Source organism: Elaeis guineensis, chromosome 7 (genome assembly GCF_000442705.2).
Source record: "Elaeis guineensis isolate ETL-2024a chromosome 7, EG11, whole genome shotgun sequence".
Lineage (NCBI taxonomy): Eukaryota > Viridiplantae > Streptophyta > Magnoliopsida > Arecales > Arecaceae > Elaeis > Elaeis guineensis.
Genome location: NC_025999.2, coordinates 105,093,866 through 105,165,954, shown reverse-complemented (window position 1 = coordinate 105,165,954; position 72,089 = coordinate 105,093,866). Strand labels below are relative to the sequence as shown.

Here is a 72,089-nt window from a genome sequence, read left to right as displayed (position 1 = left end):
GTATTGCGATTGCGACTATTCGACCTATCTAGACATCGGGTACCATTGCTAGATGGTCACCTCGATTAGTATAGGAATTAGTTCCTGTGCTACCGGCTTAGGTTCGAACCTGCGGGGTCACACACATTAGGGGTTCCTATCTGATTTGATGGCTGATAAAGAGTCTTAATATTTGTGAACTATGAGTCCTACGTGTCTGGACTCTGTGAATGAGAATCAGGATTCTCTGATCACGAGTCCCACATATTTTGGGTACCGGGGTCAAGAGTCCCACTGGTTTGGGACTCTTCGATCAAGGTTTCATATTGATGAACTTTGATACCCGATTGCCCATCAAATTTGGACTCAATATTTATGAGAGATTTAATTAGTAATTTGATTACTAATTAACTCAATTTGATTGAGTAGTTATTTTTGGATCAAGTCCAATTGAATTGGATTCAGTTGGGTTTGACCCGATTAGGTTAAGAGTTGACCTAATCATCCAGATGGTTTAGTCTCTGATTTGATCAGGGGTTGGACTTAATCAATTTTTGATTTGATTAGAATTTTATTGAGCCTAATTAAACCTAATTAAATTAGATTTAAATTAGTCTAATTGGGCCTAACTTATTTGGTTCAATTATGTTGGTTTAAATAATGAAACCACCTTGACCCAAACTCCCTGCGTCACCTCACATCCACTGCACCCATTTGAATTCACGAGAAGGAATTTCTCAAGAATTTTTTCTCATGCAAAGCCTTCTCCACGCCCACTTTTGTGTGCCATATGGATGGATAAAGTTGATTAATTAACCATTCAAATTCAAAGCGTGTTTGAATTTGAATGGATAAGTTATCTCTTGTGCCTTCATGCTTATCCATCTTATGCGCCACATAACTTACACGAGAAAAGGTTTCTCGTGAAACCTTTCCACGCACAAAGAGTCCACGCCCTTCTCTTCTCATGCCATAAGTGGATAAGGATGAGTTGGTTTTCATTTGAATTCAAACTCGATTTGAATTCAAATGTGCAACCACTTATCTTTATCCTCTCACGCGGATTAGACACGTTCGATGTTGTTTTAAAAAGGAGAGAAAGGTGGGGCGTGCGTAAGAATTTTTGGAGAGAAACTTTGGGGTGTGAGAAACCTTTCTGCATAAGGTGAAGGTCCAAAACCTTTCGAGAGAAAAAGAAAGAAAAGAAAGAAAAAAGGGCGCAGAGTTTTTCTTAGTGTACCCTAGGGTTTCAGCCTGGGGTTCGGAAAGTGAGAAGGTGAGCTACGAGTGTCGTGAGCCTACCAAATTTTAGAGAAATCTTTAACATCCTCTCAAGCACATCTGTTGACAATCCAGAGTATTCAAAGAATCGACAGACATCGATCGAAGAAGTTCGATCAGCATCGACCGTCGAAAGGGTTCTACAATGAGCTAGCACTCGTGAGGAGCCGATCAGACCAGGAGCCTCGTGTGGACGATCCACAGAGGTCAGACATCCTATGTGGCAGCATCACGATAATCAGATTCTCTCGATGGTGATCAGATTGCAGCGATCTACTACCCGTACAAAGGTATTATGTTCCGAACACATTACAGTAAAGTGTTTACTGTTCAAATTCGAATTTCAAATTTAAATGCATGCATGCTGTATATCATTTTTAGATCCTAGTATAGGGTAAATACATGTTAATTAATTAGATTAATTAATATTTTTCACTGTAAAATTATAATTTTAAAAAAGTTTTAAAATTATCATTTTACCCCTGCACTGAATTTCACTTCAGTGGATATGGTGGAGCCTCATGTTGCCCTCTTTGATACTTCAGGAATTTATCTAGCCACCTGCATCTGATAAACTTCTTGATTTTATTTTTCAAATGGATACATTCCTCAGTATCATGATCATGATCCCGATGGTATAGATAGTATTTATTTGGATCACATTAGATTGGCTTGGTCCGCATCTTTCTCGCTGTAGGAAGCTACTCCTTTATCTTCATCAATATCTATGCTCTAGGGGCATTCAGAGGAGTGTAGTTAGTGAATCTTCTTGGTGGTAGTATATTTCATTGACCTCTAGGAGGAGTCTATTGTTGTCGATTTTGAGGTGGGGTTCTGGACCTCAATCCCAAGATGGTGTCCTTGATCACCAATTCCAAGATGGAGTCCTCAATCATCGAGAAATCCAACAATCCTCTTGCCTTGGTGAGCCTCTTTTATCTTCATGCTCTTCTTTCTTTTCTTCAACTTTCACCTTGATCGGGGTACCATACAATTCGTAGGCTTATTCAACATTGGCATATTTTTCCATCCGAATTAATAAGCATCTCAGTGAAGTCTTTTGGATACCTCTTCTCAAGCAAGAAGAGAAACTGATACTTTTGGAGTCTATCCTTTAAGGCAGACATCGCAACTGACTAATCAAGCTTACGCACTTCAAGTGTGCTCATATTGAAGTGGCTCATGTAGGCTCGAGGGGACTCTTCATCCCTCTACTTGGTGTTTATCAGGATGTCCGATCCTCTGCATTGTCTCCTGCTGCTGATGAAATGAGTGGTGAAAGATCAACTAAGTTGCTCAAAGGTGTGAGTGGAATTCGGCTTCAGATTGAAGTACTGGTGTTGAGTTGCTTTTAGTAAAGTGGAAGGAAAAGCTCGGTATGGTATCCCATCGGTGGCATCATGCATGAGCATCAAAACTTTAAAGCTCTTGAGACAGTCTGTAGGATCATCATCAGCCTCCAATTGTGACATCTTGAAGTTAATAGGTATCGACTCTTAAATGATCTTTGGATTAAAAGGTGGGTCGGCATTGAAGCCAAGCTCGCTATCTTGAGCTGAGGCTTAGTTGCATAGAGCTTCAATTTGTTGGTTCATCTTCTGAAGCATGCGATTGACGTCGGCATCCCAAGCGGTGCAAGCTTTTGAATGCTGAGGTGGAGACCAATGATGAGAGTAGCTTGGCTGGAGTCTCTCCCAGATTATGGGTTTGGAGGTTGTCTCCCTTCTCAGACAGGATTTCTAGGTTGGCTGTGTCGACTCTGCCTATCCTATTTTGGACTACACAGAGGAGGTTGAGATGGTGCTGGTCGAGGCCCTTCTTTAGGTGCCTTGTTAATCTACTGCATTTGATGCCATCATCGATCAAGGTTTGCATATGCTGCATGAGCGATTGAACTGATTGGGGTCCGACCCCACGACTGATTGGGAGGGTGGAGGTAACACCTATATTGGTTGTGAGGGTGCTTGAGAGTTGGCAAAGACTCCAGCCACTCTTGAAGCAATGGCATTGGAGCGGTGCGACGAGATCCCATTGCATTATGCCATGGCAAAGGATATTTGCTTCTTGCTCCTTCCTGTAAATAGACTTGGAATCCCTTCCTCTAGCACTAGTCTGTTGCTACTAGTCTTTTGGTAGAGATTGAATCGATTGGAGATGGGATGTGATCGATGCTCACGGTGGTGGCTTCATCCGCAAAATAAGTTTTTGATCAGAGTTGGCTCTAGTGGAGACCTTCTATTGTGATACCACTTGCTCTGATGTTATTTGTTGGGGTCCAACACCACCCTGGCACCACCTAGGTCTGATGTCACTTATTGGATAGGATCCGATACCACTCGTTGCAGTAGGAAGAAAGAAAAAATAAAAATAAGAATACACAATCAAATACGTGGAATAACTCAAGTACTACTTTCACGGGACATGCAAGCTTCACTATGAAAGAGAAACTAACTACAAGAGGAGATTTCACACTCTCAACTCTCCGTACACAAACCTCTCTCAATTAGAAGCTACCCTCATAAAAGTTCTCTCAAAATCTTTCAAGAAGATCCTCTCACAGCCTGCTAATACTAGGGTCCTTGACATCCCTGGATGCTTTCTGTAGAGCAAACCACTACATCATCCCTTTGTCATGCTTTGCCTGATGCTTTGCTCTACCATGGTGCTCTGCCTACGTCTGCTCTGCTGGCTGCTTGCTCTTGGCACTCGTCGAACTCTCTCTTGGCTACTGACAGAGCCTCTCTCGGCTTCTTATCAGTTGTGTTGCCCACAGGACTGTTTATAGCCCCAAAATCCAAATCTAATCGAAGACAAACTCCTGATTGGATTCTAACATGTCTCTGGCCATTCAATCCATGCTGCAAGCCATCTCAACCGCTTGATCATGCTTGATCGCACCCCGATCAAGCTTTCTGACCATCAGATCAAGACCAACACCTTTTTCGGCCCTTGGATCAATCCCCAGATCAATCTTGAATTGTCCGATCATGCAATTGTGTGAAGAATTGAGCGTGAAACACTTCGATCCATCGGGGACTATAAGACGTGCAGGGGAAATGATTGCCTAGTCCATGCCGCTCCCCATGGACCACGATCCGTGGTGGACCATGGTACTTCACTCGCCTATGCGCTGGCTGGGTCACGCACCCATGATCGGCTTGCACGCATCTACGCATGGTTGCCCACATGCTCGCATGCGCTACTGGGCCGCGCTCATGGGCCTGGGCCCCTGCTGGCTTCGGGCTTTTTCTTTCCTTCCTTCTAGCCTGCACGCTTGAAGAAAAAAATTCGATTTAGATCGGATCATCAGGGTGAATCTGAACAAATTTTTATTTTAAAATTTTATAACCTTTATAATTTTCCTTTGATTTACGGTGAAATTGAAATCAAGATGTTGGGATTTCTTGAACTAGATAACTTGCGAGATGTAGATATGCAGATCTTCTACTTCGCATGTATGCCAAGCTCTATAAGAAAGATGGATGAACTCTCTAGGCATCATTCATTCAGAAGGAAATTAAGGAAAGGATGAGATCTGATCTCCACACCAGGAATGCCTTAGATGGAAGTTCTCCATGCCAGGAAAAAGAGTGCCAAAGAACCCCATGCACAAATCTGATCAGCGTCCGCCCACCCCTTTCTTTTCCTTATAATAATTTTTCTTTTATTTTGTCGCACCAAACAAGACCATAATCACCGATGATTAAAGGTTTCCCTTTCTTATGGATGATGCCCAAGTTATTTGATCATAAGGCCCAACAAGTTAGGACTCAATTAAATTTGAATCAGATTCAAATTGGATCTTATCCATGAAGAAACCCAAGAGAATTGTCGCCCCTTGCATGTCCTCTATTTTCACGCGTGCATAAGGGATAGGGCAGAAACTTTTTAGCACTCCATATCTTTCTTTGGTTGGCAATATATGAGAGAGAGTCCCAGAGTTTTGGAACTCTTTGGATCTAATCCAATTTGGTTCAAATTAGGCTCAATTCAAATCTAATTCGAATCTGATTCGAACCAGATTCAAAGAGACTGTCAATCCTAATCTAATTAAGATTCAAGTCCAAGTCTAACTTGGATTATTCACCCAATCAAGCCTAATTAAATCAGATCCAATATAAAATAATTAAGACTTCAATTAAATCTCTCAAAAAATTTTTGGATCACTGATTAGATCAAATTCATCTCTAAAATTAAATTTGCATCTCCTATCCAGTGCTAACTAGACATAGTTAATGTTTAACCTCATATGACCTCTAATTTAATTTTTAATTAAGTAAATTTATTTGTTCAATCAAGATACGTACTTCTAAATTGAACATTTAGATGTTGGATTAATTCTTTCCTACATCGCTCGATTTTGTGCATGACTCCATAGATTTGAATACTAAGTTGGTAGTATAAAAATTATTTTTTATACCAATCAAAGTGACCATCTAACAATGCTTCTCGATGTCTAGATAGGTCAAATATTTGTCAAGCAACATTCAAAAATTTTGATATATATTTTACTGTATAATTCATCCTTTTGATCCTGAATGCCCAGGACAATCAAGAGTTTAATTGTCATCCCTGAATGTATCATCCATACTGTATTTCAACCTTTCAAATCTATCATATGGATTATCTTGATTAAGATTTTATTGAATTAAAATACAACGATACGTTAACTCCGATAATCCAGAGAAGTCAATCCTATCTTGACTCATATACAGACTTCGTAAGTATTTGACTGTATCCAGTAGCTTTCCATCACTATATTAGAAATATAGATAGTACAGCACCAAAGTATAGATCTTAGATTTAAGAGATATTTATATCCATACCCTTCGTGAGCTGTCTTTGATAGCAGAGCGCTCACCAGGTGAGTCACTGTATAGTGATAATGTACTTGTATATCTCATCTGTATGCCATACCAATGTCTCCACACTCCTTGATTAGGAGGACAACTAACCTATATAACACACAATGATCTAAACTCGATAAACATCATCGTCCTATTAATGATGTATCATTTGATCGTAAATATATTTAAGAACTATTTGATAGATCTTCTTTTATCGATTATTTTATAGTTCTAAGGACTTCATCATAAAGTTAAGAGTTCTATAAGGAAGATGTAAATGATGAACTTGCCAAAATAATTTTTATTCATTGATAAATAATTTATATATAAGAGCTCAATTATTTACAATAATACAATAGCTTTAGGATATATTTTCTAACAGTGCTACAGGCCCCGTGCTCCGCACGTTGCATGCCCCACTACTCCACATCTCTGATCTCCTCACGATGTGCTCTTCAAGGTGGACTTCTCTATACCTAGATTTTTACTTCTGTGAATCGAATTCGAGGCATTTTTTCCAACACCCTCCAACACTCAAGTTAAAAAACTAAGGAACAAAGGGAAGGAGCATATTGTTGGGAGATAAATGATTGCATATCTTAAGGATCTCCTTTGGCCCTCTACTTATAGGTGAGGGTAGAAGTATCGTGAAAAGTTTGAAGAATCATGATATTAACCTTATCTTATTAAATAAAATATGTTTATTATTTTCTACTTTATCTTGTAAGATATATCGTTATCTTTTTTCTTATCTGCTCACTACAAGCTATCACATAAATTTTAGAATTTTCTTGGCTGATGTAAATCGGGCAACAATATCAAGCATAAAACTTTCCTAAAATATCAGCTTGGGTCAGTCTTGAAAGTACCTTGGGTTGGCCAGCATCAAGGTTGAACTGGATTGAGGTTCCCTGTGTATCAACTCCAACTAAGACAAGATTTTTCTATCCATATCACCATTCTTGAATAACAATATTAAAATTTTATTCAGAAAGTAACCATGGTGGAAAAAAAATGATAAAATCTTCAATTTTCAATACGTAGAAGAAGATTTTTTAGTAGTTGATGCCTCAATTTTAACTTTTCATTGCTTGAAACCTATGCTTATCTTTCATGCACATCAATGAGCATGTCTCTGCTTGATCTTCCAACATATATCATGCTTGATGATATAATCATTGGCTATAATATACTAAATACTTGCCTATCCAACTTTGGAGCAAATTGAAGTGATGTAATCTTGGAGCCGCTCGAAGTACCATACCTTGTAGACCAATGAACTAAAAATAGATTGGAAAATAATAGATGCATGTTTGTGTCTAAACCATGACCTCGAAGGTGGTCACACCCATCTAGCTATGATTGCACGATTAAAATAGTTATAACTATAAAGTAACATGGATATTCATCACCATGCAGTTATTGAACAGCTTATCGAATGGTTAACATGCATTCTACTTATCTCAACAATGGACATTGACCTTTTTTTTTTAATAAAGGAATCCTCCATCAAAAAATCTTCTATCAATAGACTTGATTTTCAAGCCCGCCTTGAAGTTTGGATGGCTACATCTTCGGATGCCTTTGCCTCACCATCCTTCTCCGTTTCACTTCGGAAGGTGTTCGATCCATCTCGTAGTCGGATTGGATCTCCTAGGTCTTTGCTTGCATCAAGTCATAGCAAATAATAATCACATGGATTTGGGCTGATTTAAATAATAAGTTGGACTATCGAATAGGTGGTAGCTTGCATATCATCTAATTTATCGGATTCCTAGCCACCGATTGAGAGGAGCTCCATTGGATCAAGGAGAAACTGACATGTTTCTAGAATCTAACTGTAATTTCACAGCACCAATCCTGCCTTGTATGCGAGCCTGCAAGATGTTTTATTAATTATTACTGCTCTTGTTCGAACGATTCAAGAGCGGTCGGAGAGCTAGCAAGCCAGAGTTCTCTCCATGATGGGTAAAATCACTTTGGTGAGGTTGGTTCTCACTTCTATCCCTATTTATCTTCTCTCCAACACGATCCTATCTAGGACCCTGGTGTCTAAGCTTGTGCAGCTTTTCTAGAGCTTTTTGTGGGGCTCACACTTTGGAGGACATGGAGTGCATCTGATGGCATGGAATGTTGTGTGTCAACCACTATAGGAAGGTGGCCTCGATATCCAATCCCTGATTATCAGGTAGGAGGTCCTGATCGCCCACCATGCAGCTAGGTTTCTCCTAGATCCTGATAGTTTACGGAGCATGGTGATGAGGGTCAGGTATGAACCTTGGCCTACAGATGCCAAGATTCAGCTGAGGAGGGGCTGCTCTTTCTTGTGGAGGAAGGTGTGTGCTCATGCCCTTGATATGATTTCTTAGATGAGGTTGGTTGTGGGGGATGATCAGTCAGTGAACCTCTTGGGTGACTTGTGGATTGCCGATCTGCCACTATATCGATGGCTGACATTCATCAACATTAACATGGATAAGTCGAGGAGGGTATCTGATCTCCTCTATTTGGGTGGTAGAGAATGAGATCAAGAGGTGGTGATCTAGCTCTTCGGCATGACATTGGGAGTGAGTGCAGTCCTTGGCGACTCTGCTTTACAGCAACCGAGACATGAGGGTATGGAGATCTTTGACCACCCTGAAGGTGGTGTTGAGGGACTTGTACCAGATTTATCAGAGAAAACCTATAGGTGCTACGATGTTTGATGGATTTGGAGGACTGGAGTGCACTCGAGAATTTGTCTTTTCCTCTAGAAAGTTGCCTGGGATAGGCTTCTAATCAGGTCTGTCTTGAAGGATAGAGGTATAGACCTTTAGCTAGCTTGTCCATCTTATAGATATGAGGAGAAGACATAAAGCACACCCTATTTTTATGCCTAAGAGTCAGGCAAGTCTGGCACCGGGTGGGTTTGCATGCTTTTCTTGACTAGTTTAAGAACCTTGCTCAGGCTTTCCTTGACTTCTTACATAGGTGTTCTTAGGTCAGAGTGGCTTGGAAGATTGAAATTCGCATAGTCTACATTGCTTACTATATTTGGTTGTCCCAGAATAGTTTGGAGTTTGGCTCTAGGAGATGCCCAACGAGATTTGTTCTGGAGCAAGCCCTTTCACTAGTAGCAGAACTCACTGATGTGACTTTGTGATAAGTGATATATTTTTATATTTATTAAAGATATTCTTGATAATTTATGGTGCTAACATCTTCTAAAAAATCTAATTTTATAAATAAATTAGATTTTCTTGTAAAAATAAATAATTTTAAAAAAATATAAAATTGGAGTATATTTATAAAAAATAGAGGTCAAATTAATTGAACAATTTAAGCACAAAAATAATGAAGAATTAATAAGTAATTTAATGTATATATATATTTTTTAATTTTTCAGACATAAAATCAGAGTAAAAATTAAGCCAAAATACTTTAAAAAATTTTTAAAATAGCCTTCGGTACATGGTGGACCGATCGCTCAGTCCATGGATTCAAGGATGCGATCCACAGGAACAGTATGCGGTCTTTGACGTGGTCTACGATGGGCGAAAATATTTTCGCACGATCGAACAGTGGAGATTAATCCAGATATGGGATCGGATGGTCCAGAACGCATGTTACCATATCCAGCAATGGTGGCCCACTCCCAAAGCGCGATCCGACGATCCAAATTGATTTGAATCGAGATCCAATGACTACTGTTCATTGTCGGTTGAAAACTAATCAGATGAAGAAAATTTGAGCACGATCCAACGACCAAAATTTCATCCGATGGCTGATGTTTATCCTGACCGAGAATAGAAAAAGATTTGCACCATCCGACCGTCAAAAATCCATCTGACGCATGATCTGATGGCCAGCATCATTTTCTATCGAAAGAAGGACTTGATCTATATTTTTTTGAGCGATCTGGATGGTCTAAATGTAATGCGACGGTCAGAATAAATTGATATGGGTTTAATACGATTTTTAAGGGTTTTAGGACTCTTTTTGCTACCAGAGAGAAAGGTGAAAATTTTACTTATAAATAGGAGATCCAAAAATAGGAGAGGAGAGAAGAAAAAATTAGTGAAAATATAAAAAAAGTTTAAAAAAAATTAGATAAATTTAGAGACTCAAGAAGTAGAAGAAGAGAAGTCAGTTTGCTTTACGGAGTACGAAAGAAGAAGGAAGGTCATCAACCATCTTTCTGACAAAACTGCATCGATCAACTTCAGATCTTTATTATAATTTTATTTTATTTTATTATTATTTTTAAATTTTTTATAATTAAATTTTAATTTTAATTAATATAAAATTTATTTTTTTATATTTTTAATTTTTTATCTTTTATTTTTATTGTAAGTAGATGCTAGAATCTAGTTAGTATATCTTAGTACCAATTTATTTTATGCTCTTTAAATTTTTATTATTTATTTTTATTGTAAGTAAAAGCTAGGATCTAAATAGTAAATCTTAATATCAATTTTTTTTTATACTTTTAATTTTTATTTTTCTATTTAAATTATTTTTTTAATTTTTTTTAATAAAATTAAAGATTTTAAATCAAAATCCTGTCTTCTCTGTGGATTCGATCCGACTCACTATTTTGTATATATTTTTAATTTTTATAAAATTAAAATTAATTTGATAAGTACGATATTCTAACGACAATATCGTGATCCTATCATCTTGAGATCTTCGAAGATCTGAGATTCCCACCTTGCTTACGTAGCGATCTAGTGGGTATTTATCTCATGGGAGCCTTCTTCTCTAATATACCTTAAGGTTAACTTCGATGGCAGCATTAGAGGCATGAGTGGAAGAGCTGGTTTTGTGATTCATGGACTTGGATCCGGACTAGTGGCAGCCGGGGGTAGCTACCTCTTCGAGCCCACGGTCTCAAATGCTGAGTTGCAAGCAGCTTAGATTGAAATTACCTATGTGTGACGTATCCTACGAGCTGATCAAGTGGTCATAAAGGGTGACTCTGCGGCTATGGCGTCCTGGCTCGGAGGGTGTGTGAGGGGGTGTACTGCTCACCCCTCTTTTAGGACATTGCTACGTTGTTTACTAAGTGCACTACCTTGATTATGAGGCACATCTTTTGAGAGATGAACACTGTAGTAGATTGGATGGTAGCATTTGTAGTGGAGCCCTTGGGGATACTCAGTGGACGGACTTGAGGTTGGCTCGATGGCCCCTCAAGAATATTTTATTTTTTAATTTTTTAGATATATTCACATAAAAATTATATGAATGATCTATTCTTTATCCAAAAAAAAAAAATACTACTCCTGTTATCCAATTTCGAATGTTCCATTCGCCCCCTTCTAATTAGTCATTAATGATGCTAAAATGGAAGCCAACGGTTCGCAGCCTCCTTTTTCATCATATCTTTTAAATATATCTTGATCACAACAGTCTTGATCGAGTCCAACTAAGAGACCAGAGGCCATAGCTTGTACTTATGCTTGAATCCAAGCTACTTGCCCTCGATTCTTCCATCGTCGGATTTCAAAATCCGCTCCAGCAATCTCATCTCTCTCGCATTATTATCGGACAGATAGATACCTTCTTTTTTTTCTTTCTTTTTTTGTCCTTCCTTTTCTCATCAAAAAAAAAAATAAAAAAAATAAATTACTTTGACCCCTCCTGTGATTTGAGATAATTACAAAATCCCATCTAACATGTCAGAAATATACACATAACCCCTTAATCAAATATAAAAAATTAAAATAAAAAAAAATAAAAATTATTAAAATAATATATAAAATATTTTAAGATTCAAATAGATCAGATGTTGTTAGTAAGATCATTAATTTATTTAATAAAAAAATATTCATAAGGAGTTATGTATCATGATATAATAAAAGTTAAATAATAGTATGCATAGTTTCAAAATAGAGGGGATTTATGTAATTATTTCAAATTTTTATTTAATAGAAAAATATTCGTAAGGGTTACATGTCATGATACGTTAAAAGTTAAATAATAGTATGCATAGTTTCAAAATGGAGGGATTATGTAATTATTCCAAACTTCAAGGAGGTCATTGTAATTTACTAAAACGGAAAAAAAAAAATCTTCCCCCTGCTGGTCTTCTCAGCGCCCATCTCCTCTTCGCTCCTTGTTCCTCCTCTTTTTCTCTCTCTTCGTTTTTCTTTTTCTGTGCTTTGTTTTGTTTCCTCTCAAGAAGGCAACCTAACCTTGTTTTAGTTTAGGGGGAAGGGCGGGATTGTTCCCTTTCTTGAAAAAAAAAAAAGAGAAAAGAAAAAAAAAGAGAAGAAATTCTTTCGGGGGATTCCGTCCGATCTCAGCCAGGGGCCGGGAGGCCTCCAATGAGCGTGGAGAGACAATAAGCGCAGGGCGACAAATGGGGGCCAGAAAGGTCGGCAAGTATGAGGTCGGCCGGACCATCGGGGAGGGCACCTTCGCCGAGGTTAAATTCGCCATCAGCACGGAGACCGGAGAGAGCGTAGCCATGAAGGTCCTCGCCAAGAGCACCATCCTCAAGCACAAGATGGTCCATCAGGTATGCCTTATCATCTTCCCCTTCTGCGTCCTGGTGCTCCCTGAATTTGATAAGTCCCCGCCTGAATTATTGCGTCCTATTCTTATTATGTCCTGCTCCTTCATTCTTTTGACTCATAATTATAGAACGGGAAAGATCTTTCGATTGTACGGATAAAAAACATAAGCACTTGCTGCCCTTTTTCTCGAGTATAGGTTGTTCATTGATTTGGTTCAGGGAAGGGGGTTGATGAAAACAGTCCACTGTTTTTCTAACTCAGTAAATAGAAGTCTTCCTTGATGCCCAAAACATCATGATCTCGTTTCAAAGCTTGTTCATTAAATTCCAAAAATTCTTAAACTAAGAGAACCAGAGCAGGACCGAGATAAAGATATGCAATCCACAGTGCCATGAAAAGAAAGGATGACCTCTATAATTGATTGCTTAGAATCATAACATTGCTGACTTATTTCAAATGAACATAGGTTTTGGACATCTAAATCAGCCAAGACTTTGAAAAGGATGATCATCGTTCATCTGCTTTCCTTTTAATTTCTGTTTTCAGTAGCTCAACGCAGGATTCGAGATTGGATGATGAAGGTGGATGATCAACATCAATTTGACAGTGAGTCAAGGAGAGAAAAAGAAAATGTTCCCTAAAGGATTTTGGGGAACGTAGACATTCTACTTAGTTTGGTCCTGGCACGTACTTCTTTATGTCTTATTTTTCTTATTTATTTAAGAAATATTTCCCATTATCGTCATTCCGCAAATTTTGGTTCTCCTTTCTAATTCCAGGCTTTTTCCAACATTAATGTGTTCACATGCATCCAATATATTAGGCCACAAGCCCCTGAGAACACCTAAATTGCTAGCAGACAACACAGCACAGGACTTTCAGCTAACCTTGCATAGTGATGATGGCCAGATGATTTTCTGTACCAGGTAGTCTATTGCAGCACAGAGTTCTAGAAAAAATGGAGAGATGCTAAAAGTGATTAGAAACAAGTGTACTAGATAATTTCATGTAAGGCATGATCATCTCTCAATTTAGAGATAATCAGATCCCAGTTTCTCATTCTTGTGTTGCCCTTTACTTCCCTGCATCTGGTCAGAGCCTTTATGTTCCTCATAGTAAGATCCTCTTTGTTTGATATGTTTCTAAACAAATACAAGTTATTGCAAAATACAGTGAGAACAATGCACCATTGTAGGTAGTCTAGGAAACCCAGCATCTTTCCAACAGCAGGCTAGATGACATGGATGTTGAAAGTTCAGCTTTTTATACATGCTGGACACTTTAAACTCTTGAATGTTGCAGGACTTTCTGACAACTTTAATCATCAAACTATGATGACATTGTCATTTGATGCCCATGAATTGGACTTCTGTATGAAAGGGGTCAAGTAATGTTGCATCAAGCAACAGCCTTACCGATGTAAATCTGGTCCTATGGACCGTTCATTACATTATGTACACAAATCTACAAACATGTCACTTTGTTGGTTTTGTTTTTAGGATTATCATGTCAGATTTTTCTGCAAACCTTATGCTTAGAGTGTCACGTTTCCTGGTATCAATTATGAGAAAACTAAGGATGCATTTGGTTACACTTTTTGATTTTTGATTTTTAAAAAGTACTTTTTATTTTTTTTGATTTTTGCAATTGAGTAAAAGCAAAAAGTAAAAAATATGTTTGATAACTACGTTGCTATAAAGCAAAATGCCATGTTTGGGGACGGCAGGTGAAGAGCTCGACGAGGGAGAAGGGTTCGGGCAGGGAGGGAGAAGGGGTGGGAGGTGAAGAGCTCAATGAGGGAGAAGGGTTCGGGCTCTTTACTTTTTAGTTTGGCATTTTAGATATGCGGAAGCAAAAAAAGCAGAAAAGCAAGTTTTAGAAAGTAAAAAATTTTTGCTTTGTATATAAAGCAATTATTTTGATTTTTGATTTTTGCTTTTCATGGTGTTACCAAACATTGCTTTTTGATTTTTGCTTTTTAAAAATCAAAAAGCAAAAAAAGTACTTTTTTTAATGGCTAACCAAACGCACCCTAAATGTCAAAGTAATATCAATCCAACTCTCTGTAGGTTCGAGCTTTCTGAATTTCACCCACCAACAATAGGTAGGTGTTGAAACCTTCTTAAAAATCAACCTAATTTTACCTGCATATGTAGTAATGCAGGATAAATGCGACTTACTGCGGAGTCAATTTCTAAGTTTGGCATGACACAGCTGCCAGGCCTAGATTTGTTGTTCTACTTTTGGTTTCCAATGCCATCTCCATGTGAAATTTGGTCCCTAAATCTGCTTGTTTTGCTTTGCAGAAACTAACAAGCATGCTTACAACTTAATGAACCTGTACTGAAAGCCTAAGTTGAGTTGATTTAGTTCAGTTATTTTACAGTCATCTGTATTGAAAAGTTATAAACTTTGCTCAGTCGAACATCTTTTTAATAGTCTATACCAGGTTATGATAATATAAATCTCTATTTTTTCCCCATTGTTGTTCTTTTGTGGTCAATAATGGCAATCTGGTGCATGGCTTAGAGCTGAAAAAAGGACCTTGAATTATTAATACTGTGGCTACAATAACTTACACATTTATCTTTGTCAACAACTATGTATATCATGTAAATATCATCAGGGTTGCTTGCATTTAATGGGTTTATATTTTGAAAAAAAAAATCTCACATGGTATTGCGAACAAAGAATGAGGTTAGTTTTCGGTGGATACTATTGACATCACCAGATTCCACTGTTTGTTTACCTGCAACTTGTTATCCTCTATCCACAATCCTCGGAAACAATTTTGTTCAAATTGGTGTGTGGCTGTGTGCTTAATCCTTCTTTATGTCACTGTGATAAAATGCTCATGTCTCACATTTTGGTTCCTAGATCAAGAGAGAAATATCTATAATGAAGATTGTCAGGCACCCTAACATAGTCAGGCTACATGAGGTATGTCATTTTTTATTTATTATCATATGAATTACATATGATCAATCTACATTGTCAACAAAATACTGTATCCTATGCACTGGGTATACCTTTCTTGATTAAAATGCTTCACCATGCCAATTTTTCCTTTTTTTTTTTCAAGCGTTTGCTGATAATAGTTTGTTAATTGGATTTATCAGGTTTTGGTTAGTAGGACAAAGATATACATCATTCTTGAACTTATCACAGGAGGAGAACTCTTTGATAAAATAGTAAGGCTTCAGACAGTCTTTCACTAAAATAGGGGCTTTTTTGGTACTCCTATATTTTAGTAAATATATATGATGCTGAAATCCATGACATAGATTAGGCCAGTTTCAGAGCCAGGTTAAAGGCCAAGGCCAAGCTTGGGCAAAATATGAAAATGAATGGATTATGGATCAATGAAAGCCTTATGTAGGGTTGCATAATCTGTTTCTGATATCTTATGGCCCTAATTGTAATTCATCTTGCAATTTTATCTCTTTGCTTTGCTAATTCAACTGTCCAAATATTGAGAGCTGCTTCACTAGAAAACAAAAAGGATGGCAGACCAATTGAGAGGGTGTTATCTCATGTATAGAAGGTCAAGGAGTTCTTGGAGAAGTAGACTTTCAATATGTATATATGTGTCTGTGTATGTGTGTGTGTGTATTCAGGGATGTCGTGAATGATGAAGCAATCTGATTTGCGATCAGATCTGCACTTGTCTCTTCATTTTTGAGAGCTGATTTCAGATCTACAGCAGATAAGTGCTAATATCAGCTGTATATAGATTATCATTGATATCATGCCTTATCCTAGCTCTTGTGACTTCACGAATCCTTATCTACCCATTATTCCTTGTAAGGAGCTAGTTTTTGCTGCGACTGCAATCTTGTCTGGGAGCTTTTTCATGATCTATATTCACAAGAACTCAGTTGTTCTCCTCCTCTTTCTAGACCCTTGGATGCAAATTAGAGCATGTCTCCTTGTTAAGGTTGTGTAGATCTTTGTTGCACATTTCCATAAATAGGAGTTGGGAAGAAATAACTAAATATGAAGCAGACCCTAATTTTTAGGTCTAGAATTTGCAAATGGGATCCTGTAAGTTATCAAGTTGCACGCAGAACCGTAAAAATTTTTCAGAACCTTATCAAATTCTTTTTGGAAATGCATAACCAAATTCAGTAACATGTTGATAATAAGACTATCTTCTGGTTTATGTTTGAAAAACACCACAACTGCAGTATTGCAATAAATGATCATATTAGTCATTCTTATAACCCTTCCCTTTCTATTGGGTGAGGCAGACCACAAACAATCACCAATATAAGATGTGATGATGTTTATAGTTTTTTCCCCGTCCCTCTCTCCAAACTCAAAATCCTAAATTTGTCATAAAATGTGAATATATGCATTTAATATGCATTTTTGTCACTCACCTAATTACCAGTCATGATCTTCTAGCATTTGCTTTTGTATATCCATAATAAGCACTCATAGAATCTTACTCTTTTCTTAATTTTAACATCACCTTAAAATTTTTGACCTTCTTGATATGAAGAAACTGTTTTAAAATTAATGTCTTGAATATTTTTCTTTGTGCTGCTGCAAATTCTTCTTTAGCTTTGTATTATGAATCTTTAATTAAATTTGATCCCGTGATAACCTTTGCAATTCTATTTGTGCTCCTTTTCATTGTAGATTGGCAACACACTAACAGTTAAGTACAATTACGAATGCCTGTTTGCGTTATGTGTCTTCATGCACTAAAATGTGTTTGTTTTTCAAATTGTTCCATTGTGTCAACAATATGTCTCAACATAAAGTGCATTCCTATTGTCCTAATTTTTTTCCCTATGTGCAACCGTTTTCTTCTATAGCTTCCTAATATGAACTGTTATTTAAATATGCTTCTGTGGTAACCTTGGTCCTTTGCAACTGTATTTGTCTGCCTATTTGTAGACCAGTAGCATAAATTGAATGATTGTTTCCTTAAAGTATCTTCATGCACAAAAATGTGTTTGTTCCTCGAATTGGCCTTTCTTTATTTAATATGTATAAACATAATTTGCATTCCTTTATGCATTTTAATTCTTGACTACTATGATTGAACTCACAGATGAATGACAAAAACTCTTCCTTATCATTTCTTTGGTCAATCAACTAGCTGATATTAAATCTCAGCATGTTTATTTGTTTTCTTATCTTCATATACGTATATACATATGCAGGTTCAATGCGGAAAGCTTCATGTGAATTAATCTAGACAGTACTTCTAATCAGTGTATTAAATATGACATAGAAAGTATTAAAATTTTTATTATTTAATTTATATTATTTTATGTTTGATATTTTTTATATATTTTTTTAAAAATAATTAAATATAAAGATTTAATCACAAATCAACAAGTAACGTTCTTTCAATATGTACGGATGAAATTTGAGTTCAAATTCAGACCTGTTATGTGCATGATACGGAGATACACAGACGTGTGGTAGGGATTCAATAGATAAAAGAAGAGAAAGACAATTACACATGGGACCCATGGGATTAATGAAGTAAAATGGGGGGCTTCACGTGGTGCTGGAAGGTGGGAGTGATTTGAATTTGGTGCAGGGCCAGGTGTGGAGCAGAATTCAAAAGTAGTCATGGGAAGGCTGCGCTGGTTTCACGTGCGAGTTCGAGCAAGATTTTCACACGTGGGATTTGACGCAGTCTTTGGCATGGTGTGTGGGTCCAAGTGGGAGCTCACAACAGACATTCACGTGAGCGAGAACGAGTGGGTCGGAGCGCAATTTGTATTCAGACGTGGTCTGAGATGTGCAACAAAACGGAGCACGGGGCTTCACAACGGCTTGAGACACGGAAACAATGTCGTAGAGGCATTGTAACCGGTGCAGAAAAAAAGAAATCCGTGAGGTATGAAGAAATTGAATACGGTCAGGATTATAAGAGTTTTGAAAGGTATAAAAGGGATCCTAAGGAGAATAGAAAAATCATCCAAGAGAAGAGAAGACATAGAGAGAGGAGGCAGCATAGCTGAAGGCTACGGATTGACTTCTAAGAAAGAGGTGTTTAGAAGAGAGCTTTGTTCCTGCACCATCTCCACGCTTACATCATCTCGAAGATTAGATCTAAAGAGAAAGAAGAAGAGGAAGCCCAGCATGTTCTGAGAAGTTTGAAGGAAGAAAGAGAGATCATCAATCATCTTTCCATTGATTTTGAAATTTTTGTTACAATTTATATTTTATTTATTTGTTCTTTTAAATTTTTGTTACAGTTTTTATTTTATTTACTTATTTTTTTAAATTTTTTATAATTGAATTTTGCTTTTAATTAATGCATAAATTATTTTCTTGTACTTTTAAATTTTTGTTATTTACTTTTATTACAAGTAGAACTTAAGATCTAGATAGTAGATCTCAGTACGATTTTTTTTTTCATATTTTTAATTTTTATTTTCTGACTTAAATTATTTTTTTGAATTTTTTTATAAAATCAAAATTTTTAAATTATCATTGTCTTCTCTATGGAATCGATTCGACTCATTGCTTTCTACGTATTTTTAATATTTTTAAAAATTAGATTTAAATTGATAATCATGATATCCTAACGATAACATCGTGAGATATTAAATCTCTGAACCACCTTTTTAGACATCAATAGATCAATTTGGCCCGATCTGGTTCAACTTTCGCAGTCACTTGTCCTATTAAGCTCGAGTTTCTTAGGGGCTAACGTCTAGTTAATTTTAATTTAGAGGCTTGGGTTAATAAGGGATGCTGATTGGTTGTTTTTGGGCTAAAGAAGGGTGATGAAATCTTTACCTTATCTTGTTAATATGTGTTGTCCTTGAGTTGATTTGAGATGAATATGTACAATGAATTTCAAATAAGAGATTTTATGCAACTAAATTAGATGCATGAAATTAATTAAATTTGTTTCTAATTGCCACTGAACTTCATCTATCATTTGTCCAATTCTTTTAATCAACCTCATATCGTCGGAGGTGCTCATCTCTTTACTGCTGTAGCTTTTGAAGAAACTGTCAGTGCGGGATCTCCTAACCAAAGTTCATGGGACAAAGGAATTTCAGTTTTTCTATGGAACGGGATATCTCATTGTCTCAACAAATCTCCGTCATTCATCCTAATGGTTATCCTCCATTTTTCTCAGCTTTTTCCCTTTCTTTCTTTCTTTTTTCTCTTTTTCTTTTTTCCTTCTTTTCTTTCATTTCCTCTGCCTTCCTTTCTTTCATTTCCTTTTTTTTTCTTCTATTTTTTTTCATTTTTCTTCTATTTTTTCATTTTTTTTCTTCAGTTTTTCTTCCTTCTTTCTTCTTTCTTCTTCTCTTTCTGTGTGGATGGATTTCAATGTCTTGAGTCCATTCCGATCCTATTTTTTCACAAAAATGGGATAGAATTGTCGGGATGCTCCTCGTCCTTCTGGGATATAAAACCTTGCTCCTAATCTTTCATTCCAAATTGATGTAGCCTTGTTCAGATTAAAGGCCACAATAAAATTCTACAGCAAATCATGCTTCAGAATTGGATGAACTAAATTATCTTTCAGCATTCAAGTTTTATCTATGAAGAATATGGTAAAATAGCATGTTGAAGCAGATCTGATTTCTGATCTAGAAATCAGCAGAACTCTGCTGTACAGACCAGAGTAAAGTCAAGATACAAAAAAGGAATAATAGGAGAGCAAGCGGAAGACTAAGAGAATAAAGTAACAGAGTGGAAGAGAGGAGAACAGTTGGCCTGCGGTCTATTGCTTCTTAAAAGAAAAATATGTACAATCTCTCAATATCAATGTTAAATTAGATAGCATATTATGTTAACATATATTAGAATATATTATGTTAACATATATATATCATTGTATATATTTTCTGTATAATCTTGTTTAGAAAATATATCAATTAGGAGATCAATAAATTCATTGTACTTAGACGGTTCATTGTATCTAGATCCTATTATATGGTTCATTATATCTACATCTTTATTGCTCTATATATAGAGCCTCTTGTAATATGAAATATAATACAATCATTTTTTTCTATCTTTACCTATCTCTTTCTCTCTCTTTTAGTGTTTCTAACAAGGTTTCTAGATCCTATCTTCTACATGGTATCAGAGCTCGGGCGGAGAAAACCCTAGGTCCTTTCCGATGGTGATTACCCCACTATGTTTTCACTCTTTTCACGATGTATTTCCCTTCCTCCGACCAACCCATTTCTTAGGTCAGATCCTCCTTTTTCGATCTTTACAACTTGGGTTCGCTCTTTTTTTTTTTCTCTTGTTGTTGCGAGCTCCTTTCCATCCAAATGTCATGGCTAGTGTGGATGGTTCCTCCACTTCCTCTTGGCCCAGCAACATCTTTTCTTCTGTTGTCTCAGGTTCTTCGATTATCACCACTGACCGCTTGACTGGTGCTGTCAATTGCATGTCATGAGCGGCTTCTATTGAACTCTGATTTCAAGGGCAGGGATATGATGACCATTTGATCAAGACGGATGATGATATTCCTGTTACTGACTGTCCCAATTAGAAGAAAGTGGATGCTCAGTTGTGTGCACTTCTGTGGTAGTCTATTAATCCCAAGGTTATCTCAATTTTTTGACCTTACTGGACCTGCAACAAAGTCTGGATCAAGGCTAAAAATCTTTATACCAATGACATTCAGTGCTTCTATCGCATTGTCTGATATGGTTAGTCTCAAAATGCAAGATATGGATATGTCCACCTATGTTGGCCGAATTGAGACTCTTAAGAAATATATGGCCCTTATGCCCGCTGCTGCTATGCATGAGATCCAAACTGATAAGTTATTTTTATTACATGCTGAATATTAACTAACAATCTTATTTTTGATCTATGTTTCAGATGTCGGGTCGAAAAATTTTTTGAATTTTATTGTGCAAAGTTTTGATCCATCCGGAGTGCAATTTGCAACCTTTAACTAGTATCAGAGTCAGGTTGAGATTTAAAACATAGATCAAAATCAAATTTGATCAGATGAGATCTGATGTAGTCAGTAGATCTAAAGTAGTTTAGATTTATTTTTCAACATGTGTTAGCTAGATCTAATGTAGTTTTTATAAATGTGATATGTATAGGACTAGATTTTACATATGTGATATGTAATAGATTAGATCTAATTAATTTCTGAGTAGCCAAGTATTCTGAGTGGGTTGATCATCAGGCCTGTTCGGTCATAAGAGGAAGCAGAGATTAAAGTCCCTCTCTTGTCCATTCGAAGGATTCTCTTATGGCATGTAGGGATGCCGTGTGGTTATATCCCATGAAGAAGAAAAATGAAAGAAAAACTTAATTTTCTGTAAAATCTTAGATCCAAAAATCCTAGATTTTGATGCATAATTAAGTTGTTTAAATGTTAAAATTATTTTAATTTTTAAATTAGAATTTTTTATTATGCATGGATCAGTAGAGAATTAATGATACTTTGTAACCTACTGCTGGCACGCTTGTTGAGTTGACTCAATCTTTGTTGAGTCAACTCAATGCCTTGGTGGGTCAGCTTAGTCTGTAACTGAGCCGACTAAGTTGACAGACAGATGCTAGCAGGTACTGTTTGTCACAGATTAGTCGGCTTAGCCTTGTGATTGAGCCAACTCACTGTACTGAGCCAATTCAAGTCCAGAGTGAGTCGACTCAATTCTATGAACAAAAATTTTTGTATGAGATACAAAATTAATTTGGATTCAAGATTGATTTGACATCTGAGTTAGACCTATGAATTTAATTAAAAATTAAAGATAAAATTAAAAGATCTAATTGAAAATTCAGATTTGATACAAATTTCATAAGTCATGGATCACGAAAGTGGGTAGTTCAATTAGGTCTAGTGGGAGCGATTGATCAAATCGACTCAAGAGTTGATTAGGTTGGGTCAAGAGTGCTTCAGACCAACCTAATAATTGTAGTTTGGTCAGATCGATTAACAGTCATATATTATCGATCAACTTAAGACCTAATTTGGCTGAGTAGTTTGAGCCTAGATCAATAGGTTAATCTGATTGATTCTAATCAACTAATTTGGTGTCTAAGATAAGTACATAGATGATGATCAGAGAGCATCTCGTGAAAAGTGGTTGGATTATGATAACAAAGTGGGTGCTACGTGCTGTCCTCAATGTCTAGCAAATTACAGCATCAGCATGAGGATATGTAGACTGCCAGATAGATTCTGACCCATCTATAAGAGTTGTATAATGAGCATAGTCACGCAGCTCGCTTCAAAATATCCAAATGACTCTTCAAGATGAAGATGCATGAAGAGCAGTCGGTCCATGATTATTGTCTGATAATGATCAAAGACCTGGAAGAGCTTGAGAAGCTCGACATATCCATAGACAAGGAGCTACAGATTGATCTCATTTTGCAGTCTCTGATTGATTCATATGGGCAGTTTATAGTAAACTTCTATATGAATAAGATCCAGTGCACCCTCACTAAGTTAATGAATATGCTGATTATAATAGAAGGTACCTTGAAGAGTTCAAGGGGCTCTGTACTTTCTGTTGAGCGGATTTCTTTCAAGAAAAAGTCTACTAGGAAGAATAAAAAGTCGGAGAAGAAGAAGAAGGTGGAGGGAAAGATGAAGGAAAAGAAGGTAGCTCCGAAGAAAAAGGCTCCAAAGAAAGGAAAGTATTTTCATTGTAACTCTGATGGCCATTGGAAGTGGAACTGTCCTGTTTACCTGACAGGCCTGAAGAACAAGAGAGAAGACGAACCTTCTGAAGGTATGCTCATCATAGAAACATATCTGATTGTTTCTTTTGCATCCAGTTGGGTGGATCTAATGCTCATCTATGCACTTCTTTGCAGGGTCTTGAGGATAGCAGAAGGTTGAGGGATGGTGAAATGGTCCTACATGTTGGGAATGGAGTAAAATTGCTGCTGTGATCGTGAAAACATATCCTCTTCTACTACCGTCAGAAAATATTTTGCTGTTGAGAAATTGTTATTTTGTACCTTCTGTGAGCAGAAATCTGATTTCTGTATCTTGTTTAACATAAAAATCTGATGCAAATGGGTCTTTCAATACAAGGAAGGACTTTCAGAGCAGGGAGGTATTAGGTACAAGGCGAGATTGGTGATCAAGAGATACTTCTAGAGAGAGGGTATTGATTTTAGTGAAATCTTTTTTCGCATCATCAGACATACATCTATTCGGATACTATTGAGTATAGTTGTAGCTCAGGATTTGGAGCTAGAGCATATAGATGTCAAGACGGCATTCCTCCATGAAAATTTGGAGAGCATATATATGGAGCAGCCACAGGGGCTCATAGAGCCAGGATCAGAGGAAAAAGTGTGTTTGCTGCAGAAGTCATTGTATGGATTGAAGCAGTCGCCAAAGCAGTGGTATAAGCACTTCGATTTATATGTGAGGGGCATCGGACTTTTCAGGTGTGAGTATGATCCATGTGTCTATGTGAAGACTCTAGAGGATGAGTCTAGATTATATTTACTCCTATATGTAGATGATATGATGATAGCATGTAGGAATATAAAAGTTGTGTAGGAACTTAAGGAGGCCTTATCTTGGGAGTTCGAGATGAAAGATTTGGGGTCTACAAAGAAAATTCTAGGCATGAAAATCCTTAGGGATGGAGAAAAGGGGCTGCTATATCTATCTCAAGGTGGTTATATATAGAAGGTCCTTGAAAGGTTTGGGATGAAGGAAGTCAAGCCGACAACACTTTCACTTACTAGGTACTTCAAACTTTCGAAGGACATATCACCACAGACAGAGATGGAGGCTCAAGAGATGGAGAGAGTGCCTTATGCCTCAAGGATAGAAAGCTTAATGTATGCGAAGGTATGTTGTAAGCCAGATCTTGCCCATACAGTGAGTCAGATCAGCAGGTTCATGGCACGGCCTGGCAAGGAGCATTGGAGAGCACTGAAAGAGATTTTCAGATATTTGGTGGATACAATTGGGGTTGGCATCTGCTTTGGACAGTGAGGTACTGAGGGAAGTTTCAACTTGGCCAAAGGAGCTCTGGGGCAGATTGAAGGATATGTGGATGCAGATGTTGGAGGAGATGTGGACACTAGGCGTTCGACTATTGGGTTTATTTTCAGTATGAATGGGGTCCAATCGCATGGAGATCTTGCTTGCAGTCCATTACACTCTTATCTACCACTGAGGCTAAATACGTTGGAGTTACAGAGGCGGTAAAGGAGGCACTATGGCTGAAGAGACTGTTGTTGGAGATGGGCTTCGCACAGGGGGCTATTAAGAAGCATTGTGACAGTCAGAGTGCATTGATGTTGGCATAGAATTCTATCTATCATGCTAGGACGAAGCATATAGACATCAAATACCATAGGGTCAGAGAGCTTGTGGAAGAAGGTGGAGCTAGTGAAGATGCACACTTCAGGAAATCCAGCTAATGCACTTACAAAAGTTCCTCCCAGGGATGGCTTCTACAAATATGTGGGACTAATGGGATTACTGGATAGAGTGGAGCTTGCTGAGGCTATGGGGCACTAAGATGGAGATTATAAAACCTGATGTGGTGCTCCTAAGCCTCAGGAGAACAAGAAGGCCAACAGGAGAAGGAAGCCAGAAAGATGACAACAGCAGCAGTTTAGTCTACTCACCCTTAGATTGGATCGGACTAAGCTGAAGGTGGGTCGACTAAGTCTGAGATAATTACTATATAGGGAGCAGCATATCAGTTTCTCTGGCGTGGCATGGTAACTAAGTCGACCTAGTTTCTGGATGGATCGATTCAGTCGAGGTGAGTCGACTCAGTTATAGTGTGGGTTGGCTAAATGTATAGTTAGACAGAAAGGTGCACTTTCGAAAGTCTGAAGATAGCAAGAAACTTAATCGCCTCAGTCTAGGTGTGAGTCGACTAAGTGGCACACTAAGTCGACTCAGTCTCAACTGAGTCGACCCAGTTCGTGGGCTGACATTGTTTTGATTTAGGATCGGATTTGATCCTAAGGACTTAGGACCTTGGTTGGAGAGGTTTTGAGGGGGCTAACCTTGTGTTTAGGCTTGGATTAAGTCCAAAAGAATGTGTGCATATGAGATATGGGTGTACATGGGTTCGGAGAGTGCATCACATCAGGTTAGCCATTTGGGAGTTTTCTTTGAGCATTGGGCTTGACCCATTTTGTATAATATTTATATATTGTAATTAGGTCAAGGAATATACACAATGAATGAAATTTGCTCTTTCTCTCAAACCCTAGCTTTCTCTTCTCTCTTTCTTCTTCTGTTGCATGCCCTAGGGCATCAACGATCTCTAGGTTCTTTGGGTTCAGATTAATTTCTGGTATCTCCACATAACTAGATTTTTCGTAACAAAATTCTTCTCCTTCCACTGCTTCTTTCCTCCTTCATCCCAACCACTGGTGGCTTCAACGACCCTGCCACTGCTGACATCCTCCTCCAACTCGAAGATCCCTCCCTTGCCTTCTCTCCTGACCTCCATCCCTTCTTTCTCAATCTCCACCTCCACTCTGCCACCCTCCTTCACTCCTGCTACTTCACTATCCTCCTTTCCAACTGATGGCTCTGATGCTGTGTCCTTTCCCTAGTCGGTAAGGAACTGCTAGGTGTCGTCGGTGGAGAAGTGCGGGTGAGCTCCATCGTGGGTGGCGACGAGCATCACAGTGAAGACCCCATAGGAGGATGCCCCACATGCCGCCATCCCTGCCTTTGTTGATGTAGTGGGATGTAGTGGATGTAGAGGATTTTGCCACTAGAGTGGGTGCCATGGCCATGGTCCTTTATTTTTTCGATGCACGCGAGGAAAGAATGGTGGTGGGGTAGGGTGGGGTGGGGGGTAAGAAAGGATGGGCTGCACCTTTAGCAATAGCGGTGACTCCTTCGATGCCTTTAGCGACTACCACGACAAATTCCCCTCCTCTGCTAGCTCATCTCCTCATGTCTTGCATTGCCGACTACTTCAATGAGGTCATCTGCGGCCTCATCTTCAATTTATAGTTCTCCTCCACCTCCGTCGAAACCCAGCTTCATGCGGTCATGATGCTCCACCTCTTGGCCAAGTGCAACTTGAAGAACTACATCAAGATCACTCGCACCGGCACCGTCCATCCCCTCGTCGTCCTCCTTTCCCGCCCAAACCCCTAGCTCTAGGAGCTCATCGTCACTGTGATCCTCAACCTCTACCTCTGCGATGAGAACAAAGACTCCATCACCGCTGCTAGAGCCATCCACCCCCTCATCCGTGCCCTCAAGACTGGCACCCCTACCGCCCATGAGAATGCCGCCATCGCCTTCCTTCGTCGCTCCGAGAATGCGAGCATAGTTGTTGGGGCCGGAGCAGTCGGGATTGTTCACAATCATGCGGCAAATGAGGGGGCACCTGGCACCAGAGTGGCTGACAAACTCGGCTATCTCAGACTGGACGGACGTGTACAGCTTCAAGATGGTGCTGTCGGAGCTGGTGAGGGGTAGGAAGAACAGGTCGGTGGAGCCGAGTGAGGGAGAGATCGGGTCGGCGGAGCAGTCGGAGTCGACGGGGCCGAGCGGGGACGAGGGGAGGTATTTTTCGATGGTGGCACTGGAGGTGCACGAACAAGGGAGGCACGAGGAGCTGACAGACCTAAGGCTAGAGGAGCAGGCGATGGTGGCAAGGGTGGAGAGAGTGGTGCTCTGCTTATAACTTTAGGAGAAAAGAGGACGAGCGAAGCTGTAAAAAGGGAGCAAGAGACGGTGAAAAGAAGAATCGGTCAACTTGCTTTTCTTTTTACAAGAGTTATTAAGGAAGGGAATTTGGTCATTTCATAAGCTTGGAATTTTTTCAGTAACACTATTTTTTCTCAAGGGTATAAGTGTAAGTTTTTAAAAATACTAGATGAATGTATCAACTTTCAGCATATAATTTTAGATATTCATCTTTAAATTTCAAAAAGCTAAAACTAATAGGGGACAGTGGTTGACAGACGATGTGAACAAGTTTTTAACTTATTCAAGCTACCAGCTAGCGCTTTCTTCGATGGTATCACCTTTGCTATTAGGAGAAGGGGGCGGAGGTTTGATCCCAGTTGGAATCAGTCCTCGAAAGGTGAGATAGGTTATCCTAGAAGGTGGAGATGAGCCCCTTCTAATCTCCAAAACAAAATATTCATTACATGGCTAGAATGATATAAGAGAGAGAAATGACCACAAGATCATTTATGTAAAGTTAGAATCTTGAAGGGACGTATATGTATTTGGAGGGTATATAAATGCGAATAATCTGGAGGGATTCTTTTGCATTTTTTCACCAAAACTAGTGACAGCTGCACTCGGTGGGGAAGTTTGCCTATGCTATATATATATATATATATATATATATATATATATATATATATATATATATATATATATATATATATATATGTAATGAATGACTGAGATGAAGATAAAGAACGGCCAGGAGCTTCATAGCAAGAGCGGGGATCAGTGCAACGCAAAAATCTGCAACGAGAGGTGAGTTCCAAAAGTTTGCCTTGGGTAATTCCATGTTTTATATTTATAAATGAAAGCATCCCAGGTCGTGCGATGAGTTTAATTTAGCGATGCAAGCTTGAGGAATGAAGGATTCAAAACGGATCAGCCTCCTTCACATCACAGGAAAAATAAATAAAATAAAAACTGCATTGTTGTCCCTGTCTCTCATGTTTTTTTTTAATATTTTTTATTTCATATTTCCAAAACTATTCTTGCTCTCAACTTATTTCCAAAACTACTGTCCACTTCAAAATCGCCAATTCAACCAGCAATTTCATAGCCACCTTGGCATTGAGGTGGTCAAAGAAGGAGAAATCACTGGCTGCACCAGCGATTTCAGAGATTGTCGGCTCAATTGATGATTTTTTTTTTTTTTTATGGGGGCAGATGGAGGGCAGAAGGGGAGGGGGGTGGCATGGGAGCCGACGGGGGTGGAGGGATGGTGAAACGGATGGGGGAGATGGGGGGGTGGCAGGAGTTGCAAGGGGTGGGGGTACGTGGCCGGGGATGGCATGGGTGGCGTGGGGGTCCGAGGGGGTGCGCGGCCCGGGGAGGGCAGAGGGGGTTGCTCGGGGTGGGGGTGTGCGGTCGAGGGTGGCATGGGGGGCCATGGGGCAAAGGCAGGTCGATCGGGGATTTGGGAGGAAGAAAAGGGAGAAACGAAGAAAAAAAAAATATTAATTTTAAAAATTAAAAAAATATTAATTTTAAAGTAAAATTTTAAAATACTAAAAAATTTTAATTTTAAAAAATAATTTTGATCATTTAATAATAATAAAATAATATTATTTTTAAAATAAATTTTTAAATAATAAAAAATATTAATATTTAAAAATAAGAAAATAATAAGAAAATATTAATTTTAAAATAAATTTTTAAATACTAAAAAATTTTAATTTTAAAAATTAATTTGAAATCACATTGGATTGGATAATTAGTAATTAAATATTACTATTTTATTATTAAAAAATATTATTATATGATTAATAAAAATATTAATTTTATTTAATAATAAATATTATTATTTGATTTATAATTAATTATTATTATTTGATTAATAATTAATTAGAGGGGTGGCAATGGTGCTGTGTGGGTTGGTCGTCGGCAGAGGGAGATCGGTCGGGAAGGTGGAAGGGAAGAGAGAAAATAATATTTAAAAATAAGATATTATCGAATTATTAATGAATCATACATTTTTAAAATAAAAAATTTAAAAATATTTAAAAATAAATTATTTTATTGTGATGAAAATAATTAAGTTTTTAAAATAATGAAAAAATATTATTTTTAAAAAAATAATTTTAAAAAAAATGTGAGGGGACATGGAGGAGGTGGCCGCCCGACTACCACTCCTCACCCACCTACTAATTTTTTTTCAAATTATTTTGAAAAATATATATTTTAAATTTTATCATTTTTTTTCAAATTACGGACAGGCGGGGTGCCGGCACAGGGGGGGTAGGATGCGCGGGATCAGAGATTAAATCAAGTTGAAAAGGCAAGTCTAGCCTTTTTCTTTTTTTTTTTTTCTTTTTATCTTTTTTTCTCTCATTTTCTCCTTTCCTTTTCTCTTAATACACACCCCCCACCGATCTTCCTTTGCCGACGGCCGACCCGCGCAGCACAACCGCCACCCCTCTAATTAATTATTAATTAAATAATAATAATTAATTATTAATCAAATAATAATATTTATCACTGAAAATAATATTTTTATTAATCATATAATAATATTTTTTTTAATAATAAAATAATAATATTTAATTACTAATTATCCAGTCCAATGCATCTTGGTGATGTCAGAATGACACGCCACACATAGGGTCCTCATATTCTCCACACATAGGCCACATATGGGTTCTTAGATAGTCTTTCTCCATACATAGATCATTGTATTCATATCATATCCATTTTAAAAATATTGTATTCACAACAAGTACTTTGCATTTTCATTTTTTTTTAGATTTTAGAGATATGACATAGCTTTTGTAATCAAGCCGCTGCTGTATTTTTTATTTCCTGCATCAAAATCTGTAAACAGGTACCCTATACAGTCTTTAGAAAAACTGCAATTCCTACGTTCAGAAACTTCAAAAAATTCTCAAATTTTTTTGTGTAGGTTCTTGACTTAATTAACAAGTAGGGTTTTAAATTTCATAGGAATCTGAAATCATTTGACTCTCAAAAATCCATCTGGAAGAACCTTACACGTCCTGACTTCCTACATCAAAATCTGCAAATAGGTACCCTATGTAGTCCTCAGAGAAACTGCGATTCCTATTTTCAGAGACTTCAAAAGTTTTTAAAATTTTCTATGTAAGTTTTTAACTTAACTGGTAAGTGGGGTTTTAAATTTCATAGGAATCTGAAACTATTTGACTCCCGAAAATCCATCTGGAAGAACCTTACACGTCCTAACTTCCTACATCAAAACTTGCAAATAGATACCCTGCACAGTCCTTAGAGAAACCGCGATTTCTATTTTCAGAGGCTTCAAAAAATTTTCAAATTTTTTGGGTAAGTTCTTAACTTGACCGCTAAGTGGGGTTTTAAATTTGATAGGAATATGAAACCATTTGTCTCCCGAAAAACTATCTGGAAGAACCTTACACGTCCTAACTTTTTGTATCAAAACCTGCAAATAGGTACCATGCGCAGTCCTCAGAGAAACTGTGATTCCTATTTTCAAAGACTTCAAAAAATTTTCAAATTTTCTATGTAGATTCTTGACTTGATTTGTTAGTAGGGTTTTAAATTTTATAAGAATTTGAAATTATTTGGCTTCCGAACATCCATCTGAAAAAACTTTACGTATCCTGACTTCCTGTATCAAAATCTGTAAACAGGTACCTTGCACATTCCTCAGAGAAATTTTTTTCTCTTCTTTTATTTTTATTATTTTAATATTATTAATAATATTTTATAATATTTTTTATCTACAGTATTGCCATCCCTTATTTAGATTATCTCAGGATTTGGATCACCAGTGATCTTAGATCACGGCGGTGATCCAAATTGGATCACCAAACGTCCCTATAGTGCTATAGGTATGCATTTACAAACATTGATAAAAGAGACTACTATTGCTGCTACTGTAAAAAGGCCTATGGAAATACGTTCTAATGCTGTAGTGATTTTCTGATTAGTATATATTTCTTTTATCTTTGCATTTTTAAAAAAATAATTCTATCATTTTTTCTTTTCTTTTCCTTTTCCTTTCCTCGCACGCCACAACCCATAGTAGGGGTCACTGAAATCGCCACCTGAAGGAATTTTAATAAGAATTAAATCAAGTTAAGAAGGTAAGTCTAGCCTAAAAATTAAATTAGAGAAGAAAGATTATCTAAGAATCCATGGCAGGGGAGAATATTTAATATCCTATGTATGGTCTGTCATTCTGACGTCACTAAGATACAATGAGCTGAGTGATGCTTAATGAGAATAAGGACGAAAAAAAAGCTCAAGATTGTCACGAAGGAGCTTGAAAATAGTAGTAGTATCAAATCGGCAATTTGATTAATAATAAATTATTATTATTTAATTAATAATAATTTAATGTCACCAAAGTATAGCGGTAATCATAGTTCCGAGTTAACTTTTTGATTTGTGCCAACGGGGATGGCGGTGCATGCTCGGCGCAGAGCCGCAGGGGGAGGAGAAAGAAATAAAAAAAAATAAAAAATATAAATAAATAAATAAAATATATTTTTTTAAAATTATTTTTTAAAGATTAATTTTTAAAATTATTTTTAGAATGAATTATTTATTACTAAAAATATAAATAAATAAATAAAATATTAAAAAATATTTTTTTCAGAAGTCATCCTTTGAAAGATCGACTCACTGTAAATATTTTAAAAATATTAATAAATATATAAATAAATAACTAAATAAATAAAATATTATTATTATATTGTTTAATACTTATTATTTTTATTTAAATTAAATTTATTATTATTTAAATATTTTATTATAAAAGAATATTTAATCAAATAATAATAATTAATTATTAATCAAATAATAATATTTAATTAACAAAATAATTAATTTTTATTCATTTATTTTTTAAGAAAATAATAATATTTTCTTATTATTGAAAAATTTATTTTGAAATTTAATATTATTTTATTATTATTAAAAAGATCAAAATTATTTTTTAAAATTAAAATTTTCTTAGTATTTTAAAATTTTATTTTAAAATTAATATTTTTTATTTATAAAATTAATTTTTTTTTCTATTTTTTCCCCTTCTTTTCTCGCTTCCCTTCCTCCCCCCCTGACCGATGTGCCTCTACCCTCCGCCCTCCCCTGGCCGCGTGCCCCCCTAGCCCCCCGCGCCGCCCGTGCCGCCTCCGACCATGCACCCCCACCCCTTGCAACCCCCACCACCCTCCCCCGATCGTGCAACCCCTGGCCCCTTAGCCCCCCGACCCCCCACATCGCCGGTGCTGTCCTCGGCCGCGCACCCCCCCGGCCCTCCGCATCGCTCGTGCCACCCTCGGTCACACACCCCCCCACTAGCCCTCCGCATCGCTCGTGCCACCTCCGGCCACACACCCCCACCCCCTGCAACCCTCTTTGTCCTACCCTAGCCGCACACCCCCTGGCCCTCCGGCTCCCTGCGCCACCCTCCATCGACCCTCGTGCCACCCACCCTCACCAAAAAAAAAAGAGAAGAAATCATCGGTGCAGTCGGTGATTTCACCCCGACTATGTCAGCATCAAGGTGGCCGTGAAATCGTCGGTTGAATCTGCACCAGCGATTTCGAAGTGAACGGTAGCTTTGAAAATAAGTTGGGGGAGGAGGTATTTTTAGAATTAAAGAATAAAAAATAATAATAAAATCTTTTGTAGTGACATGATACTTTGAAGAGATCGTACAAAGGTCTGTGGGGTTTTTTATTATTTTTTTATTTTTTAATTCTAAAAATATCTCTTCAAATTATTTTCAAAACTATCATCCACCTTGAAATCGTCGATTCAATCAACGATTTCACGGCCACCTCGGTGCTGACGTGGTTGGGGTGAAATCGCCGGCTACACCAGCGATTCAACCGGCGATTTCTTCTTTTTTTTTTTTGGTATGGGGGGTGACACGAGGGTCAGCGGGGGGTGGGGGTGGCACGAGCGGGGACGGGGGCACAACGGGGGTTGTGGGGGGTGGGGGTGTGCGATCGGGGATGGCACGGGCCGCGCAAGGGGCTAGGGGGTGCACAGCTGGGGGATCGCGAAGGGGGTTGCGGGGGGTGGGGGTGCGCAGCCGAGGGCAGCACGGGCAATGCGGTGGGTCGGGGGGGTGCACAGCCGGGGATGGCATGGGTGGCATAGGGAGCTGGGGGCCAGGGGGTGCGCGGTCGGGGATGGCATGGGCAGTGTGGGGGGTCGGGGGGTCGGGGGGGGGGGTGCGCGGTCATAGGAGGGCGAAGGGGGTTGTGGGGGGTGGGGGTGCATGATCGAGGGTGGCACGGGTGGTGCAGGGGGCTGGGGGGTCGAGACGGGGCGCGACCAAGGTGGCACAGACGGTGCAGGGGGCCGGGGGGGCATGCGGCCAGGGGGGTGGAGGGCAGAGGCACATCAACTAAGGGGATGGAAGGGAAGGGAGAAACGAAGGAAAAAAATAGAAAAAAATATATTAATTTTTTTAAAGAAATGCTAGTTTTAAGATAAAATTTTAAAATACTAAGAAAATTTTAATTTTAAAAAATAATTTTGATCTTTTAATAATAATAAAATAATATTAATTTTTAAAATATTTTTTTAAATAATAAAAAATATTATTATTTTCTTAAAAAATAAATGAATAAAAATTAATTATTTTATTAATTAAATATTATTATTTGATTAATAATTAATTATTATTATTTGATTAAATATTCTTTTGTAATGAAATATTTAGTTATTTATTTAGTTATTTATTTATATTTTTAAAATATTTATAGTGAGTCAACCTTTCGAAGGGTGACTTTTTAAAAAAAATATTTTTAATATTTTATTTATTCATTTATTTATTTTATTAATAAATAATTCTTTCTAAAAATAATTTTAAAAAATATATTTTATTTCTTTCTTCTCTCTTCGCGGCTCCATGCCGAGCACGCTCCACCACCCCCTTAGTGCAGATCAGAAAGTTGATTCGAAACTATGGTTGTCGCTATATTTTGATGATGTCAAATTATTATTAATCAAATTATAATAACTTATTATTAATCAAATTGCTGGTTTGATACTGCTTCTATTTTCAAGCTTTTTCATAGCAATCTTGTGCCTAGACAGCCTTAGTAACGTAAGAATGACGGGCCTATTTGTAGGTTTTGATACTAGGGATGGCAAAATTAATCCGACCCGATGGGTATACACCCTACCCGAACCCGGTCAAACCCGAAAAATAGGGTTTGACTGGGTTTGGGTTTGGGTTTGGGTAAAACCCAAAAACTATAGTACGGGTATGGGTAGGGTATGGGTAGTGCTATTTTCTACCCGAACCCGACCCGAACTTATGGGTATGGGTAATATCCGAACCCATATCCGAATATATATATATATATATATATATATATATATATATATATATATATATATATATACATATCCGAATACACATACACATACACACACACATATATATATATATATATATGTACATATGTACACACACATATATATGATCTCTCTCTCTCTATATATATATATATAATTATATATATGTATGTATGTATATGTATGCATGCATATATGTATGCATGTATGTATGTGTGTGTTAGAAGTGTGTATGTGCGTATGTATGTATATATATATAATTGGTAATTCTATTTTTGATTGATAATATGCATAAAATTATTTTACTTTTTTTTTTGTATAGAATGGACGGGTATGGGTTGGGTATGGGGCGGATATGGATTGGGTATGGGGAAATGGGTTACCCATGGGTATCCTCGAACCCGTTGGGTATGGGGATAGGTATCTCTTTTCTTACCCGATTGGATATCGGGTAGGGTTTGGGTATAGGGTATTAAGTTTGGGTTTGGGGATGGGTAGTATACTACCCGACCCAAACCCTACCCATTGCCATCCCTACTTGATACAGATAGTCAGGATGTGTAAGATTCTTTCAGATGAATTTTTAAGTCTTACACATTTTAAGTAGCCAAAGTAGGCATTCTTTTGGTAAGAGGCAAGGTAATTGGATCAGATTATATGTTTCTCCTCTTGGTAGAGTGATCGGAGCATCTCTGACTTTTTTTTAGTGTCTGAACTAATGGCAACTATTTTTTCTGTTGATAGCTTGAGAAAGAAGATAAGTATAAGACTTGAAAATTTGGTACTTTGAATGAAAATATTGTATTCACATCATGTCCATTCTGAAATAATTGTATTCACAACAAGTACTTTATATTTTTATTTTTTTAAATATTTTAAAGATACGATATAGCTCTTGTAATTAAGTCACTGTCACATTTTTTTTCCTACATTGAAACCTGTAAATTGGTATCTTGCATGGTCTTCAAAAAAACTACGATTACTATTTTCAGAAACTTCAAAACTCTCAAATTTTTTGTGTAGGTTCTTGATTTGACTGATAAGTAGAGTTTTAAATTTCATAGGAATCTGAAATCATTTGACTTTTGAAAACCTATCATGTCTTGACTTCCTACATCAAAACCTAAAAACAGGTACCCTATGCAGTCTCCAGAGAAACTGCGATTCTTGTTTCCAGAGACTTCAAAAAAATTTCAAATTTTTTATATAGATTTTTGACTTGACTTATAAGTGGAGTTTTAAATTTTATAAGAATCTAAAATTATTTGACTCTCGAAAACTCATCTGAAAGAATCTTACATATCCTGACTTCCTGCATCAAAATCTGCAAATAGATGCATTGCACAGTCCTCAAAGAAACTGTGATTCTTATTTCCAAAAATTCCAAAAAATCTCAAATTTTCTATGCAGATTTTTAACTTAACTGGTAAGTGGCATTTTAAATTTTATAAGAATCTGAAATCATTTGACTTTTGAACATCCATCTAAAAAAATTTTACACATCCCGACTTCTGTACCTAAAAATGAAGCAATATCAAACCAGTAATTTGATTAATAATAAGTTATTATAATTTTATTAATAATAATTTGATATTATTAAAGTACAACGGCAATTATGATTCCGAATCAATTTTCTAATATGCGTCAAGAGAGGTGGTAGTGCATGCTCAGCACGGAGTCATAGGAGAAGAAGAAAGAAATCGAAAAAAATAAAATAAAAAATAAATATAAATATATATATATATTTAATTTTTTTAATTTTTTTAAAATTATTTTTTAAAAATATTTATTAATAAAAAATATAAATAAATAAAATATAATTTTTTTTTTCAGAAAGTCATCCTTTAAAAGGCAGACTCACTACTAATATTTTAAAAATATAAATAAATAAATAAATATTTATTTATTATTTTTATTTAAATTTAAATATTTCATTACAAAAAAATATTTAAATTTATTATTATTTTTTTTTCTCCTTATTTTCTCTCTTCCCTTCCTCCAACCCCCCTAGCTGGCCCGTCTCTCCCCATCGGCCCTTGGCCCCCCCCCCCCCCCCACACCGCTCGTGCCAACTCTAGCCGCACATCCCCATCCTTCGCAACCCCCTCCGCTCTCCCCCAGCCATGCTCCATCCCCTAGCCACCCGCATTGCCCATGCCATCTTTGGCCGTACACCCCCACCTCCTGTAACCCCTGCCGCGCCCCATCTCCCCCGCCAGTCCTCCTGTCGGCTCCCATGCCACAACCTGCCGGCTCCCTTGTTTGTTGAATCGGCGATTTTGAGGCGGAGGCACTTTTGAAAATAAGTTAAAGAAGGAGGTATTTTTAAAATTAAAGAATAAAATAATAATAATAATAATAAATCCTTCTCTCGCAATAGCTACCAAATTCAGTTGCGTGTACGAATGCATGCTCTGAATATATTATCAGCCTCCGTTTTGCATTTGTTTAGTGAATTAAAGAGGGGTACCGATCCTGTCTCGTCCACTTTTTGAGTCGTCGCTATCTTCGGCCAGACTTTTCTCCTCTGCACCTGTACACATTTATCTCGAACAAACCCTCCATCAAGACTGGAGAAGCCCAAAGAAGGCTGCCATTCAATGTGTTTTTTAAGATGAAGCCCCTCGTTTCTTTTTCACCCCACTTGAAATATTTTATGAAACCATGTGGGGACATCATTATGTTTTCTTTTTTTTTTTTGTTGGTGAAAACAGAGGACATTATATTGCAGAAATAAACTTGTTATAGAGATGACAACAAAGCAAAGACAGATGCATGTTACCTGTACAAGCCATAACCCCAACACATAGAAACCTGATTTCATTTAAAGAGGAAGGATTAACGATACATGTGCTAAATATGGCTCTTCAATAATGGTTGCGTAATTTCTACCAAAAAATAATAATAATAATAATCGTTGTGTGATGCTTCAGCCCTGCGGTCTCTGTCCATTAGCGATTTTAGTCACCATAATCAAGAACCGGGCATTCTCGCCCATTTATCACGACATTTTATGGCCACGTGCATCACCCACCAAATAAATAAATAAAAATCCAAATTTGCATTGCTATGCACGAGAACCAAAGACCAGAGGCCCTCTGTGGCGAGCCCTTTTGATTTCTCACCACTTGACGCGGACGCAAAGCATCTTGATAATATCGGTTAACAAGGCCAAATATAAAAAAACAAATATAAATGATTCAACGCAACCATTGGATGTATTACTTACACATCAAAAATTATATAAGTTAAACATCCTGAGCTTATACATGTAAGTAATTAAATATTATTTAGACTATTTAATTTTTTGATTATTTGATAATTAGGTATCTTCATATCATATGATTTTAAATATGTAAATAGTTCAGATGTAGCAGATCACATTCTATGATTTGTATTATTAATATGAGATCCCCATTATCTGATCAGATTTGAGCAAAAATTCACTTGAGTTTAGCCAAGTCTAGCACTATATATATATAGTGAAGGCATTATTAAAATTTAAAAATATTAAATAATATTTTCTCAATTTTGGGCTAAATTCAACACATCTACTAACTTCAAGAAGCTTCAAACGAGCCTCTCAAGTTTGTAAAGTATTCCAAATTGTTCTTTTGACTTCCTGACCAGCGGATGACATTAATCTCCTATTTCAATTGATGAAAATGCCTTTTTCTTCTTTTTTAGCTTGTTCCAACTTTAAGATCTTTGCAAATGGATGAATAATTTAGATCACCCACATAGTCACTTTAGGTCTATGTAGGCGAATGAGTATTTGGATAATTCATGCACTTGCTTTGAGATATTTACAGGTGGATGAATATTTAAATTGTTTCAAGATTTGTGTAGGTGGATGAGTAAGCCAATCATCCATTGATTGCTTTGTGTAGATAGATGCATATTTGCATCATTCATCACATAGATCTCGAAGTGCTCTAAACTCTTTGTTCACTCACATACATAGATCTCAAAGCAACTAATGCATGATCAGGATCATTCATCCACCTACATAGATCTCAAAGTGATTAGCAGATGATCTAATTGTCAATCTATATGCATAAATCTCAAAGAAACTGCATGGATGATTTAGATTATTAATCCTTCAATATAGATTTTAAAGCAAACAATGGATCCTCAAGATTATTTATCCATTGGGGTAGATCTAAAAGCAATTGCGGATCATCCAGATATTCATCTACCTGCATAGATTTCAAAGCAATCACGGATGATTTAAATATTTATTCACCTGTACAAATTTTAAAGCAACCATGGATGATCTACATATTCATCCATATGCATAGGTGTCAAAGCAATTAATAATGATCTAGATATTCATCTACCCATATAGATCTCGGAGCAACCATAGATGATCCAAATTTTCATCTATCTGCATAGATCTTAAAGTAATCAATGGATAATTAGGATTATTCATCCATTTGCATAGATATCAATACATCTGTAGATGATGTAAATATTCATCTTTTTGCATAGATCTCAAAGCAACAATAATTGATCCATCGATTGCTTTGAGACTTGTGTAAGTGGATGAACCAAAGTTTGTTGTACTGCCCCATACCATCCGATATAAGCCATATCATATAGTATTGGTATGCCATATCATCTTGTGCTAATATTATTGCACCACAGGGAATTGCATATCGACACTATAATAGTATGATACCTGATATGGGGTCCGACACTAAGACGGTAAACTATGAGATGAACATCAAAATCATTCATAATTGCTTTGAGATTTATGCAAGTGGATGAATATCTAGATTATCCGTGATTGTTTTGCAATCGGTGTAAATGGATGAATAATCCTAATAATCTATTGATCACTTTGAGATTTGTATAGATGGATAAATATTTGGATTATCTATGGTTGCTTCAAAATCTGTACAGTTAAATGAATATCTAGATCATTCGTAGTGCTTTAAGATCCAAGTAGACAAATGAATATTTGGATCATTTGTGGTTGCTTTAAAATCTATGCAAATAGATGGATATCTATATCATCCAGGGTTGCTTTGAGATCTATATAGATGGATGAATTATCCTAATCACTACTAATCAATTTATGATCTATGCAAGATGATGAATAATCTTGATTATTCATTAGTCGCTTTGAGATCTATGCAGATAGATAAATATCTAGATTATTGATTTCCTTGAGATTTGTGCAGGTGGATAAATAAACTAAATCATTACAAATTACTTTGAGATCAATATAGAAGGATGAATAATCTAGATGATCCGCATGATCATCTTTAAATTTATGCAGGCGGATGAATCATCTAAATCATCCATGTGGTCCCTTTGAGATCCATACATATGGATGATTAAAGAAGTTTGGAGCACCTAAAGATTTGTGTGATGGATGATCCAATAATGAATCCTTTTATCATATAAAGGGCAGTTTGGTCATAATAAAATTATATACTATCATGTGATGGTCACATGAGCCATGCTGTTAATGGAGATGAATAATAGGACTAGTTTGGAATAGTTTGCAAACTTGAGATTCGATTGCAACTTTTTAAAATTTAAAATTAAGATATTATCTTTGAGATTAGAACAAAGTTGAGGAGATGTTTCAATAATTTTTTCTGAAATTTAATTTGATCTAAAATTTTAGATCTTATTTACTATTAGTATAATTTTTAATTTTTAGTTTTAAAAAATTAAGATATGAATGTGAGAAAAAAATTATTTTTCAGAGCAATTCACAGATTTAAAGCATCTCACATCACATACAAAAAATGTCTTAATATAAACTCATTTTTTTGGACAAGTTCTAACGAACACTGGTTTGATTGACAACCCCCAAATGTAATAGAGAAAAATGTTGTGTGGATCTCAACCTTAGCTCTTGATAGCACTCAACAGGGTGCCAAATCTGACCCATCCATGGCAATGTCACGACACCATTAGCCCATATAAGATATATTTCATATTTTTATTTATTCACTTATTTAGTTTTATTGTAAGCAAATTGAAAAAAATAACTTTTCTTTGCGCATATATATATATATATATATATATATATATATATATATATATATATATATATATATATATATATATATTCTCTCAAAATTAATATTTGCATATATAGCCTCATGTTTTGTATGTATATTCTTCTCTCTTTTTTTTTTCCATACATAGCCACATCAGTTAAGATTGTTAAGAAATTAATAATATAAAATTAAAATGACCCAAATATCTTTAATAAGAAGACAAACAAAAGAAGATATTTATAAGAGTATAAGCATGGTGTTTATGTAATTCCCCATGCTTAAGAAGATATACATGCCAAAAAAATTCTTGGATTTTTGGCATAAATGCCCTTCTAAATATTATAATTTGCATGTATATTCTCTCAATATTAATATTTGCATATATACTCTTATAAAATACTACTTTTTCATGAATACCCTAAAGATAATAGCGCAACTATCGCCGTTAGCAAAATTATATTTATTTATATTCAAAAATAGTTAAAATTATAATCCTATTGAGAAGTTCTTCCTTCACTATGTTATTTTTTATATAAAGTTGGTCTGATCCGGCTATATAAATTATTTAAAAGAAAACATTGTCAAAGATTTTGCTATATGCAGCTTTGAATGTGTGAGATTTGCACCATTTATCTTTTAAATTTAGAAACTTCTCATGTACAGACAGGTTGTAGATTTAAAATTGCTAAGACAAGATGAATCCTTCTTCCAAAAAATTCGAAACTCCCACGGAAAGTGATTTAAGATATCCAATGTAAGCAGTTACCTTCTATCATATGGATAGATTGCCGATGAGCCTGAAGGATTTTGATGTTGATTTTGCTTGAGGATGCTTGATGTTCTTCCAGAAGTATGGTAGTAGTAATGAAACTTAATCATTACAATATAACATGCACCTTCAAGAAATTTTATTTTCTTTCCATGTCCTCATATATACATTTATAATAATAAATATTACAAGCTGGTTTTCAATTAAATAAAATATAATAGTAATTATAAATGAAGAAGAATAATGTAAAACAACTTCAAAATTAATGAAAAAACTTTAATGACTCTATTATCCAACTATTGAATCTATTTTTATTTTTTTTTGAACTAAATTTTCACAGAAAATATCAAGGAGCAGACATTAGACTAAACTGAATGTTAAAATAAACTGAAATAGATAAAAATAAAATCAAATTCTTCTCTTCTAAATATATGAAATTGCATAAATATCTTCGTCAAATTGTTATTTGCATGAGCACCCTCACAAATGTTTCTTTTTCATATGCATCCATTAAAGATATCTCAGTCATTTCAATTTTAAACCTATATTTTAATAAGAATATGTACGTACATACGTACACACACACACAAGATACAAAATAAATATTTTATAAAAGTATAAATGCAAAAATCAATTCTGGGAGGATACATAGGTGAGGGTTGTACACAAAAAATCTAAAATAAAAAAATTCAATATACTGAGTCTGTTATGACCAACACATTGTATGACAAGATCTAAAATAACGGTTCCCCCATATTTTCTGTCAAAATGTTATGATATCAACGGATACATATCAAAATGATATTATTTAGAAGAATAATAAAACTATCAACAACGTTCCTTAAGATTGATATGAATTTGAAGCTATCCATGCTGGCATGTACTATGGTATTCTTAGGTCTGACACATGCTCCTAGTTGTGAACCAAAATTATTCCGGCCTGAGTATGTTATCTCAAGATTCAAAATCCAAATCATTGTCAAGCACACTGGAAACCTCTCAAAAACCTGCATTACAATTTCAAGCAGAAGGCAAACCCCTTCAGACTTGGCATGGCAACAACAGACACAGAAGGCTGTGGTGGGACAGCAAAATGGATCATAGATTCAGCATCAGCAAGGTAATTTGTACAAGCATGCCACAAAATAGCTTTGTGCTAAGCAGAACGTGATGCCACCAGTTTAACAACTTGCCAATCGGTGAACATACAATAAGACTATGCGGTGCAAAGCCTGTTTTGGGGCTTACAACGATGCTGAAGAGGTAACTTGCTGCAGGAGGAGCACAAGGGAAGGAAAAAGGAGAGACGATATACTAAAGATATCAGTGGTAGCGTACATGTAACAGTTGATGTGGAAGGGATACCCATCGTCATTTAGTAGTATCGAAGACCATCCATAGGAGTCCCCATCTGCTTAACAGTCCACACAACGTCTATAGCAACTTGTTTCGCCTAATCATACAGTCCCTCCTGCTCCCAGATGTCCACAAGGAAATCTACCATCTCCTGCCACCACAGAATTCGTAACAAGCAAAAAATATCAGATGCCAGAAATGCTGTCTTCAGACATACAACCTAATGCATCGCAAGGTCTTACAGATAGAGGGATGGGCTGTGGAAATGGCTTATTGATCCCCAGCAAACTATCATATGTCGCATTCCAGCTGCAGCCACAAATGTTAAGTAGTTTGATACAAAAAATCTGAAAGGGAGCAAGAAATTGGCAGTATATTCTTTCTTCCAGTTTGAGAAAAGACGTGATCTTTAGCAGCTTATGATCCATCCTGATTCAAGAGGACAGCTAATGATGAAATGATCTTTATGAGATAGGATCGGCAAAATGCAGCCACTTTTACTGACGTAGGCTGCTTAGACATGGATCAAGGAGCTGGTCCAGATTGTCTAAAGTTGAGCACTTTGAACCAGGGAAACTTGGCAACCACTATAATATTACCCAATTAAAGTACAGGGTACAGAGTATCTGATACAACATGCTACTGGAGATGTAGGCTCTTTTTTCGTTGTCAAAATTCTAATTAAGTGACACTTATCAACTTAGAAGTTCTGCTGTTTCTGGCATTTGCAATTTATTAGCAAGGAGATCCAGGAAGCACCCATGACACTTGCATCATCTACAATCATGACAATAGAAAAAGGAGCTCCGCAGAATGCTTCATTCAAGTACTACAATTTCTGGGTATAGCAAATATTGTCTACGGTGTTGCCTAGCTGATACCCAACAAGAAAAGAGCTTCTTCAATCTCTCAGAGCAGGCCTTGTTTCCCAGACCATATGTGAACAATAAATGCATAAAAGCCATTGCCATTTTGGCTTTCATGTTCAACTAGAATGAAAGGAACTTTTTTGACAGTAGTTTTTATTAAAATGCGTCACTTCCTGGAAACAGCATTTGCTGAACAGGTTAATATGTCATGCGGATGGAAGGAATACTTATACGTCAAAAGGCTTGAAAAGAAGATATGTGATATGTGGATTGAGTCTACTTTGCTGGCTTTTGACTTTCTTACATAATATGTAAGGAATTGATAAGCGATTCTTCCAGACACAGGTTCTGTGAGGTGGTTGATACACTGCAATGAAACCTATCATAGTCTTCTGAAGCATGGTAAATATAGTGTACAACTAATTTGGCATAGCCTCCAAATCTTCATAAATAAATGACAATGAAAGATCTTAATCAAATCCATTAACAAAGTAAAATCCATATGTCTCTTCACTGATAACTCGTCCAAAATTGAAACGAACAAACCAAACACAAAGTAAAACAATATCAACAAGTTCACTAGCAATGAATTTTATTCTTAATGCAAAACAAGAAGATAATTGTTTTTCATATAATAAAAATATAACTTTAAAATTATAATGAAATATCATATCCAATATTGGCTGCAGAGATAGAATAAATTTCAGGAAAACTATGATGGCATAGAACTAAAAAATTTCTCCATAAAAAATAGTGTTTCAGTTCCAGGTATTTTTAACAAAACTCTGCTAGAAAGCAGATAATATTATGGGATATACAGCATTTTGAAATAAATTAAATCTAAAGGATGCCTAAAAAAGTCATTTCACCTTTCCAGAGCCAAAAAATAAAAAAGTGTTTCACTAGCTTCAATGTCCAATATCTAGAACTCTCATAAAAGTTCTATAGTGGAGTGCGAAAAAGAGAGACATCTTCCACACATAATGACCAAGGAGTGGCTAAAATTCATGTTCAACACCGCTATGTAATTTTTATATGTCATTTAATAATTATCTAAAAACATACATAGCTTGGAACAGTTTTGAACTGATTTGTTTGGTGGACCTATATGCACAATAAAAAACGGATCCCTGGTCAATTATTTTTTTATATTGACAGAACATTAATGGTTTCATCTTGAACTTTAATGTTCCATCCTTCCATTACTAACATAGACAACAACAGCAACATTCATAAAGCTCCAATGGGTATGTCCCATCGAGTTTGCAACCAGGCCCCACCAAATCTAGTCTGCAATTATTCTTCACCCCCATGTGGATCGATCATATGGGGTCATATCGAATCCCCATACTCCACCTACACCCCCCCTACACCCCCCCCCCCCCCCGGCCCCCCTCCTCTCTCTCTCTCTCTCTCGCATCTCAATGTAACTCCCAATCTATCCTCAAAGTTCTGGACCTAGGGCAGAGCCACATAGGCACCAAGGGGGCCATGCCCCCTCAGCACACGATTATTTCTCTAATGCAGCACACGACTAATCCCCTAAGTCCATAAAAATTTCTTTAATGTGCCCCCCAAAGTTTCAAAATAAAATAGCATGAAGCAACTTGCATTGCTGGAATTCCACTACTTAAAGTGATCCTTTTAACAGTCACGACTCTTTCACACCTTTAATCTTGGATTTTTGAGATCCCATGACCAAAGAGATTTCTGGTTCCAATAACAGCTCTTTAATAGGCATGGTACCTCCTTGGACTCTTTACTAGCCATGGAGGTGGGAGGCAACTCAAAGGAAGGGACTGAGGCCGAATCAGATTAAGAAGGGGTCGAACAGCGACCAGTCTTCAGCCCGTGGTTGGTGACGGTGAAGATCTGGCAACCTAGGGCTCCGAAGATGGTGCTGCGGATGAGGAAGGGATTCAAGTCGGCCCCGGAATTGTCAAGGCTGGGCTCCTCCCAGTCCCGGCCGAGTTCATCCCCGAACCAACCAAGTTCCCTTGGCTAACCTCCGGATTCAGATGGATGGCAAAAACCATCAAAGGTTGGCCACCGTCGATCTCCGATGAAGTAGGGCTCGATGGGTGACACATGGCTGCTGGGGGACAGTGTATTGAAGACAGCGAATCGGCTTTCGGCTCTTCATTTGAGCTGCTATGCGAGTCGGGCCTGGGCCAGCAGCTAGATGGGACCGGCACTAGCTCAAACGTGAGCAGCCTAGAGCTTACCCTGATGGATGTGAGCTCTAGGCCATCCCACATGAGAAGGCCCAAAAGCCCACCTGCCAGCCCAAGACCAGAGGGCCCAGCAGTGGCATCATGGGCTGCCATTGGGGCCCAGCTGATCCATGAGGCAGCCTGTTACTACTGGGGTGTTTAAAGACCTTCCTCATCGCGATACTCACAATCGCTCGGAGTCGATAGGAGGTTTGGGAGGCAAATCTAGAGGCTCGTCCAATTCCAATGAAGCCCAATCAGTTGTGGCTAGCTCGATGCCAGTGAAGTGCCTCCGTTAGGTGCTGGCTACTGTTGGGACTGGTGACCCAAAAGTGCTCCCAACCGTGCGTAGTGATGATGGGAGGACCGATCATCTCATGGTTGTGCAAGGATCAACGAGGACGGTTGGTGGTCGAGAACCGATGGGTCAGGCGCAGGTTCTTACCACTGATGAGGGGAATGCCCACATGGTGATGGTGCGTCACATCAAGGCAGCCTTGGAGGAGGTTCAGCTAGCAAGAGTTGATTTGGTTGGAGCCCAAGCCGAGTGCTTATCAAAGGTGGGGGAGAGTTGCCAATCGAGCATGGACCAAGGGGTCATGGATGCATCTCCCTTAGCTATGAAGGAATGAAAATCTTGTTTTGGAATTGCAGGGGGATGGAAAACACTCCAACTCTTCTTTTAGGAGTTTTACAGATCCACAGCCTGGACATATGTTTGCTTTTTGAGATACGGCCATTGGTTAGGAGTTTGCTTAGAATCCAATGGCGTTTCCAAGCATCTTGTGCTTTCCACGCCATTGAGTCTCGTTATCATGTTGGGGGGATTATTGCCTTGTGGAGATTAGGAGGGGCCAATGTTGATGTTTTCCACTATTATACCCCATAGGTTACAATGGTGATTTCTAAAGCTAATGATTTACCTTAGCTTTTATCAGGTGAGAATGCTAGCATGGACTAAAGATAGAGTCATGCCTTATGGAATAATATCTCTATCTTGGTTGACAAGGCATCCCCTCTATGATTATTGGGGACTTCAATTGCATTGATGGGCTCGACGAGAAGAGGGAAGTAAACCCTTTACTCATAAGATTGAGATCAGAAAATTCTGAAAGTTCATTGAGGTGAATGATTTAACTGATCTCGATTTCTCCGGACCTAAATTCACTTAGTGCAACAACCAGCTTGGAGGTGCCAGAGTCTAGGAGAGGATGGATAGGCCATTGCCACTGACAGCTGGATTCAGCAGTTCGCCTCATACTAGGTGCATCATCTCCCTTAGGTTGTTTTTGATCACTATCCAATGCTAGTAAGCACGAAGGCTAGTGTGGCTACCACTATCCTTTCCGATTTGAGAAGCTATGGCTCTTTTACCGTAGTCATCAGATAGTGGAGCTTGGAGGGTGCTTGTAAGAGGGAATGCCATATATTGGGTCGCTCGAAAGTTGGAGCTCACCAAGCGAAAGTTTCGAAGCTGGAATCGGAAGTAAGGAATATCTTCAAGCACTTGGAGGAGGCTTCCATTGCCGACCTCCAAACATAGGAGGACCAAGGGGTGGCCTCTCGGTGAGGAAGTTGATTGATCTTCGAAGAATGCTGTCTATGCACCATGTCCTGCTGCAGCAACAAGAAACTTTTTGGTGGCAAAAGTCAAGGATGCAGTGGATCAAAAAAGGGGACAGGAACATGAGATTTTTTCGCCACGCCACAGTCATAAGGCATTAGAGGAACTTGATCCGATCATTAAGGGACACTTCTGGGCAGATGAGTGATAGCAAGGATGTGATCAAACAAGAGATCTTGGAGTTCTTCAAATCGAGATGGATTGTAGGTATCAAGGGAAGGGCAACTTCCTTCCGTCTCCTACCAAATGATAGTCTCAGATGGGGAGAATGCCTCCCTCATTATGTGGGTGACAGCACAAGAGGTCCAGGAAGCTTTTTGGAGTCTGAGGACAAGGAGTCTAGATCGGATGGATTCCCCCCATGTTCTTTAGAAGGTACTAGGTCATCATTCACCACAAGGTGGAGGCTATCCAAATATTCTTTGGTTTGGCCTCGATGCTAGAGGGGTAGAAGAAGACCATCATCACCTTGATCCCGTAGAGATGGGATGCCATCGAGCCTAGCCACTTTAGATTGATCAGTCTGTGCACCATCTTGTATAAGGTCATTCCAAAGATGTTAGTGAGAAGGTTGAAGTCGATGCTCTCCAGGCTGATCAGTGCTGAGCAAGGGATATTTGTTGGTAGTCGGAGCATCTCTGATAATGTTCTGGTTGCCTAGGACTTCATGCATGATCTTTAGAGGTCACCATATCGTCGAAGCCTCACGGCCATCAAACTAAACATGGAGAAAGCCTATGATAGAGTCTGTTGTAGATTCCTTCAGGACACATTGGAGAGCTTTGGTTTCCAAGCAATGGGGATCAGGTGGATTCTGAGCTACATGCGAGCCCCATCCTTTTCCATTTTGATCAATGGCATGCCTACTACTTTCTTCTACTCCTTAGTTGGCCTTCACCAAGATTGTCTCTTATCCTCCTACCTCTTTATTTTATGCACTGATAACCTCTCTCATGCGTGATGGGTTACTTGTGTTCATCAGAACCTTGATGCCTACATTCCAACTTCGGGAGCTCAACCACTCTCCCACCTACTCCTCACAAATGACTGCCTCTTGTTGGCTAAGGTCTCGATTAGAAATGCTATGACTTTCAGCAGAGCCTTGGAGGACTACTATGCTGCATCAAGCTCGAAAGTGAACTTGCTTAAGTCTGTAGTCTACTTCAGTTCAAAGACTAAGCCACAGTTTAAGCAATCCATCAGGAAGTTTCTCAAGATTTTGGAGTAGCACAAAGGTGCTTGATAGTATCTAGGGATGGCAATTACTAGTCAGAGGCTCCAAAGGGCTGAGTGTGCTAGTGCAATGCAATGCATTCAAGATTATCTTAAAGGCAGGCAGTCTAGATCCTTGTCGATGATGGGCAGGTTGACTTTAGCATGTTATATCCTGAGTTCAATGCCAATTTACCTCATGACCAACTCCATCGTTTCAAACACCTCTCTCATGAAAATGGAGCATTTGTTCCAAAGTTTCCTCTGGGCGATGCATGGTGAGCGGCATTAGGTGCAGTTGGTTGCTTGGGAGGTGGTATCCTAGCTGATGCGGGATGGAGGGCTAGGTATATAGTCTCTACTCGTGAGGGAGGCTTTGATGGCCAGACATGCAGTGAGGTATCTGCTGGAGCTCAAGAGCCTGCGGAGCACAGTCATGCAAGCCAACATGGACCTCTAAGGTGGACAGATAAGTTGATTAGGGCAGCTCTTACATTCGGAGGGAGATCTGCTCCCATGCCCCAATTGTGATGGCGAATACAAGGTAGCTGATAGGGGATGGTCGGAGTGTGGATGCCATGATTGATACCTGGTTATCTGATAGCCCCTTGAGTCAGTGGCCGACCTTTGTTGACATGGAGATGGCACTGGGGATGCACGTTGCTAATCTTCTATAGCTTAGGGAGAGATGGAATATCACTTTGGTGGCCTGGCTATTTAGGGAGCAGTGGGCTGCAAGAGTTCATACGCTCGCAATCCCGAGGCACAACATTCATGATGTGAGAGTTTGGATAACCACTTGCAGCTTGAGGATGAGGACGAGGGACCTCTACATGCTTTTTAGAGGTGAGACGACTTAGATGAGGGACCTGATGTAGATTTGAAGGCCTGAAGTGCATCCATGAGTCACCCTCTTCATCTGGAAGGTGGCCTGGGTTTGGCTTTCCATCAGGGGGGTTTTAAGTAGACAGGAGATGAATATCCCCCCCCCCCCGATTTATTTGTTTTGAGATCTTGAGGGGTCCATGGAGCACGCTCTATTTCAATGTGATGGAGCTCAATGGGTTTGGAGAGTTGCCGATGCTACTTGGGACCAAGGGCACTCAGACACCCTGATCGATACTCTTTCCTAGCTCAGCTTAGCAGCTCTAGCAGACCGCCTTCGAGGTCGGGTGTTATTTTAGGGGCGTATAATGCTTTATCACATTTGGTTGGCCAGGAATGCTTGGATCTTTGAGGGCAATAACCATGTGTTGTGGTTTATTTTGGAGAGAGTTTGAACTCCGACCGAGAAGATCATTAGATCACATGTTAGTGGAAAGTCTTTGACAGCTTGGGACATCTAGGGATCTCATCAGCTTCTGTCGCAATCAAGCTGATCTTCATCTCTAAGGAGCCCCCACCCCCGAGCTTCCTCAAGGTCAATTTCAATTCTAGTGTTTTTGATGGAGGTAGGTGTGGCAAAGTGACTCTAGATTTATTGCAATTGGTGGGAGTCTGATGTTTGACATCTTAACTCCAAGGGTGGAATTAAGAGTAGCATAGGATGGCACCAGATATGCTCAACGGGTGCTCGGGGTAGAGTCCATTCTACTAAAGGGGAAGTCAGCGACCGTGGTTGGCTAGATTCGGAGGCGAGCCAAGGGATCTTCCAGCCCTCTTGCTGCTTAGGAGTTGGTTGGCGAAGGCACTATCTTCGTTGCCATGCATGTCTATTGGGAGGTGAACAGAATGATAGATTGGGCTGCCTCTATTCTCATTGGGCATTCTGTTAATGTCTTGTGAACTGATTGGATGGTCTTGTTCGATTCGTATGTCGGTTTCGTATCGGACTATTGGCTTTGCTAGGCCACTTATCTAAAATCAAGCCTTGGACCAAGAATGAAACTATCACCCATCTTTGATTGAAAGCATGGTCAAAAAAAAAGTGAAGTTCCATCATTGAGTGAAAATGGGAAATTCATAGAAAATTGCAATCCCACCATGTAATAGTGCGCCTATATGTGTTCATCGACATTGTTTTTTGACCGCAAGACCTAAAGCTAACTATCGAGACTTTAGGTTATTTGAACACATGGGCCGGAAAGGGATATAACTCAATGGTAGAGTGTCACCTTGACGTGGTGGAAATCGTTAGTTCAAACTTGATTATCCCTAAACCCAATGTAATTTTTTCTATTTTGACTTGCTCCCCCATCGTGATCAAACAAGAATGGATAAGAGGCTTATGGAGCTCCCTACGAGTAATAGCAAGAGAGTGAAGAACGAACGATCATCCAAAAAGTTGGCATTGATTGAGTCCGACTCAAATGAATGAGCGAAAAGCATGGCAAGAGAGCATGTCCGACTTACGAACAATCCACAAATGAAGGATGATCCTTTAACGCCAATACCATCACGTACCTCTAACCCCTTCATATTTCGTATTATGCTGCTTCTTTGCCTGCTTTTCTCGATCAAGCATTCCTGTGCTTAGCAAAGAGTTATGAGATCTGGATAATGGATCGCATGTTCGTAGAGTGAAAGGCTGAGTCATTGGATTGTGGTAGTAAGTTGACCCTGGAGATATTGATAGATATTTCACTTTTTGATTTTTTTGGATGTATTCATATCAGACCAGTGTGAACAATCGTCATAGCAAAAAAATAAAAAGGACTAGAGACTAAAGTATTAGAGGTATCTTGGTGATTGTTAATTGAGATTATCTCCCTCACTCATGGCCCACACTATACCTCTTACAATCTATCTTGAAAATGCCTGAGGTTCTTTTGATAGAAATCATGGGGTTTTCCTAGAAAATATAGGTACCTCTCCAAGACATTTTTTTGAATTTAATAGCTAAAAATTTGATTAGTACCATCAAATTCTCATTCACACAATTTAGTGCATCTTTCTACTCAAAAGTTGTGTTCTTGAATTTTACATCTTAGAAAAATAGAACAATTTTCAAAAATAAATAAAAACTAAAAGGCTCAAAATTTCTATCGATAACATCATTAGGGCCTCTTAAAGTAATTTGCCTACCCCCGGCCCCCTAAAAAAACAAAAAGAAAACAAAAACAAACATATTTGACTTCCAAAATAACCCAGTGCTACATCCATAGTATTTAATACACAAACACATATGCATACATACAAACATCCATATCTATATCCATATCCATATCCACAACCATATATATACAAACATACGTATGCATACATACATACATAAGGTTGATCGGATTTGGACTCCGATCTAGTTAAGTCAAAACTCAACAATAAGGATCCTAAATCAATGGTCCAAGCCATTGAATGTGATTTATTACCTCAAAACTGCTTATACCCCAAAAATTATATGATTCGAAGACTTCTGACCAGTATTTTCCAAATCCATCCCAAATCGAACGGTTCAAATCGTGCCAAACCATACCAACACGAAACTAGTTCCAGCATGAAAAACGACACCACGACCGTCTCAGAAGAAGGGAGAAGAAAGAGAGGAAGAGAGAGAGTAGAGGGAGGAGAGAAAGAGAGGAGGTGAGGGCCTCCGACGACCGTTGGAGACTATTCGAGGCTGCATTGAGGGGCTAGAAGGTGGTTGAGGTTGGAGGAGGGCCTCCGCCTTTGTCCTGTGTGAAATAGAGGTTTGCCTCTGTTTTGGCTTTTTCTTTGAATTTTATCGTACGAAGTCGGCAAACCCGTTGCTGACTTCGCCTATTTTATTTTTTCAAATAATTTCGATTGAAGCCAGCAAACCAAAAAGATAAAATAGCTGAAGTCGACAACGGATTTGCCAACTTCGCACGGTAAAATCCAAAAAAAAAAAAGCCGAAACAGGGATGAACCCTTGTTTCACATGAGATGAGGGCGGAGGCTCTCCTCCAGCCTCCACCCTCAGGCCTCTTGGCACGGCCTTCGGCAACCACCGGAGCCCCTCTCCTTCTCTCTCTTCCTCTCTTTCTTCTCCTTCTTTCTTCACCCTCTCCCCTTCTTTGCTTTATCGGTCCGGCCCGATACAAAATCGTACCAAATCATACCGCCAGTCGGTATGGCCATCGATTTTGATTCGACGATCCTTGCTCCTAGTCTATGCATCAAGTGATCAAAAAATACATCTAATTTAATTTTATTTAGACCATCCAATTGTTGACTACTTGATGTATAGGTAAGGGATCTCTAAATCATATGATTTTTGATGTACCAGTAGTTTTGAGATAGTAGATCATGTCCAACAGTTTGGATTATCGATATAGGACCTCCATTGTAAAGTTTTGATCTGACCAAATCTGAGTCCAAATTCAATCGACGTTATTCTAATCTGGCTCTACACACATAATATATGTATTCTAAATCCGCTAAGCAATAAATACAATATGATTTTGGCTGCTCAAAGGTAATAAAATGCAACTAGCATGGTACAAAAAATTTACATATGTACCTCAACCTGGGTTCTCGAACATGTTGCAACTGGGTCTCATGCCTTTTATTTCCAATCCATTGCTGTCTGGTTTGATTCCAGAGAAGAAGACCTGCAATATATATGTTCAAATATTAAACATAAAAGCAAAAGCACATCTATTTCCTTAAGATCAACAAGCACATAATATCTTTTCCATTTCTTGAGTAGCATTTATAACAAAAAAATCATACCATTCACTTGCATGATGTTTAAGCAAACAAGATTAACTTTGGTGGCAAAATTAACCTAGAATTTCCGAGAGATGGAAGTTCACATGTAACTGTAACACGTCTCATGTAGTTCACTTATTCCTAGATGCTTCCCTCTCCAATGTGCAAATACTTAATTCAATATCATGAGGGAAAGATATTCAATGACAGCTTAAAATGATTATAAAATAAGGAGGGTCAGCTGTGCAAACACTAAAACTACAAGGAACTTTCAAGAGAATGGCCATGTTTCTCAGTGACAACAGATCAAAATCTTTCTGGTTCAGGTAAAAAGGACTGGTTTTTTGCCGATCTTATTTTTTGTTGGTCATCAAGATACCAGCAACACAATATTTAGAATGAATGACAAACACCAAATCCTCTCTGAAAAACTTTTGCCAATTTTCATTTTTCTTCTTTTAAAAGGAGAACATGAGTAGCCTTTCTGTTGATCATTCTTCACATGCATTCCATCCTCAGGAATAGAAGAAGATGTGCAGAGCAAAGTGAGTAGGCAATGAATAAGTACCATTGCTACACCATGTAGAAATGGTAATACAAGATCTGAAGATTAAATTTCCCGTACCATGATTTATAAATTCAGAAGGGTTGCTGGTGCTTCCTGCTCCATGATGATCAAGGTTCTGTGCTGATATGCTTATTGAAGAGATGCTCCTTTGAGACTGCACACCACTGTTTTCCATCTCATATGTGCTCGTACTCCAAAAATCATCAGACATGCTGGGTTTTTTTATTGTCCGGCCTTGGATTTTCAAACCCTTTGATGGTTCGTCAACTGCAATAATTGGAGTGGGCTTAGCACAGCATCCAAGACAACCTCTGCTCTGTTACAAATCAGGTTTAACCAAGTAAATGATTAGAATCAGTTGCAAAAAAACAAAACATATATTGATAAAATATATAAACAGAAAATAAAAGAACATCATAAAGACATTTTCTGTCTCGGTTTCAAAAATAAACATTTTTTTGTTCAATATCTTCCTTGACGTGACTATCCTTTTACAATTAACAGAGGTATCCAAATTAAGGCACTAAGCAAAAACTGGTGTAAGTTTTCCTACAACAAATGACCTTTATATATATATATATATATAATCTGTGTGTGTGTTTTTTGATCACTCGATACATAAGGTAGGAATCTTCAAATCATTTATTTTTGATGTGTAAGGAATGAAGAGATAATATATGATATCCAACACCTCAGATTATCAATGAGGGACTCCAGTGTGCATATACGTGTATTTATGTATACCTATGTATGCATATTTAAAGATGCATGATGCAACTTTTCATAGCCCTCTGTGAATGCGTCCTGATACACATTTAATAGAGATTTTCATTCTTTCCTCAAATTTCATCGCTAACCCTGAAATATTTGTAATGAAGAACCTATCGATCCATCTTAGACTGAGAATAGAGATCCATCTTGCCCTGAGACTCTCTGTAAGTACCCACCCCGAACGCTTCGTCCCAGACCAGGTCCTCCTCCCTATCAGCACATCATAGTCGTCTTAAAAAGGTAGACCAAATTCTACCTTAGATGGTTTCCACAAAAGCACCAACTTTCTTTTCTTTTCTTTTAAAGTTTTTCTGGCCTTGGCTTCGAAGCCAAGAAAGTGGAGATGCGGGGAAAGTAAGTAAAAATGGAAGAAAAGAAAGGAAGAACTCCGAAGAGATCGGATAAGAGAGAAGATGAGACGATGCTACTTACCCCATGCAGGCGAGAAGCTGAGAGATCCAAGAAGAGACAGATCTGCTGAGAAGCATCTAGCATCCGGACCGAGACCCACCGTCCACGACCACCGCCGGATCCCTGACCACCATTCCAGGTCCGGCCGGGGAAGATCGGATGGTCCTGCGATTGGATCCAGGAGAGGATTTAGACCTAGATTTAGGGCAAGGGGGAAGATGTCGGCGAGATGGGGATGATCCCCAACTCCACAGCTTTATTTTTTTTCAAAAAAAAGAAAAAAAATCTCAAATCGAAAGAAAGAAACGCGACAAACAAAATAAATAGAGGAGAATTGCTCCCACCTTCCTTCCTTCCACCTGAACCGATCGCTCGCCCACTCTCTCCGCTTCTGGTTCCTGTACGTTTTTCTTAAGTCAGTATTTATTTATTTATTGAACAGAAATTTAAAGAAGAAAATGACGATAATGCGATGGATTGATGGGGCTCAGGTGATTACGTTGGCCCAGGAAGCTGGTTTTTGTTCCTTGACCCGCCTTTGCCTCCAATCGAATTTCATCAGCAGTAGGAAATGCAAATATGGGAAAGAAACGTCCGAATCACGTACACCACCAACGCCGGTTACCTCCCCTGATCGATGTCGGTGCCGTCTCGGTTGGCGGGCGCGCGCTCTCTCTCTCCCCAGGGTCAAAAAGACTTCCGTGATCCCATTCCTGCTTGCCTACCACGCTCCGGAGGGTCACGTTCCCGCCCGTATCTCCTCCGCCAAGCTGCGTCGATGCGTATTGGATAAGGCTGCAAATAGGTCGGATTGGATCATGATCCATTCCGATCTAATCTGATTAAATTTAATTTAAATTTATTTAAAAAATTTATAGAGTCAGATCAGATTCAAAAATTAGATCTGTTCTTTTTTTTTAGATTGGATTTAGATTTTCTGAATTTGAAACTGACTCGATCCGTAGAGATTTTTGGATTAATTTGGATCTTAAGATACATGATCCGATCCAATCCGATATGAATCCAAACATAGGATCCGAATCTAATTAGAGTGACTCACCCAAATAAAGATTTAGGCTTGGACTAAAATTTTTCAAATTCTTCGATCTTCTCCATCCGATTTCCAAACTAAAAATTTTCAAAATTAAAAATTTTTTAAACTCTTCAATTCTTATATTCTGATTGTTGTAACATCTATAACAATCTAAGGAGGAAAGATTGGATGGATTCCTGATAATTTAAATGAAAGACATCTCGATTACTTCTTCTAGTTTCTTACTAGACTCAGTGGTTTATGTTTACTATACCATGAGGTATAAAAGCAAGAGGACTTCTTGAATTCCAATTCGTTTGATTGACTTTAAGAAATTTCAGAGCATGCTCTAATGTACACAGATGTTGTGTCATCCACAGTATATGCAATCTCATTTTTAATCATGTACAAGTATTTCTCTTATATGATGTTTTAGATTGAAACATTATATCACTATATAAAATTTATATTTTTTTTTACTTTTTTTTATGTGGACTTCTGGAATCTTGATTTTTCTCAAAAATCGCTTGTTTTCCTCTGCTATCCAATACAATTAATTATTAGAAATTACAGTTAAAGGATTAGAGAAAAAAAAAAGAGGCATTTCTTAGTTGTCATCTAACATTAGTATTCACTGAGGATAGGTTTCAAATAAATTAAACCCATGATCTGACCCAATCCGAATCAGATCCGAATCGAACCCGTATTTTATGGATTGGGACCGGGTTATATATGGACCCGACCCAATCCGAATGATCCAATGAATCAATAAATTCGGCCATCAATCCGATCCGACCCGATCTGATTTTTTATCGATATGGGTATGGGTCCCATATCAAGATCCGATCAAGAAATTGGGTTGGATCAGGATCACTCAGGACCTGATCCGACCCGACCCATTTGCAGGCCTAGTATTGGAGAAACATTAAACAGTTCCACGTTCTTATAAATGGTATTGGGAAAAATAAGCTTTTTTTTTTCCATACAAAATTGAATGAGCATTATCAAAATAATTGTTTCATTATTTTTTTAAATATTTGTAAATAACAACTTCTAAAATTTAAAATTTAAGATTTTTCTCAAAAAAAAAAAATTCCGTTCTTCCTAAAATCTACTCCATAGACAATCATATATTATAATTATATATTTCAGAAAAACTTTGAATAATCGAACAAAAATTTCCATCTACTTGCAGTAGGTAAGTTTCATGGCATAAAAAAATTGATGCAACTTAGGGGATTCTTGCCATACCCAATAAGTTTGCCCATACTGTTGTGGTATAAGTAATTAGCCAAGGTTATCAAATCATTTAAGAGATGGAAATATATGCTAATGAGAAATAAGTGTTGCTAGTTTCTATAGGAAGCATTGTTTGAGGGCAATACTTCTTTTCTAATCCGCCAATACTCTCACATAGCTGATGCATTGAAATTGGACCGTATTCTTCAGGTCTGAAATCTTTTTCTAGCTTTCGATCAGGCTCAGATCCAAAAATTTTTATAAAACTCAGGCTCGAGCTCAAGCTCAAAGTTCTTTCGAAACCAATTATGTCTGAATTTGTGGAGTAGATTGTGGTTCATTGAATCATAAGTGATCTACTAATCAATAGTTCAGAATTCTAATCTGGATCTCATTATTATGCCCATAGAAGATTCTATAAAAGTTTGAAAAAGATCAATATCCAATAGTTGTGAGCCCAAAAATTTAAGAAAAAATGATGAAGAAACTGAGATTTGTTTAGGCCTAAATTCAGACTCTTGATGGACACGATGAAGAGCTTGGTGGCAGTGCACAACATGGGAAACCTCATTGGGTATGATGGTTCTCCAAAAGGGTGGGAGAAGAGATGGCGCAATTAAGAGATGACCCCCAGCATGCCAATCGCTACTCGATTTTCATCCTCCAAGGCTAGGCTAAAGATGGCCCCCATTGTGTGGTCCCACAGCTCTGGGTGACTGCTCGCTCTAAGTAAATATATTGTCGTATATTTCACTGATTCTTGTGATGATACCCCATACTATTCTATCGATTTTCGATTTTTGATTGGCTTGTTACAAGTTTAATGTGCCATCGCCGTTGCAACGAATATTTTACTCGCTCTTGAGGGCATCTACCAATGGCGGCAACGAATATTTACTCACTCTTAAGGGCATCCACCAATGGTGGCAATCCTTCTGGACCGGACAACCTGGACCTTGTTGAGCACCTTCAAAGACAAATTGACCAACACCATGGTAGTTGTTGCTGCTCAAATCGGTCGAGGTCGGAAGACAGACATTTGAGGTCATAAATCAGATGCTTGATTCTAGTGCAGAGATGCTGATGCTAGAGAGACCTGCAAAATAAGTCCTGAACTGGAGATTGTGACGGCGAGGACACTTCGATGCTCAAATCAGAAAAGTGGAGAATAAAAAAGCAGCAACTGATTATCTGAGAAAAAATTGATTTGACTTATCTGGATCTTCGGAGCTCTGATTATTTATATAGAAAGATATCAGACAGTTGGTTACAAAACTGTATGATCGTGCGATCCTGAGATTGTCAGATCGTTGAAATTGCCATAGTGGGTGAGATAATTCAGTCCTTGATGGCTCCCGTGAGATCAGAGGAGACTGTTACGTCGTATTTGTATCTATTCGAGATAGACAGCTATCACACATAATGAAGGAATAAGTCGGCTGAGGCAGCTCATGCACAGGTTGGACTTCATGGATGCCTCAGCTCAGCAGGAAGATTGATTCCTCAGCTCATATGACAATCAGCGATCATATCGACGATCCAAGAGCCTGAAATGCCTTGCAATTCAATACCGATCCGAAGTGCTCATAGTATCCCCCGTAACACTACCCCCTACTTTCGAGTCTGAAAATCAGACGAAGAGAGTACTCCAAAAGTACCTCAGATCTGGTGCCAAACATTCCTGCCTTCACGTCTGTCTTTCACATTTAAAGCTCATGACGTCAGCTTGATATGGCTGATGCGGATGGGCATAACTGATGGGACCATTCAGACAACAGTCCTCTCAAGGCTTTAATTATTTTGCAGTGGCTTTTCATTTTCTTCCTACTTTAAATTCACACTTTTGAAGAACGAGTATCCATAGATTTTTTTATATTGATTTCTCGTCACTTTCTTGGGGCAGGATTGATCCATGGTGCATGAAGAGGCTAGAGCAGATTCTGGCTTGAAGGAGACAGGTTGTGGCTCTAGTTGCTGAAGCAGAACCCACAGTCAGGGAAGAAGATCATGTCGCTCCTGCCATCGAGCCCACATCCCCATCATCGAAAGCTGTGGTGTAGAATTCATCAGAAAAAATTTTGATCGATGGGGCACCGTTGGAGACAGCACTGGAAACGAACGTCGTGGGATGTTTCAAAGAAGATCCGACTGAGATATCATGGATGGAAAAGGCAGTTGTCAATCTGAAGAAGGATCTGATGATGGTGACAAAAATTGGAAGCTCTCTGAAGACAGCGACTACTACTTGGCGCCTTCCTGCAGCCACTTCTCCTACGGGTCCTTCAGATCTGATACTTCATGCTTCATCTGCAGGAGAGAAATTTCAATTCACAGTGGAGTACCTGAGAAATCTCCTATCATTAGCTGAGAGGCTATTCCTCGACGATCAAAGGGGAGAGAAGTGATTTGCCGATGCTTTAAGGTCCCTTACACATGTGGGCCGATATTTGGCAAGCCTTGCGAGTTTTAATCTCGATATTCTGGTAATGGAGAAGGAATAAATCGAATTGCTGAAGTATCGATTAGAGCAGCTAAAAAGGAACAATGTTGAGCTAGTCTGAGACAATTCAATTCAAGGTAATTCAATTTTGAACGATAATCTCATTTTGCTTCCTTAAATGCAGATGATTATGGAGAATGACGGTTGATGACTTCGTCCGATAAGATTACGCCTGAAAAATGACACAGGGCCTGAGAAAATACACCATGTGGGTCCATTTTGTTTTACGAAGCATCATAGGGATTTATTCCGTTCTGGAGGAAGTGCATCATTAACAGCTTGGGCATTAACTCCTGGAAAGCATCGATTGATGATTGATACGATTGCTAGCATCTATAAATAGAGAACTAAAGAGCAAAAGGATCTCCACTTCTCTTTCTATGGCAAGGAGTCTTTTTCTTCGACTGCTACCATGTCTTTGCCTTCAAATTTGCCATTCTTGGAGCAAATCAAGCAATGAGTGAGAGAGCGAAATACCTTTGCAAGGGATGCTCGTCGGAGGTATCCAGCTCATGAAAGGGAAAAAAATTAGACAGGCTAGCGCATCCTCCTCCCACGGGGCTCTCCCTCCTTTATCTCCTACGGCTATGCTTCTCCCTCCATCCGAGTATATCCCGCTTGCAATCCAGGAGCACTACATTGCAGAGTTCCAAAATTCTACGATGTTCAAGAGGGAGAAGCTCGACATCGCCGCCACCGTCTTTATCTAGGGCTTCGATGATTGCAAGGCCCGTCTACAGAAAATAATATCATATTTAGAACTTCATGATATAGAAGCTGGCGGCATCGATGAAGAGATGGAGGCCTCAATGAACGAAGATTGAATCAGCTCACTTGGACAGTGTGGAGGCGAGATCCCTGGTGGATGAAGATCAAACCAGCTCACCTGGTCGGTTTGATGTTCCATCAATTGCAGCGGGATATCCCTCCCCATCCTCCTTTTTTATCTTCCTCACCATCTTCTTCCATCCCCCTCTTCTTCTTCTTACCTTCTTCATTTTCTTCTCTTGTTTGTAAGACATTGCTTGGAGCAATTATCCTCTCTTTGTAAAGCATGTATCAGCTTTTTTTTTTTGTAAAGACTTTAATAAAATGAATTGCTTTGCTTTTGTCTTTAAATTTGAATTTGTGAATTTTGTATGAATCTTGTTCGGCTTGTAGAGAATAGTGTAGTACGTACTTTGCTCGGCTCGTAGAGATTATCACAGTCAAATACTTAGATCGACACTGTTCAGCTCAATACGAGTGAAGTTCTAGGTAGCTCAGCTTTAGCATAACTGAGGCATCATAGTAGCCATCTCAACACTACCTCCCTATTCCTAAGTCTAAGACAACACTTCAGGCAGAAGGAATGCTGTTGAGATGATTGCTCTGACCATATGTTATCATTTTTATTCTTCTTCTAATGCCCGATTAGTTATTTCTTACAAGTGACGTTGTGTACCTGCGGTGATCTTATGCCTACGACATCTGGCTCTTCTCATCTTCACGTGAGAGGCAGTGTGTGTCAACGGTGAGCTTATGCCTGCGGCATGTTGCTTTTCTCGTCTTCATGTGGGAGGCAGTGTGTGCCAGCGACGAGCTTGTGCCTGTGGCATCTTGCATTCTCGACGGTCTTCTGAGGGTCTGATTAGTTATTCCTTCGGAGGTTCTCTAAGGATCTCCCTCCACTTCTCGAATGACTTAGACTTTGCAGCAGTCTTATAAGTTAGCCTCGTCTCGGAGTCATTGAGGTCTTCTCAAGGGTTTGGTAAGTTAGCCCTCACGAGTGGCTTTGTGTGCCTGCGATGATCTTGTGCCTGTGGTATCTAGCACTTTTCATCTTCACACGAGAGGTATTATATACCGATGGTAAGCTTATGCTTGTGGCATGCACTCTCGATAGTCTTCTGAGAGTTTGATAAGTTATCCCTTACGAGTGACTTTGTGTGTCTGCGACGATCTTGTGCTTGCGGCATCTAGCACTTCTCATCTTCGTACGAGAGGCATTATATACCGATAGCGAGCTTGTGCCTGTGGCATGCACTCTTGACAGCCTTCTAAGAGTCTGATAAGTTATCCCTTATGAGTGGCTTTGTCTGCTTGCAGCGATCTTGTGTTTGCAGTATCTAGCACTTCTTATCTTCGTGCGAGAGGTATTATGTGCCGACGGCAAGCTTGTGCCTGTGGCATACACTCTCGACGGTCTTCTGAGGGTCTGATAAGTTATCCCTCATGAGTAACTTTATGTGCCTGCCGCAATCTTATGCCTGTGACATCTCATACTTCTTGTCTTCATACGAGAGGCATTATATACCGATAGTGAGTTTGTACCTGTGACATGCACTCTTGACGGTCTTTTGAGGGTCTAATAAGTTATCTCTCACGAGTGATTTTGTATGTCTGCGGCAATTTTGTGCTTGCAGCATCTAGTACTTCTCATCTTCACACGAGAGGCATTATGTGTCGGTGACGAGCTTATGCCTGTGACATGCACTCTTGACGGCCTTCTGAGGGTCTGATAAGTTATCCCTCATGAGTAGCTTTATGTGTCTGCGGTGATTTTATTCCTGCGACATCTAGCACTTCTCGTCTTCATGCAAGAAGCATTATGTACCAACAATAAGCTTGTACCTATGGCATGCACTCTCGATGGCCTTCTGAGGGTCTGATAAGTTATCCCTTACGAGTGGCTTTATGTGCCTGCGGCGATCTTGTGCCTGCAGCATCTTACACTTCTCGTCTTCATACAAGAGGCATTATGTGCCGATGGCGAGCTTGTGCCTGTGGCATATACTCTCGACGGCCTTCTGAGGGTCTGATAAGTTATCCCTCATGTTAGTTGACCATCGTTGTGGTTCAGGATCTTAAGTAGGAGGAGGAAGCAATTCTTGAAAAACTTGGGCGCCCATCGTAAACTAGTGTCCCTACAAGTTTTATTTCCATAGAAAGCATTATTACATCATTGGTAATGCATACAAAGGCTTGCCGAATTTAAATTGAAGTTTTGTCGAGCTACTTTAGCTTCCTCAGCTATAGCCTCCTGACATTCTGTGGTAAGACTCCATCTCTTCTGCTTTTTCGATCAACAAGTTGGATCCGTCTTTAGATGATGGGATATCACTTTAGTGTTGATGCCGGGCATGTTTGCAGCAGTCTAAGCAAAAAGATCCACATTCTCCTGTAAAAGATAAATTAGTTGGCATTTGGTTACCTCACATACACGTAAGTCAAGTTTTACCATTTAGCTCGGATTCTCCTCCTTAGCTGGTTGGGGGCACCCGTCAACCAGGCCTTCTATAAAATCTAGACCCATCGAGGGTCCCAGATGTGCCCCCAATAATCATGTGGATTTTTTCTCAGACGGATTGCTCTTCCTCCACCACCTACTCTTCGATCTAATGTCGCTCCTGCTGAGCTAGCACTTTCTATGGTTGAGGCAAAGGGAGAGGCTGCTGAGGCATAGGAGGTGGCTGCGGAGCTCTTGGAGCTCGACATTGAGGGGCCACTCTTCGGACAAAATGATTCAACTATCTCTGCCTAACGAGCCTCTCGATCTCATCATGAAGCTGATGGCAGTCTTCAATATCGTGGCCACAGTCATGATGATAAAAGCAATATTTAGTAGGATCCCGACAATGTTCTAACCTTATTCTCATCAGTTGAGGTGCAAGTAACTCAAACCCCACTTATAAAAATATCTCGCTCTGAGGGACAATAAGGGGCATGTAGCTGTCATACTGTCCAGGCGATGATAGTCGCTGAACCTTTCTTGGGGGACTTCGAGATCAACAACCTCAACCCCCATTATTCCACCTTGGGAGTGGAGATCGAGAGTGTAGGCAGCTTTTCTCTATTCACCTCAGATGGCGCTTCTTGTTGGGTCCTGCTATGACTGAATTGGCAGGAGTATCATCGGTAAAGACCTCTTTCATGCAGGCATACTTCTCCACACAGACAAGCATATTCGAAAGATCCTGAGGATAAGTTTTTATTAATAATTTTTTCAAGTAGTTCTTCAGCAGATCGCTCATCATTGTGGCCATCACGATCGACTGATCCAAGCTTTGGACCTCCAAAGTCATCAAGTTAAATCTATTCATAAAGGAGCGGATCGACTCGCCCTTCTTTTGCTTGATGGTGTGGAGGTATTCAGACCACTTTTGCTATCGTCAACTGCTGATAAAATGACCAATGAAAGACTAGCACAGATCTTCAAAAGAGTAGATTGATGCTGAACTCAGACTCGAGTACCACTATCGAGCGACCTCCTTGAGAGTTGGAGAGAATACTCAACAGAGGATTACATCTGATGCCCCTTGAAGGAGCATTATTATCTTGAAGGTCTCCATATGGTCGATGGGGTCAGTGGTCCCATTGTAAACCTCTAGCTAAGGCAACTTAAAGTGCAGGAAGAGCGATTCCTACACAATCTTCGGGATGAAGGGTGGCTAGCTATTATACTCTTTGCAAGGCAGCATCGAAAAGCCATTATTGTTAAGGACTTTTTTTATTTTTTGGCCTAACTACTGGCTGAGCTTCTGGAATCTTCTTTCGAAGTCAGCCTCACGAACGGTACCAACCTTGAAGAACAGAGGAGATCGACGTCCGGAGGTTGAGTCATAGCCCAATTGTGGGTTTGAAATCACCGTCAGGCCGGCTGCTAGGCCCTAGGATGACTCTGATGAGTTAGCCTCCTCTCCAGACTTCAAGGAGGCACTTACGGCTCTAATTGAGGTGGTGGTTGTAGAGTCGCAATTGAAGCAGGATTCTATGGAGGCACTGCTACAGAAGGCACAGGCAGCACCACCGAGGAAACCGTGTGACGCACTGCCATGGGGGGTATAAGGACAATCTGGAGAGGCTGTGGCGCCACTTGAAAGGATGCGAGAAAGATCTGGACCGCCTGAATTATGATCATCAGATGTTGAACTTATTGAGAGAGCTGACCAAATTGGTCAGTCGTGACTGACGTCGGGAGAATCAATTGAGCCGATGGAGCGGCTTTCGGTGCCAGTGGTAGAACTTGATTGTTAGCTTGATTGGCCGCTTGTCAAAAAGTGATGGTATTGGAAAGTCAGGAAGATGTCTGTCTCGGAGCCATGAATGTGAATGTAGGCACTTTCTCTATCAGTTGCTGCTCAAATTGATTGAGATCGAAAGATGGATGTTTGAGATTGAAAATTAGATGTCTGGTCTTAGTGCAGAGATGCTAGCGTCGGAGAAACTTGCAAAACAAGTCCCGAATCGAAGATTGTGGCTCCGACGAGGATCCTCCGATGCTCAAATCAAAAAAATAGAAAATAAAGGAGCAGCAACTAGTTCTGTAAGAGGAATTTGATTTGACTTACCAAGATTCTCGAAGCTCTGATTGTTTGTATAGAAGGATATCGGACAGCTGATTGCATAGTTGTGTGATCGTGCGATCTCGAGATTGTCGAATCGTTGAAATTGCCATAGTGGGTGAGATAATTCAGCTCTTGATGGCTCTTGTGAGATCAAGTGAGACTGTTATACCATATTTTTATCTGTTCGAGATGGATAGCTGTCGCACACAATGAAGGGATAAGTCGGCTGAGGTAGCTCATGCACAGGTCGAACTTTGTGGATACCTCAGCTCAGTAGAGAGACTAACTCCTCAACTCATACAACAATCGGTGATCGTGTGGACGGCCCGAGAGTCTGAAATGCCTTACGATGCAATGTCGATCTGAGGTGCTCATGGTATCCCTTGTAACAGCGGTGTTGACCTGTATGTTGGGCACCATGATAGCAGCATCGACTAAAATTGCCACCAAGAGTCTCGAAGTAAGTGCGATCCACCAATCCCGCTCTCCCTGGTAGCCTGCCATAGCAAAGCTAGCGTCACCTCCTGCTCAGAAACCTCAGGAGTCCATTAGCCTAGCTCTCCTTGATAGCCATCATAGTGTGGCCAGCACTTGGCTCGATCAAATCTCCTCTTCCAAGCAATCAACCACTCGATGCAAACAGTAGGATTGGCAACATTTGATGCTAGCAAATCAGTGGCTTGGGGGGTGTTGTGTTGGGGTTTCATTCGAACCCACCACCACGATTTCAAAAGAGGAAAATGACAGAGATGAATAATACAAGAAGATGAAGAAGTAGAAAGCGAAGACAAAGAAGATGATCTTATCGGAGGAGCTCATGGACTGAGGGGCATATCGGGAGTCATCTCTTTTCTTTTCTCTCTCCCATTCTCTCTCTTATAGTGGGTTCTATGCTATAGTGCTCCTTAAATATATTTTATAGAAGATTGAGGAGCATCCTGGCCATTGATTACTTGAGGTTAATTAAGGGATTTCCATCCCAACAGATTACCAACCGATGACCCTCAAGATTTTTTTATTATTTTTTTCTGTTACTTCTCTCACTGTTCTTTGATCCCTTTAGTGCCCACTTTCCTTTGCTGCCCCCCTCCCATCCCTCGCAGCATCTCCGTGCTGACGTCCTTCCCATGTTGATGGTCTCCCTATGCCGACAGCATCATCAGGTCCTCCTCTCCCCTGCCTTGTCCGGGCATCTTTGACCCCCGACCCTCACCCACCACCTCCCCATACAGGCAACCTCCCCATGCCATGGCCTCCCTACAAGGGCAATGCCGGCCAACCCCTCCTCTCATTGGCTGCCCCCTCCTCATGCGGGCAAGTGTTGCCCTTCCTTTTAGCACCCCCTCTTCTCGCCCACAGGGTCTACATACCGACGGTCTACTTGCGCCGGCGGCCTCCCTACATTGGTAGTGTCACCGCCCCCTCCTCTTGCCTGACGCATTCGGCCGTCATTCAACCCAAGATCGTCGTCTGCAGTATTTTTGTACCTGCAGCATCCCAACACTGTGGCCTCCCTACGACAGTCATAAAGCTAAAAATGGTTCAACCATGATTTGGGTCCAACTCATTTTAACAAACTCGATAGAGATAAAAATGGCTCAATTACAATTTAATTATAGTTCATTTCAAATAGGATGGAAGATCATTTAGCTCAATTTGATTTGGATGCCTTGCATGTTTCGAACCCAAGTCAAGTTCAATATCGGTCCGATCACAACCTAGCACCAATGATACCTATCCACTTGATCGGACAACTAAACCCATGTTGGAATGCAAGCGTAGGTCGATGGTGGCCCGATTCTATCACCAATAATATCAATCCACTTGATCGGATCGCTAAATCCATGCTTCGAACCCAAATCCAGCTCGATCCCACCCCAACACCGATTGTGATATCTACTTGATCAGATCGCTAAACCCATGCTTCGCACTTCGGCACCGATGATGACTACCACTTGGTCAGATCGCTAAACCCATGCTTCGAATCCAAATCAAGCTTGATCCCACCCCCAGCACCGATTGTGACTATCTATTTGATCAGACCTCTATATCCATCGTTCGAACCCAAGTCAAGCTCAATCCCACCCTGGCATCGATTGTGACTATTTATTTGATCAGACCGCTAAATCCATGCTTCGCATCCCAACATCGATGATGCCTATCCACTTGATCGAACTGCTAAATCTTGTTAAAAATTATGTCCTAAAGCCAATTGGCTTATTGTAAATAATTGAATTTTATACATAAATTATTGATCAATGAATGAAAGTTACTTTGACTTTTTTATCACAAGATGTACATCTTCCTATTAGAACTCTTGTATTGTGATGAAATTTTTAGAACTATATTATGATCGATAAAAAAAAATTTATCGAATAATTCTTAAATATGTTCGCGGTCAAATGGTATGTTATTAATAGAACGATAATGTTTATCGAGTGTAGGTCATTGTGTGCTATATAGATTGGTTGTCCTTATAATCAAAAAATATGGAGATACTGATATAGTATACAGGTGAGATATAAGAGTATATTGTCACTGAGCAAGTGATTCACCTGCTGAGCACTCTACTGTCAAGAGCAGCTCGTGAAGCATATGGGCATAAGTATCCCTCAGATCTGAGATCACTATAGTGACTTACAAGCAACTCACTATACTTTGATGTCAGACTACTTGCATTTCTAATGCAGTGACAGAAGGCTACTAGGTACAGTCAAGTACTTGTAAAGTTTGTTTGTAGATCAAGATGAGATTGATCCCTCTAAATTATAGGAATTAATGCATCATTATATTTCAATTTAGTAAAACTTTGGCCAAGATAATCCATGTGATAGATTTGAAAAGTTGAAATACAATGTTGATGATTGTTTCAGGATTAACAGTGAAACTCTAGGTCACCTTGAGCATTAGGGTTAAAGGGATGAATTATATTGGAGCAACTTCTCAAGATTGTAGACATTAGGAAATAGTAAGGATCAGGTCATGAAGGTCCTTGAAAGCCAGCAACAAAGTAATACAAAAATAGCGTTTAGGACAGCAGCCTTGTAAATCCTGTCGGTAGTATTTTCTTTCACAATTTGAATCCCTTTTCTATCAGATCTGAAATCTACCTTTTGAAATCTGAAAGTACCCTTGATGAAGCCTCCAAAAAATAAAATATGGAGGTGTGAAACTCCTCTTGAGCAGCCAAGAGGAGGCATGCACAAAGGAGGGCGCTAGAAATCCTAGCACCTCCTTTCTTTCTTTTTTGGGATTGTTGGCCAAGAAACCCTAGGATTTCTTGCTGCTAGAACATGGAGAAGACCAGAGAGAGAGAAAGGAAGAGAGAGAAGGTTAGGAAGAAAATGATTTAGTATTTATTCGCTTCATCGAGTCAGAATATAATGTATCTTTATATATAGGGTCAATGTGATCCAATCCAAAAACTTTTCTGGCTAACTCAATATAAGATTGCGCTCATCCAAACCCATATACATCCATGACTTGACCCAATCTCATAATCTTGGACTCAATTCTAGTCCAAATATAAGTTAGCCCCTCAAGGCTCGAAATCTCTGAACCTCAAGATCCGAAAGACTGACAGTCTTTCGCTCTAGGGCCCAAATTAGCCCTCGAAACTCTATGACCACCTCATGGACTTTGGATCTTGACCTTAGCCTTGATCTCCTGAGTCTTGAGAGTACCACATAAGGCCTAACAATCTCCACCTTGGTGCTCTAAGGCTTCAACCAACTCCGTCCTATCCATCAAGTACATTAGTTTTACATATTTTCGAAAGCTATCTCGTGAAAGTACCTTCGTTAATGCATCCGTTGGATTCTCCTTGGTGTAGATCTTCACCAGCTCTACCTTGCCTTCTTCCACAAGCTCTCTAATCTTATGATATCTGATATCAATGTGCTTCATCTTTGCATGGTAGATAGAGTTCTATGTAAGTAATAGTGCACTCTGACTATCGCAGTGCACCCTGACGGCCTCCTGTGCGAGGCCCATCTCTAACGCCAAGCCTTTCAACCATAGAGCCTCCTTCACTACCTCCATAACACCAATATACTCTGCCTCAGTCATGGATAAGACCGTGATGGGCTACAAGCACGATCTCCAAAAAACGAGACCTCCAAATAGGCTAAATATAAAACCTATCGTCGACCATCGGGTATTCACGTCTCCACCAAAATCTGTATCCATGAACCCTCCTATCAGTCTTCGAGCCTCCTTGAATATGTTGGAGAGTCCCTCAGTACTTTCTCGCTGTTTGTAGCAGATGCCGACTCCAATAATATCCATCAAGTACCTGAAGATCTCCTTCAGTGCTCGCTAGTACTCCCTGTCAAGCTGCACCATGAACTTACTGATCTGGCTCACTGCATGGGCAATATCCGATCTACAATACACCATGGCATACATAAAGCTCTACACACCAGAGGTATATGGCACTTTCTCCATCTCCTGAGCCTCCACCTCAGTTTGTGGTGATATCATCTTTGAGAGTCTAAAGTGCCCGGTGAGTGGCAGCTCCATCCGTTTTGCATCCTTCATCCCGAACCTCTACAAGATCTTTTTGATGTAACCTTCCTGAGATAAATGTAGTACATTCTTAGCTCGATCTCTAAAGATTTTTATGTCAAAGATCTTCCTCGCAGGTCCCAAATCTTTCATCTCAAACACTCGAGACAAGGCTGCCTTCAGTTCCTGCACAACCTTCCTACTCTTGCATGCTATCAGCATGTCATCCACATACAAGAGTAGAAACACCTTAAACCCATCCTCCAAAGATTTAACATAAATACAAGAGTCATACTCATACCTGAAAAGTCCGATGCTCCTCATATAAGAATCAAATCACTTGTACCATTGTCTTGACAACTTTTTCAGCCCGTATAACAATTTTTGCAACAAATAGACTTTTTCTTCTATTCCTGACAATCGAAACCCAGATGGCTGCTCTATATAGATACTCTCATCTAGATGCCCATAGAAGAACAACATCTTGACATCTATCTGCTCTAGCTCCAAGTCCTGAGCTGCTATGATGCTCAGCAATATCCTGATAGAAGTATGCCTGACGATGGGAGAGAAAAGCTCACTGAAATCGATGCCTTCCTTCAGGGAGTATCCCTTGGCCACTAACCTCACCTTGTACCTGATACTCTCTGCTCCGAAGGCCCCTCCTTACATTGGTAAACCCACTTGCAACCAATGGATTTCTTCTCTTGTGGCAACTGCACTAATCGCCACATCTCGTTCTTGTGGAGAGACTGCATCTCCTTAAACATTGCTTCGATCAATCTTTCTCTGTCCTGACTCTCCATAGCCTCCTCGTAGGTATAGGGGTCCCTATTCACTGTCACTAGGGCATATGACACTATCTCCTCAAAGTCATATCGTTTCGATTGCCTGACGTTCCTTTTGGACTTGTGCAGTATAACTTCGATATCCATCCTAGGTCCAGTTTGCTCCTGCTGGACCTCCTGACTTCTTTCATCCATCTGAGCTCTTTCCACCTATGGAGACACTTTTGAGGAGCGCTCTACCTGAATACCAAGTCCTCCCAATGCACATGCAAGTGGCAAAATAGAATAGAATGTTAGTTGTCTAGTGCTGCCTTACTAGACCTCCTGCTGCTCCTCCATGCCGTCTCATCTTTGGAGAATTGAATTTTTATCAAAGATGACATCCCTACTAATGATAACCTTCTTCTCCAAGGGATCTCATAGCTAATATCCCTTAACTCCTCACAGATATCCTAAGAACACCATCTTTCATGACCTGGCATCTAATTTGCTCTGCTCACTAGCACTGATGTGCACAAATATCATGCACCCAAATATCCTTAGATAGCTCAGTCCAATCTTTCTTTCAGACTATTTTTTCTCTGGAATACCACCATCTAATTTGGTGTGAGGTGATTGATTCACCAAATAAAAGGCTGCATCCACTGTATCAACCCAAAACATCTTAGGAAGCCCTGCTTGCAGCCTTATGCACCGTGCCTTTTCCATAAGGGTTTTGCTCATCCTCTCGACCATCCTATTTTGTTGAGGAGTCCATCTCACCAAGAAGTAACTTTTGATGTCACACTCCTCACAAAAAATCTGAAACTCCTTGCTGGTGTACTCCCTGCCATTGTTGGACCGCAGATACTTCAAGCTCTGACCTGTCTTCTTCTCCACCTCAGCTTTTTACATTTTGAATTTGGTGAAGACTTCTGATTTCTCCTTCATGAAGTAGACCCATACTTTTTTTGAGAAATCATCTATGAAGGTCAAAAAATCTCTCACCCCATTTCTGACTGAAATCGAAGCCGATCCCCACACATCAGTGTGAACTAGTTCCAATGGAGCTACACTGTGGGCTGAACTACTGACAAACTGCACTCTCCTCTGCTTTTTCATCTGGCATGGCTCACATACCTATGAGATACCTCCATTCAGATCTAGAATCAGACCATGCTTGCTTAGCTCCTTCATCCCACGATCTCCCATGTGGCCTAGGCAGTAGTGCCATAATCAGTGAGCCCTCTGCTGGTCCAGCGCTGTTGCTGCTGCATCAGATTCTCCAGTCACTACAAATCCTTCCATCCTGTAGAGATTGTTCTCCATCCTCCTACCTCTCATCACTGCTATGACTTCATTTGAGATGTTCAACACCCCACTCCTGGCACGACTGCTGAAGCTGTAGCCGCTCTGTTCTAGGTAACCCAGTGACATGAGATTCTTCTTCAAATCAAAGACGTGCTTCATATTAATGAGAATTCGCACCATCCCATCAAACATCTTCACCTGAATGCTTCCAATACCAGCAACTCTACATGGGTGATCATCTCCAAGTATCACACTCTCTTCATCCATCTTGATGTATGTAGCGAACCAAGATCGGTTTGGGGTGTAGTGATGCAAACAGGCTGAATCCAAGATCCATGCATCTGTGTTTTACCTGTGACCATCTGATACCACCAAGAGATTATCCTC

General features: G+C 39.0%; 2 protein-coding genes across 9 annotated transcripts; one reads left to right on the top strand and one right to left on the bottom strand.

Annotated features, from left to right (window-relative positions):
* Nucleotides 1-12,201: 12,201 nt before the first annotated feature.
* On the top strand, nt 12,202-53,809 carry LOC105047817 (CBL-interacting protein kinase 8-like). 4 transcript variants are annotated; one of them, XR_012142598.1, is made up of 5 exons: nt 12,202-12,609; nt 15,485-15,547; nt 15,727-15,798; nt 17,782-23,319; nt 23,405-27,866. XR_012142598.1 is itself a non-coding variant. In XM_073260639.1 (4 exons), exons 1-4 carry the CDS (start codon nt 12,451-12,453, stop codon nt 17,809-17,811), a joined length of 324 nt encoding a protein of 107 aa, XP_073116740.1. In that variant the 5' UTR covers nt 12,205-12,450; the 3' UTR covers nt 17,812-19,515. The 4 variants fall into 4 exon arrangements, 3 of the variants coding, with proteins under 3 accessions (XP_073116740.1, XP_073116741.1, XP_010925206.1); XM_073260639.1 differs by lacking the exon at nt 23,405-27,866 and having other exon boundaries at nt 12,205-12,609; nt 17,782-19,515; XM_073260640.1 differs by lacking the exons at nt 15,727-15,798; nt 17,782-23,319; nt 23,405-27,866 and adding an exon at nt 53,789-53,809 and having other exon boundaries at nt 12,207-12,609.
* On the bottom strand, nt 42,468-55,775 carry LOC105047818 (uncharacterized). 5 transcript variants are annotated; one of them, XM_073260633.1, is made up of 7 exons: nt 55,519-55,775; nt 55,364-55,417; nt 55,041-55,184; nt 53,895-54,153; nt 53,079-53,169; nt 42,983-43,169; nt 42,468-42,891 (listed from the first exon to the last, which is right to left on the bottom strand). In XM_073260633.1, exons 1-7 carry the CDS (start codon nt 55,576-55,578, stop codon nt 42,838-42,840), a joined length of 849 nt encoding a protein of 282 aa, XP_073116734.1. In that variant the 5' UTR covers nt 55,579-55,775; the 3' UTR covers nt 42,468-42,837. The 5 variants fall into 5 exon arrangements, with proteins under 5 accessions (XP_073116734.1, XP_073116739.1, XP_073116735.1 ...); XM_073260638.1 differs by having other exon boundaries at nt 42,983-43,049; nt 53,895-54,148; nt 55,519-55,769; XM_073260634.1 differs by having other exon boundaries at nt 42,983-43,049; nt 55,519-55,767.
* Between the last annotated feature and the right edge of the window lie 16,314 nt (nt 55,776-72,089).

Excerpts from the sequence above, each read along its gene's own strand:
- LOC105047818 (XM_073260633.1), bottom strand. The coding sequence starts at position 55,578 with ATGAAATTCGATTGGAGGCAAAGGCGGGTCAAGGAACAAAAACCAGCT. Across the intron at positions 55,185-55,363 it reads TTCAGGTGGAAGGAAGGAAG|GACCATCCGATCTTCCCCGG; the intron begins GTGGGAGCAATT and ends ATCCAATCGCAG. Across the intron at positions 53,170-53,894 it reads TTCTGAATTTATAAATCATG|GTCTTCTTCTCTGGAATCAA; the intron begins GTACGGGAAATT and ends TATATATTGCAG.
- LOC105047817 (XM_073260639.1), top strand. The coding sequence starts at position 12,451 with ATGGGGGCCAGAAAGGTCGGCAAGTATGAGGTCGGCCGGACCATCGGG. Across the intron at positions 12,610-15,484 it reads AGCACAAGATGGTCCATCAG|ATCAAGAGAGAAATATCTAT; the intron begins GTATGCCTTATC and ends TTTGGTTCCTAG. Across the intron at positions 15,548-15,726 it reads ACATAGTCAGGCTACATGAG|GTTTTGGTTAGTAGGACAAA; the intron begins GTATGTCATTTT and ends TGGATTTATCAG.